At 36.1% G+C, this 72,089-nt stretch overlaps 3 protein-coding genes and 1 long non-coding RNA gene across 8 annotated transcripts; 2 read left to right on the top strand and 2 right to left on the bottom strand.

Annotated features, from left to right (window-relative positions):
* Window positions 1-31,660: 31,660 nt before the first annotated feature.
* LOC145039627 (protein CANDIDATE G-PROTEIN COUPLED RECEPTOR 7-like) lies at window positions 31,661-32,326 on the bottom strand. The gene has a single exon (XM_078987663.1). The coding sequence runs from the start codon at window positions 32,324-32,326 to the stop codon at window positions 31,661-31,663; it is 666 nt and encodes a 221-aa protein (XP_078843789.1).
* A 6,213-nt stretch (window positions 32,327-38,539) lies between these two features.
* LOC145041903 (uncharacterized) lies at window positions 38,540-50,661 on the bottom strand. Its single transcript, XM_078990149.1, has 8 exons — window positions 50,061-50,661; window positions 49,520-49,954; window positions 41,884-42,310; window positions 39,797-39,889; window positions 39,604-39,706; window positions 39,068-39,358; window positions 38,736-38,817; window positions 38,540-38,597 (listed from the first exon to the last, which is right to left on the bottom strand). The coding sequence occupies exons 5-8, from the start codon at window positions 39,604-39,606 to the stop codon at window positions 38,587-38,589; spliced, it is 387 nt and encodes a 128-aa protein (XP_078846275.1). The 5' UTR covers window positions 39,607-39,706; window positions 39,797-39,889; window positions 41,884-42,310; window positions 49,520-49,954; window positions 50,061-50,661; the 3' UTR covers window positions 38,540-38,586.
* LOC145041904 (uncharacterized) lies at window positions 47,904-49,244 on the top strand. Of its 2 annotated transcripts, none has more exons than XR_013680482.1 (2): window positions 47,904-48,346; window positions 48,886-49,244. It is a non-coding gene; the product is annotated as an uncharacterized LOC145041904 (long non-coding RNA). The 2 variants fall into 2 exon arrangements; XR_013680483.1 differs by having other exon boundaries at window positions 48,881-49,244.
* Window positions 50,662-61,577: 10,916 nt separating the features above from the next.
* Window positions 61,578-65,250, top strand: LOC145038517 (uncharacterized). 4 transcript variants are annotated; one of them, XM_078986854.1, is made up of 12 exons: window positions 61,578-61,986; window positions 62,094-62,136; window positions 62,640-62,772; window positions 62,885-62,976; window positions 63,063-63,216; window positions 63,300-63,506; window positions 63,908-64,002; window positions 64,092-64,161; window positions 64,247-64,422; window positions 64,491-64,606; window positions 64,686-64,888; window positions 64,970-65,250. In XM_078986854.1, exons 1-5 carry the CDS (start codon window positions 61,945-61,947, stop codon window positions 63,065-63,067), a joined length of 315 nt encoding a protein of 104 aa, XP_078842980.1. In that variant the 5' UTR covers window positions 61,578-61,944; the 3' UTR covers window positions 63,068-63,216; window positions 63,300-63,506; window positions 63,908-64,002; window positions 64,092-64,161; window positions 64,247-64,422; window positions 64,491-64,606; window positions 64,686-64,888; window positions 64,970-65,250. The 4 variants fall into 4 exon arrangements, with proteins under 4 accessions (XP_078842980.1, XP_078842977.1, XP_078842978.1 ...); XM_078986851.1 differs by having other exon boundaries at window positions 64,480-64,606; XM_078986852.1 differs by having other exon boundaries at window positions 62,885-63,216; window positions 63,948-64,002; window positions 64,480-64,606.
* Window positions 65,251-72,089: the final 6,839 nt, after the last annotated feature.

Genomic DNA, 72,089 nt, shown 5'->3' with positions numbered 1-72,089 from the left:
AATTTCAATGCTTCCAAATCATAGGTCCGAGCTTCTAGGAATGGTTTTACATGTAAAGTTTCCAACTTTACGTGCATGCACAAGAGGATGAGGCTAAAATACCAAAATCATCAAATACTAAGCACTTAGTGTGTGGAACAAGGCCATATTTGCATAAAGGTGGCTATATTGAGCTCCTGGAGTTCAATAACGTCCATATCTAAGGTTTCCATCCAAAGGAGAGTCCATATAGTGAGTTCGAATCATATAAGGCTCCAAAAGAGACATAACAAGCATAAAAGAGGGTTTAATGGAGGAATACACAAGGTAATAACTTTATTACCTGAATGAGAAACAGATGGAAGCTAACTCTTGGATCTCCTTTCTCTTCCATGGACCTTATTTCCTTCTTTCTCTTTCAAAGCTTCCAAACTAGCACAAACACATATAAGCTCAACAATGGGGGCTAGGGTTTACAGGGGAAATGCTATAAAGGTGCTGGAGGCTGGGGTGGGAGGCTATAATGATGTTTAAATAGGGTACAAACCCTTGAAATTAGGGCTTCATCCAGACAGGAAGACTCGTCGAGTCCCATCATATGGACTCGCCGAGTAGCCAACTTAAATCGCATGATCATCCCGATTCTACTTGACGAGTCGGGCTACAGACTCGTTGAGTGCCCCTTAAGAAATGAAGATACTTTAATTAAAGTACATACCAGAAATGGGGCGTTACATGGACCATGTCGGGTCGGACAAGTCATACCAATTATAGTTATGGACTTAGACACCAATCCAATAGTCTCGCACTTGGATAAGACTAATAACTATTATTGCAAATAGAACTTCATAACTCGACTAGCAATCATAACTCTTAAAGCCACTATTGAACTCTGAACAAATCAAATGACTTGTCCATAAGATAAGTGATCATATATTCCTCCATTCTAGATATCATATGGACCGATACATGGATTATAATCATTCTCTCTGTCCATTTGTTGTTTCCCGATTTTCGATTTATGACAACTGACTAATTGAACAAATCAAATAAGTCCAGGCTTGGCCAAGCACTTTGGGGTGTCATCACTAAATCATTGAGGGGCCCACATATATCACTTTTACCCTTATGAGGTAAAAGGAATGGATAAACATCGACTCATATGCTTGCACTAACTACTTGTTGAATCATACACAAAGACACGTTTTATAACATCGAGTTACCAATGCGTTTTTGTGCAATCAATGTATAACCAACTCATAGTCAACAACTCATATCTCTAGGTTTGAAAAATATAAGATATTATCGCCTCATGATTCACTCGTGATAAAATCCATGAAGTGATTCAAATGAGCGTGGGATTAATCCAATACTCAGAACTTATGAGCACTCATGAATGTTGTAGCAACCATTGTTATGTCTAATACACCTTAGACAAATCTTACAAGCCAGATTCATGACAGTCTTGATTCATATCTACTTCCAACATATGACCGACTGTGGATGGTTTGAATAACTTAGTCATTCAGGAAGAACAACCTAGTTATTCTGGAAGTCAAAACATGTAAAGTGAAACACAATAATAATACTTAATCCTATATGGCCCCAAAATCTTGAGTGTAAATAAAAACCCTTTTATCTAAGCACCATATTGATGACTCATTGTTCATTGTTTCGATTTATCAACTTAATACTTGAATTGAAACAATAGTCATGCCATGCACCAAGCATGCATACTATGTTTACCTATGGTCCTTTATTTTATGAAATCTATCAATTGAACACGACTCCAATGATGCTCATTTCACAATCCCAATACCTTTTGTAAATGTAAGAATACCAAACTCTTGTCATTTACTGTAATCTGTTAGATTCTAAACTTATATGCAATGATTCTCTTGTAATGACTATGCACAAAAGTCACAAAGACTTGACAACAGACATTACAAAGTATTCCAATGGAGATCAATTCCATGGAAATGAAGTCTCATATTCAAAGTACATTCCTTCAGTGGCGAATCTATAACTAAAAACCACATGGTTCGTTATCTAAATAAAACTGAAATAAATAGTTTTTTTAGTAAAAATAGGTAGGTCTTTTAGCCAAAATAAGATAGTTCCTTCATATTTTCTCTATATATATATGTATATATATATATATATATATATATATATATATATATATATATATATATTTGTTGTAATTAAAAAAAAGGTAGGTCCTAGGACCTACCTTAGCTACACTTAGCTATGCCCCTGCATTCCTTTGAACATCCTTCTTTGCATTGAGTTTTCTAATCTTACACAGATTCAGAGAATAACTTCCACCTATGGAAACAATTCCATATTACCATTGTGACTATCACTTCTAAACAAGAGTTTCCTCTTTTCAGAATATGTCAATATGGTCCTTTCCAAAGTTTAACACTATACTTCCAATTATCCATGAGCAACCAATCTTTGGTAAAACTCAGATTGTCCTCGACAATTACTTAATCATTTTAGTCATATCCGGTTCTATTCCTTTTCCCTTTTAATGCCCTAATGTAACATCCCCCACTGGCACGTATCACAATATTGTCCGCTTTGGGCCACTCGGCACGAGGACTTCCCAGGGGGTCACCCATCCTGGTACTACTCCCGCCCGAGGACGCTTAACCCCAGAGTTCTTATGGGATCTGCTGCCCTCACGACTTTAAAACGCGTTGTGATAGGGAAGGTATCCACACCCCTTATAAGGAATGCTTAGTTATCCTTCCCAGCCGATGTGGGATCAGATCTAACCCACTTTCACCCCCCATTATAGGGTTCGACGTCCCCGTCGAACACATCGACGTCCCCCATTATAGGGACCAGATGTAAGTGGGTTAGATTTGATCCCACATCGACTGGGAAGGAGAACTAATCATTCTTTATAAGGGGTGTGGATACCTTCCCTATCACAACGCGTTTTAAAGCCGAGAGGGCAACAGATCCCATAAGAACTCTGCAGTTAAGCGTGCTCAGGCGGGAGTGGTACCAGGATGGGTGACCCCATGGGAAGTCCTCGTGCCGAGTGGCCCAAAGCGGACAATTTTGTGATACGTTCCAGAGGGGGATGTTACAAATGGTATCAGAGCCAGGGCACGGGTCGATGTGTTCGATGGGGACGTCGAACCCTATAATGGGGGGGGGGGGGTGAAAGTGGGTTAGATCTGATCCCACATCGGCTGGGAAGGAGAACTAAGCATTCCTTATAAGGGGTGTGGATACCTTCCTTATCACAACGCGTTTTAAAGCTGTGAGGGCAACGGATCCCATAAGAACTATGCAGTTAAGCGTGCTCGGGCGGGAGTAGTACCAGGATGGGTGACCCCCTGGGAAGTCCTCATGCTGAGTGGCCCAAAGCGGACAATATTGTGATACGTGCCAAAGGGGGATGTTACACCTAAGCATTTGGAAAATTTAGAATGAATGTAATCGATCCTATACCTGAAGTTTAATTAATGAGGAAAAACCCTAGAATGACAAGTGATAAATAAATAATGTGAAGCTCTAATTGATTGACACGTGACAAATGTGCTACTCTTTTATTAGGTAGGAAGATATATGTATATATATATATATATATATATATATATATATATATATATATATATATATATATATATATATATCGTTGACTAAAGCTGATTAAAATCTCAATCTAAGCTTGTAGAATTGGAATGAAGTATAAAATACTCTCCCTTAATTATAGCAAAACAACTTTTCAAACTCGAATTGAAACTTTTGTTTTCTATAATTAACATTGCTAACTTGCAATGCTTATCATAATTATCATGTTCCCACTAACATGATGATTACTAGCATAACACATATGCTCCCACTAGGTTTGATATGTATCAGAAAATAGATGGACTTCTAAAAATCAATACTTTATTGACTTTCTAATAAAGTTCAGATTTCTAATACAAGATTGCTTTGCAAGACTTTATCAAAATCATACACCTTTTCTTAGATAGCTCACATGTGTGTCTAAACAATTTCAGAACTATGAAAAGAGATGACGTAATCATAGTCTCAATTGTTTAGACCTTTGCCATTTCTCATAAGTTCATGTTAGTGTGCCGGTTAACCACACACGCTCCAGTAACGACTTTGAGAATGCAAAGATCACAATTACTATCTACTTAAACTCTACTTAGTGAAAGCGTTTCCCCACCATTGTTTTAATGAATGAGAGAGAAACCTTACGACACTTAGATTTTTTATGGTGTAAGTGTTCCTATCCATGTGAATTTTTCATAACCTTAATCACAAGAATATGTCAACACAATAGGTTACAAACCTCAAGTTGTGTGCTAGTGATTAACAATAGGTTTACTCTTGATTAGTTCTTGAAACTATTTAAGATCTTTAAGAATCCCACAGTCCTCATGACATATAAGATTCTTTTTTGTCAAGAGCCATTCCTTGACAAAACAAATATTCAGTAGTTAGTGCGGATTCTTATCAAGTTAAACACTTCTCACAATTGGTCTTAGTTGGTCTTTGTCTTATCCAAAACATCACAACTTACCAATTTCAAATATACTAGAGTAAAAAAAAACATTTTACTCTACATTTTACAAGTGTTTTAAACCTTTCTTAAGATTATGTCACTCAAGTTACAATCTTAGAGTATGACTCTAAGAATTGATTTTGGAACGAAGTAGGATTTATCTTTTGATTTAACCATTTGAACAATTCATGATTCTTCTCCTTAGTCAAACAAATGCACTAAGGTGTACTTATAGAATCAATTATGATATGATTTCATAATCACTAAGATATTCATAAAACAAGATACTCAAGTACTCTCCCATCTCTTCAGATTAGAGAAACTTTTATCTTTCTGCCTTATTTGATTATTCTCATTCGTTCTGCCATACATTGAAACTTTTCCAATGTTTCAGAATTACACTTAAACTTGTAAGCATAACCATATTTACTAAACTTTAGTAAATTATAAAGAATAATCGTATTGACCTTTGTGGTGAACCTGATCAGTGCACAACCAAGTGTACCCAATCCTTTAGTCCGTCACTCGACTAACACATAGACGTGAAAAGGTCTTAGTCTTAATTTCCCAAAGATGAAAATTCTCATTTATCACACAACACAACTTGCATGATTCCAAGTTTCTATCCAACTGAAACTTGGGTGATGAGAATATTTCCTTATTTGGTAAATTATGATACTACCATAAATGAATGAATCAAATTTTATTTTCCAATATTGCTTTCAATGGAAACATATAAACAACAATTTTTTCACAAATGCCATTGTAAGGATACTTAAAATAAATAAATCATTTTTTTATTTTAAAAATTGCGGAAAAATCTTATCCTTACAATGCAAATACATATGAAAGCTATGTTTATATCTATTCCTAAGCAATTTATCAGAACTCTTAAGCAGTTGCTCAACATTCTGATCACCGAACCATTTTCGCGATCAAAATCAGCATACTCTTTCTTTAAGCTTCCTTTGATTTTCTAAAACATCAAAATGTAATTAGATTACATTATATATTAATAATATCAAAAATATACTTAATAGAGTTAGATAATGGACTTTACCTGAAGTAGGGTCAAACTTTTGACTTTACCAGATCCTTTAGGTAAATCTGGCAGCTTCACAACCAATGCCCCTTCTTTTGGCAAAAGAAACATATGGAATATTTGGAAATGGTACATGAGATTATCTCAGACTTATCCTTTCTCTTTACCATTAGGTCAAATGAATTTACCATGGCCGATCCCTTTCCATTGGGAAGAGAAAGATTTTATGGACTTCTAATGTTACCATTGTCAATGTCCATGGAAGTTTGGGAAGTTGATCTTTCAATCAAATTTTGCTTTACCAGTACCCTAAATCATTGCTGATTTAGCAGCATCAAGCAAATATGTAAGATCATTAAGGGTCATGTCTTGATCTGTCATCAGGGTGTGACTGAAGAACCAAGTCAACAAACAGCTACCTCGAGACTTTGACACCCGACTCTCCCGGTTTGCCAATAGGGATTAAGTGACCTTGAACTTTTCAAGTATTTGATCTTGTGGGATAGGGAGAATAGTTGGAGGAGGTGGAGGAAGTGAAGCATGATTTCCATTCCCATTAATACACAACAAAGGGATTAATATTTCACCTTGATTGCCATGTGGGATATCATCTTCAATAGGATAGCTTCTTCCTAAAGATCTAGGAAGACCATAGTTATCTTAACTAGACATCTATAATGTGAGAAATTCAAGTTTTTTTGATTTAAAGTCCTTAATATAACACCCAATATGAAATATTAAGGCTAGGACCCAACAAACTATTTTATAACTTGGAAGAGTGTCACACCCCCAAACCTTAACGGCGGAAACGTTCGGGGGCGGATGACTTCATGTGGTAGCGTAACAAGTGAATACATAGTAAAGAAAGCAATACAACCATCATATATATATATATATATATATATATATATATATATATAATTTAAAGTTTACATTTGTCAAAAGTTACATGTTCAAAACCAATTACAAATATGATGTCAAAATATGAGATTTAAACTGGCGCCACAGCATCTCTTCATCAAAAGCATAATGATACCTGTAGTTACTGAATCCCTGGGACATACAAGAAATTTTGAAAGAGTAGATCAGCATTTAAGCTGGTGAGTTTCATAAGTATTTAATGACAATGTTTGTATGAAACGAAATATCTTGTCCTTGTTTGTTTGTGTTTAGAAAATCCTGTATTTTCTACCAGTATAAAAGTAGTCTTCCTTCCAGACCAATGTTTGTTTCCGAAATGTATGTAAATGTAAAAGTAACCAATATATTTGAAAATCTCGTAAATCAATGTATTTTTAATACCTCCTGTGAGCTTTATAACCATACTATTGACTCGGAATGCATATACACAACGTTCTTCAGGCGTTGGAATGTTATGACGTTTGTCACCCCAAACGGTGGACTGTAGCTAATAGTCAGGGCGCGGGTTGTCAAGCCCGTATAGATCTATACACAAACACCATGCTCCCCCTCCAAGGGATTCTGGTATATAATACAGGACTTGAAATGTGTACTCGAATGTACGTGAAGTAAATGTCTCACAGAACCGTAGTATAAAAACAGATTTATGTGTTGGAAATGTTCGTTTGTTATCGTTCATGAAAGTATTTTCTTGAAAATCGTGTTTCTAGTATGTAAAAGTTAGTAATATCCTCATAAAACTATACCTATTATAGTTTTCTAAAAGTGTACCTCGTTTGTTTTAGAATATCTAGAAAAAGAATCACTTGTTTTGGAAGCATAGATTTTTGTAGAATCTAAGATAGACACAACATACTTTAAATCTAAGAAAATGTTTAGTTTATACATGCATTACAACCCTTTATAGCTTTTAAAGATAGCATCTATTGTAATATATTTTTGTATACGGGAGTTCCCTATAAAGTTTGTAAATCACACATGATTCCACTTAATAAAAGTGTATAATAATCTTTATATATAACACCCGATAGTAGTCGTGTGTTTTACTTGTATTCCCCCCCCCTAGAAAGCATATAAAAGCGTTAAGAATATTAAAAGGGTTAATTAAGGGGTATGAACTCACTTGAAAGTTTGAAGATAGCGAGATGGAAAACCGGGCAGAGTTTCGTCTCGGGAAACGGATTTTCCTCGGGATTCTCGGAAATCTCGGGAGTAAAATCGACCTTCGGGACTTGCACAAAATGACCAGGGCTTCGGGGTAGTGTGGGCACGGAAAATGAGGTAAAACGCAAGAAAAGTGAGAGAGAATGAGCAAATTTTCCGGGAACCCTCGCATCCTATTTATAGGAGGCTAGAACCGCCTCCGTACGCTGGGCGTACGCTCGTACGCGGGGCGTACGCGTACGTCACGCATGACCGAGTCCTCGACTGCCTCACACTTCGGATGGGACGGGGGGGTAGGCTCGCATAGAGGCGACGTGGAAGATCCGAGGCCGTGGCCTCGAGTACGCTAGGCGTACTCGCGTACGCGGGGCGTACTTGCGTGACACAGACTTCGGATAATACCAAAGTTTTTAATAAAAATTATATATAAATTATTTATCAAACTTCAAAAATTCATATCTCCTTCATACGAACTCCGTTTTCGACGTTCTTTATATCCCCGCGAAGGTGAGACTACGATCTACAACTTTCATTTAGATTCCGTCGGCAAATTCCGAAATTATTTTTATTATTTATTTATTAAAATGACGTGATTAAGGAATTTATTTAAAAATTCATAACTTCTTTATCTGACGTCGGTTTTTGCCAGACTTTTTATCGCTGAAAAACCATTGTCGAGACCTTCGATTCTCGTTTAGGTAATTCCGGCCAAAAGTCGCTCGATCTCTGATTCGAGTTTTTAGTTGACTGTTGCTAAGCCAAATTTGGAAAAAATCTTAACTTCAGTATACGAAGTCGGGTTTGGGCATTCTTTTTATGTACGATCCCGGTTTAATGATGTAAAACATAGTAGGTAGTTAAATAGAAACTTTTTGGACATTTTATTATCAACGTTTATTTTGATTAACTCAAAAATGGTTGCAATACTTGCCCTATTAGGCCATTACAAAGAGTTGAAATATCGGGTTGTCACATCATCCCCCTGTTAGAGGGAATTTCATCCCGAAATTCAAAGTAGTAAAGGCACTAGTGAACATGAAAGAGATGAGGGTATTTTTGCTTCATCTGATCTTCGCGTTCCCATGTGAATTTAGGTCCCCGCTTGGCATTCCAGCGAACCTTCACGATGGGTATGCGACTTTGTTTTGTTTGTTTGACCTCTCGGTCCATGATTTCTACTGGTTCTTCCACAAAGTTGAGGCTCTCGTTGATCTCGATTTTGTCGAGTGGAATAACAAGAGTCTCATCGGACAGACACTTTTTCAAGTTTGAGACGTGGAAGGTTGGATGTATGTTACTAAGTTCACGTGGTAGGTTAAGCTTGTAAGCCACAGGGCCGATTCTGGCAAGAATCTCGAAAGGCCCTATGTATCTTGGATTTAGTTTCCCCCGCTTTCCAAAGCGTATTAAACCCTTCCACGGTGAGACCTTTAATAAAACGTGGTCTCCTACCTGGAATTCCAAAGGTTTCCTCCTTTGGTCAGTGTAGCTTTTCTGTCGGTCTCTAGAGGCTTTCAATCGTTCACGAATCTGAACGATCTTCGCTGTTGTTTCTCGTATGATTTCCGGACCGGTGAGAGTGCTTTCAGGAGCTCTTCCTTTAGCTAACTGGGTATCGCCAACTTCAGTCCAACACAGAGGGGATCTGCACTTTCGACCATAGAGGGCTTCGAACGGAGCAGCCTTTATGCTTGTATCATAACTATTGTTGTATGAAAATTCGACAAGGGGTAAATGGATATCCCATGCCTTTCCAAAGTCAATCACACAGGCTCTCAGCATATCTTCTAAAGTCTGTATCGTTCTCTCACTCTGCCCGTCTGTTTGTGGGTGGTAGGTTGTACTCATGTCTAGCTTAGTCCCCAAGGAACCTTGTAGTGACTACCAGAATCTTGAAGTGAATCTACTATCTCGGTCGGAGATAATGGATATCGGAACACCATGCAATCGCACTACTTTTCTTAAGTAAGTTCTTGTAAGCTTTTCCATTTTTTCAGTCTCCTTGATGGGTAGGAAATGCGCGGATTTGGTCAACCTGTCGACGATGACCCATATGGTATCGAGTCCACCCGTTGTCTTGGGCAACTTGGTTATGAAGTCCATAGTAATCCGTTCCCATTTCCATTCTGGTATCTCCGGTTGTTGTAGTATTCCTGAAGGTTTCTGATACTCGACCTTAACCTTAGCGCAAGTAAGGCATTTACTTACGAAGGTAGCAATTTCTGCTTTCATGTTAGGCCACCAGTACAAGTTTTTAAGATCCATATACATCTTATCTGAACCCGGGTGAACGGAATACCTCGTGTTGTGTGCTTCAGTCATTACTACGTCTCTGAACCCGCCATGTTTCGGCGTCCAGATTCGGTTCATAAGATAATATGCTCCGCCACCCTTGACTTCTAGATTCTTTTCCATTCCCCGCAGGGATTCACCCGCCACATTTTCAGGTCGCAAAGCTTCCATTTGTGCCTCTTTAATTTGTGTGGATAAGTGGGAACGGATAGTCATAGTCAGAGATCTGACCCTCCGACCAGTGTATTCCTTTCAACTGAGGGCGTCAGCTACCACGTTGGCCTTGCCAGGATGATAACGAATTTCGCATTCGTAATCATTTAGTAACTCAACCCATCGTCGTTGCCGCATGTTGAGTTCCTTCTGATTAAAAATGTGTTGAAGGCTCTTGTGATCGGTGAAAATAGTGCTCTTTGTTCCGCATAAATAGTGTCTCCAGATCTTCAGAGCAAATACTACTGCTCCTAACTCGAGATCGTGTGTCGTATAGTTCACTTCGTGGGTTTTAAGCTGTCGGGAGGCATAAGCAATAACTTTCCCTCTCTGCATAAGAACACAACCAAGTCCTTGATTTGACGCACCGCAATACACTACGAAGTCTTCTATCCCTTCGGGGAGGGATAGTATCGGTGCGGTGCACAAGGCCTATTTCATTGTTTGGAACGCCTTCTCTTGTTTTGCTTCCCAGTCGAAGGCCACGCCTTTCTGGGTTAATGTAGTAAGAGGTTCGGCAATGCTAGAGAAGTTCTTTATAAATCTGCGATAGTAGCCAGTGAGACCTAGAAATTGACGAATTTCTATAGGTGTCTTTGGTGCCGACCAGTTCTCAATGGCCTTGATTTTGGAGGGGTCCACGTGTATCCCTTTCTCGCTAACCACGTGGCCCAAAAATTCGACTCTTCGAATCCAAAATTCGCATTTAGAGAACTTCGCATAGAGTTTCTCCGATCGCAGTGTTTCTAAGACTTTTCGTAGGTGCTGACTATGCTCTTCCTTACTTCGGGAGTAGATAAGTATGTCATCGATAAAGACAATGACGAACTGATCTAAGTAGGGAAGACATACCCTATTCATTAGGTCCATAAATACTGCTGGTGCGTTGGTTAATCCAAATGGCATTACTACAAACTCGTAGTGTCCATAACGAGTTCGGAAAGCTGTCTTGGGAATATCCACCTCAAGTACCCGTAATTGGTGATATCCGGATCGTAGATCTATCTTTGAGAAGTAGTTTGCTCCTTGAAGTTGATCAAACAAATCGTCAATGCGGGGTAGAGGATAACGGTTCTTGACAGTAAGTTTGTTCAGCTCTCTATAGTCGATGCACATACGGAACGATCCGTCCTTCTTCTTTACGAACAAGACTGGTGCTCCCCAAGGTGAGAAACTTGGTATTATGAATCCTTTTTGCAGAAGTTCATTAAGTTGACTGGAAAGTTCTTGCATCTCTGCTGGTGCTAGACGATAAGGCGATTTCGCTAATGGGGTAGCCCCTGGAGCTAAGTCGATTCTGAATTCGACTTGGCGTTGTGGTGGTAATCCTAGTAGTTCTTCTGGAAAGATATCGGGAAAGTCGCATACTTTTGGAATGTTCTTGATGTCCTTCAGTTCCTGGCTTGTATCGACGATGTGCGCTAGGAATGCTCGATAATCCTTCCGTAAACACTTTCGAGCCTGGATGCACGAAATGATACGAAGGTTCGTACTTGATTTGTCGCCGTAAACCACTAATTTCGTTGTTAGGGAGATTAAGATGAACTACTTTTTCAAAACACATGATGTCGGCGCGAAGAAGACTTAACCAATCCATGCCGACTATGACATCGAAACTCTTAATAGGAACCGGCATGAGATTGATTGGGAAAGAATGACCATCTAAAGTTAACGTACAATTCTTGTATATGTAGTTAGTGTTTTCGGTTTTTCCGTTGGCCATCTCTACAGTGAATGATTTTTCTAGTTTGCTAGGTTTAGGTTTAAGTAAGTGAATAAAGTTTTGACTCACGAAGCTTCTCTCCGCTCCACTATCGAATAATATGCATGCATATGAATTATCGAGGAGGAACGTACCAACAACTACAGTTGGGTCTGCTATAGCTTTGTCGTGGCCTATAGTCAAAACTCGTCCCACACCACCGGTGCCTGCTGCCTTAGGGCAGTTCCTTCTGTAGTGGCCCACCTCGCCACAACCGTAGCAAGTCTGGCCTATACCTGCATTGGGGACTTGAGTGATCGGCCTTGCGGGATCCTTGCAGAAACGGGCTGTGTGTCCATTTCTGTTGCAGTTGGCGCACTGCATTTCCCGACAAGGTCCATGGTGGTGGTAAGTGCATTTGGTGCACTTTGGACGGTTACCTTCATAAGGCTTTGTTGGGTAGGTGATTGTAGGAGTTGTAGTAGGTACCGTGGCAGCATTTACCGAAACCAGTTGTTTCTTTGCGGGTTCTTGGGAAGACCCACCCTTCCCTTTATTCCATACTCTCTTCCTGTTGTTGTTGTTGTTGTTGTTGTTGTTGTTGTATCCTCTCTATGGTTCTGGTGCATAAACAGTTGAGTTCCGATCGCCTCCGTACTCAATCAGGGATTGTGTCAGTTCCTTAGCACTTTCAAAGGTGTCAGGTTTGGAGGCTAACACGCTTGACCGTAATTGGGTCGTCAGTCACCATATGTACCTCTCTATTTTCTTGCTCTCAGGAGCAATCATATCTGGGCAAAGGATTGCCAGCTCGCAGAATCTGTTGGTATATGTTGCGATGTCGGTACCAACCATTCCGAGAGTCCAGAGTTCCTGTTCGAGCCTTTGAATCTCTCCCCTTGGGCAGTATTCTCTCATCATCATGGCTTTGAGGCTCTCCTAGCTAATGGAGTTTGCCACAATTAGAGTAAGTACTTTAACGTGGCCATTCCACCAAGTAAAAGCTCTATCAATGAGTGTGAAGGTTGCAAATTTGACCTTGCTGTGCTCGGGGCAGGAGCAGATTTCAAAGACTGCTTCTATCCTTTCAATCCACTGTCTTAGAGCCATCACACCACCAGTTCCATAAAACATACGGGTTTTGGCATTAGTAAAGTCTTTATAAGTGCATTCTTAGGGTTGCCCATGACTCTCGCCATGGTTGGAAAGGTGTGTGCCAGTTCTTGAGTCATTAGTACTCGAGTTATTTAGTTGTGACATGGCAGTTGCTACCGCTGCGGTGACTGCTTCTTGGAACATGACAGCATCAAATTGAGGAGGTGAAGGTGGTGGTATCGGTGTTTCATTGATAGGGTTACGTCTTGTATTCCTGTGTGGCGGCATCTTTAACTACACGTTTAAAAGATGATGATATGGATAAGAATAAGTGACAAATGAATGTGTCTCATGAACCAAATCGCAATGGTTCAACAACAGATGATAACATAAAAATGAAAGTTATTTGTAAGACTCAAAGTATGAATCAAGCATTTGATTTCTCGATGACTTTTCAAGGTTTGAACGAAATAATCAACGTAGTTATAATAGTGTCACTTATATTAATATAAAAGTTGATACAACGATCATGAAAATTTGACCCTTATAAGGGTCTCTGATTACAAAGTTCGAGAAATTTAAAGACTTTTAGCCGAGGTCCTAAGTTATAACAAAATTTGAGGATTTTCACAAGTACTACTTGCGACGGGTGTTGCGCTTGGAGCTCGATTCTGCATCTGATTGCTTCGACTCCATAAGACGCCTATCAAGGGCGGCTTGTTGTTCCCTCAATTCTGCGAAGGCTGCATTCGCTTGTGCTTGAAATGCCTCAGCGCAGATGTGGATGTCGTTCTGCAACATCTCTAGGCGGTTGATATCGGCCGTGTGGATTTGTACTTCCACGTTTACCTCTCGGATTCGGTTTGCTTCAACCCCCGATTGGTAGGACTGATTGGCGAGTTTGCCCACCATAACCGGGAGTGCCCGATCGGCTGAGCCTCCACCTCGGACATCGTAGAAATCTCGGCACATGCCATAGGGAGAGCGTATACTTTGTTGTTGGCTCCAGTGGACGAGGTGACTTCCCCAGATGGGAGTAGGTCCTTGAAAGTTCCTCCTAATGGGTGGAGGGTTGACTATTTCCGGTTCTGAGTCTGTCCCGGAGTCGTCCCCACCATTCAACTCTATGGGCTCTTCGTCCTCCTCCGGATCCTCTTCAATCCATCCTCCGTTGCCTTATTGTGGGTAGTAGGGGTCTCCATGCGCGTGAAATCCAGCCATTTGACTATACGAGAATAGGGTTATAAGAATTGAATAAAACTTGAGACATGTAATACAAATTAATCTAGCGTATGCCCCAAATACTCCTATAGTATTTAAATTCCTGTGTTTGATCTTCGTGATGTTTTTGGTAAGTTTTGACTTGTTGCTCACTACGAGCGTTCCTCGATATACATTGGTCCGATTTCGGGCAAATATAGTTGATCACGCTATATTTGTCCCAAATCTGATTACATATATCGAGTCTTAAACGTAGTGTCCAAACTATCTAAATACTTGTTGTATAGTTAATAAATATTAAAATAATGTGTTGTATGCATGTATTGGTACTTGAATGAATTAACATTTTTAAGTTATACGAAACGCGGCTTAGGCGTAAATAAAAATCGTTTTGTCAGAGAGTATTAGTCCCTTAAGCATTTATAGTTTGTATATCTTATGTGGTTCGATATACTTAGTTCACTATAAACATTGCTCTGATACCAATCTGTGACACCCCCAAACCTTAACGGCGGAAACATTCGGGGGTGGATGACTTCATGTGGTAGCGTAACAAGTGAATACATAGTAAAGAAAGCAATACAACCATCATATATATATATATATATATATATATATATATATATATATATATATATATATATATATATAATTTAAAGTTTACATTTGTCAAAAGTTACATGTTCAAAACCAATTACAAATATGATGTCAAAATATGAGATTTAAACTGGCGCCGCAACATCTCTTCATCAAAAGCATAATGATACCTGTAGTTACTGAATCCCTGGGACATACAAGAAATTTTGAAAGAGTAGATCAGCATTTAAGCTGGTGAGTTTCATAAGTATTTAATGACAATGTTTGTATGAAACGAAATATCTTGTCCTTGTTTGTTTGTGTTTAGAAAATCCTGTATTTTCTACCAGTATAAAAGTAGTCTTCCTTCCAGACCAATGTTTGTTTCCGAAATGTATGTAAATGTAAAAGTAACCAATATATTTGAAAATCTCGTAAATCAATGTATTTTTAATACCTCCTGTGAGCTTTATAACAATACTATTGACTCGGAATGCATATACACAACGTTCTTCAGACGTTGGAATGTTATGACGTTTGTCACCCCAAACGGTGGACTGTAGCTAACAGTCAGGGCGCGGGTTGTCAAGCCCGTATAGATCTATACACAAACACCATGCTCCCCCTCCAAGGGATTCTGGTATATAATACAGGACTTGAAATGTGTACTCGAACGTACGTGAAGTAAATGTCTCACAGAACCGTAGTATAAAAACAGATTTACGTGTTGGAAATGTTCGTTTGTTATCGTTCATGAAAGTATTTTCTTGAAAGTCGTGTTTCTAGTATGTAAAAGTTAGTAATATCCTCATAAAACTATACCTATTATAGTTTTCTAAAAGTGTACCTCGTTTGTTTTAGAATATCTAGAAAAAGAATCACTTGTTTTGGAAGCATAGATTTTTGTAGAATCTAAGATAGACACAACATACTTTAAATCTAAGAAAATGTTTAGTTTATACATGCATTACAACCCTTTATAGTTTTTAAAGATAGCATCTATTGTAATATATTTTTGTATACGGGAGTTCCCTATAAAGTTTGTAAATCACACATGATTCCACTTAAATAATCTTTATATATAACACCCGATAGTAGTCGAGTGTTTTACTTATATTTCCCCCCCTAGAAAGCATATAAAAGCGTTTAGAATATTAAAAGGGTTAATTAAGGGGTATGAACTCACTTGAAAGTTTGAAGATAGCGAGATGGAAAACCGGGCAGAGTTTCGTCTCGGAAAACGGATTTTCCTCGGGATTCTTGGAAATCTCGGGAGTAAAATCGACCTTTGGGACTTGCACAAAATGACCAGGGCTTCGGGGTAGTGTGGGCACGGAAAACGAGGTAAAACGCAAGAAAAGTGAGAGAGAATGAGCAAATTTTCTGGGAACCCTCGCATCCTATTTATAGGAGGCTAGAACCGCCTCCGTACGCGGGGCGTACGCGTACGTCACGCATGACCGAGTCCTCGACTACCTCGCACTTCGGATGGGACGGGGGGGTAGGCTCGCATAGGGGCGACGTGGACGATTCGAGGCCGTGGCCTCGAGTACGCTGGGCGTACTCGCGTATGCGGGGCGTACTTGCGTGGCACAGACTTCGGATAATACCGAAGTTTTTAATAAAAATTATATATAAATTATTTATCAAACTTCAAAAATTCATATCTCCTTCATACGAACTCCGTTTTCGACGTTCTTTATATCCCCGCGAAGGTCAGACTACGATCTACAACTTTCGTTTAGATTCCATCGGCAAATTCTGAAATTATTTTTATTATTTATTTATTAAAATGACGTGATTAAGGAATTTCTTTAAAAATTCATAACTTCTTTATCTGACGTCGGTTTTTGCCAGACTTTTTATCGCTGAAAAACCATTGTCGAGACCTTCGATTCTCGTTTAGGTCATTCCGGCCAAAAGTCGCTCGATCTCTGATTCGAGTTTTCAGTTGACTGTTGCTAAGCCGAATTTGCAAAAAATCTTAACTTCAGTATACGAAGCCGGGTTTGGGCATTCTTTTTACGTACGATCCCGGTTCAATGATGTAAAACATAGTAGGTAGTTAAATAGAAACTTTTTGGACATTTTATTATCAACGTTTATTTTGATTAACTCAAAAATGGTTACAATACTTGCCCTATTGGGGCATTACAAAGAGTTGAAATATCGGGTTGTCACAAAGAGGGAGGTCGTAATCCAAGCTACAAAATATTTGAAGGTAGGTAAATGACGATTTACCAATTTCCATCATGAAAAACAAAACAAATTATTAAGTTTTAATTGGATTTGAAACTCCTAGATCTTTTGAGATTAATTGAAATTTCAATGGCATGTTTAAATCTCGATTGTGCCCTCTCAAGTTTGTGACTAGGATGCCGAGGATCACAAACAAGGTGTGAATAACCATGCAAATTGACTTGGTACCCTTAATTTTATCACCTAATCGATGTGCCGGTTAACCACACGCGCTCCACCGATCTATGATAAAACTTAAGTCACCCTTTGCCACACATTTTTAGTCCCATGTTAGCATGCCAGTTAACCACACACGCTCCACTAACGACTTAACAAGGTGAAAAGTGTAATTTCATGGGTTAGCACCATTTCACATTTTCCTAAGTAACTAAGATTGAGAATTTATAAGTGTTTAGTTACTTAGTATTTATCATTATACTTTTAATGAATGAATAATTATAGGCCTTTCCTACCCGTTCGACTAACGACCATCTACCAGTCAAGGAAGTGGTGGGTGAGAGTGGACAACCATTAAACTGTCATTTTATAGGCAGTAACCTTATACCCCCCTTAGAGACTGACTTCGTGAATGAGGCCTACTAACTGTAAGATTGACTTTACTCTTAGACATATATATATATATATATATATATATATATATATATATATATATATATATATATATATATATAAGTATTAACTTTTAATATTATAATAGTATAAGGGTGTATTTTACACATATAAAATACTTGGTGGTTTAATCTTATTAGTTAAACTATACTCTTAATTTAATTAAACTTAAACCATGTCATTATGGAACTATTAATTCATTTAATTAAACTCTTTAATTAATTTAATGAAGTCCATAAAGTTTGAATTTTAACTTTTAAAATTCTAGAGTTTGGAATTAAAACATTAATGTGTGTGAGACTTTACAAATTCCAAAACTTGAGGGAAAGTTTTGAAACTATTCAAAATCTTTCATATTCATAACATATGAGTTTAATGTTTCTTTACTGGCAAGACTCTTGAAAATCCATAATTTGAGGACAAGTTATGGAGATCATTAAACAATTTATGGAAAAGTGATTCTTCGTATTTTATAACTTATGACTTTTTAATGATCCATTTAAAAGAAAAACCTTTGGAATTCCATAACTTGTGGACAAGTTATGGAGTCCATGAAAATCATTAAAAACAACAATTCAACCAAGAATGTTACAAGTTCTTACAAGTTCTAGATTAAACTCATATGAACTTGGTAATTCAAGTCAAACAAATTCCATGCAATTAGACTTAATCATATAAACTAATAGAAAACATGAAATTTTGACAATCACCTTTGAAATGGATTAGCATGATCATTATCATATCTTTTAATTTTTTTTATGATTCAAAACAGTTTGGAATAATGATCATATCCATTTGGGGCCAAAAAACGTTTTTCTGCACTCTGCCCAGCCAACTCGGCGAGTCCATGAACATGACTCGTCGAGTAGAACATTTTGTACATGGACTCGCTGAGTCCATCAGTGGACTCGGTGAGTTCATCACCCAGAACGCAGAAAACTCGATTTTTTCAACTTTAAATAGCAAGTAGCATCAAGTATAATTGAAAACAAGCCTTGGCTCTGATACCACTATTGGGTTTTGAGCATTCTAACACTCTTAAGGTGTTCATGCAACCCTAAATACCTTGGATCTATGTTTTCGCTAATTATACATGTAATGGTGTTTCCAAGGTATTAAACCTATGACTAGCATACAATTGACATATACCACACAAGAATCTAGTTAGGATGACATACCTTATAGTAGAGATTGAAGTCTTTATGTATCTAGCCTTAAGAGCTTATCCCCAATAGTGTGGAAGCCTCAAGTGGAATCACAAATCACCATCAACAACTTGGAAGAACTTGAGAGAATATGGAGCTCACTAAAATCAGCCACACTTTCTTTCAAACACACTAGTGCCCATTTTGTGAGTCAAGGACCCCTTTATACATTATGGAGGATTAGGGTTACATCCATGTAAACCCTAATACCCATGACCTTTCATTTACATAGGATCCATGGGTTAAAAGCTCCATGGACTATCCATGGACTTTCATACACTTTTAGCCCATCCTAAATAATATTGGCCCATTCATATATATATATATATATATATATATATATATATATATATATATATATATATATATATATATATATATATATAAGAGTCCATATTTAATTAGCCTCTTTTGATCACTAAATTAATTCGAAATTAATTATTGATCAATACTAATTAAATAATATGATTTCATATTAATATATTATAACTTATAATATATTAATAAATCATAAATATCCTTTTTTCTCATAAGTCTATCCATACAAATTTTTCCGGTGAAGCGCAATCCAAATGGACCATGTCGGGTTGGGTCAAGTCATACCAATTATAGTTATGGACTTAGACACTAATCCAACATGCCCCACCTAGCCCTCACCTCGTATCTGGAATTCTCCCGGGTTTGTTGGTTACCGCACGGAGCAGTATCACTATCACCTCAACCCATCCCACATAATATGTCAACATGTAACACAAATAATATGCATACAGATAATCACATTACAACACAGGTAGTGCTACAGATCTGCCTAAGTAGCATAACAACTAGCATGCAACATTAACTCATACTCAACATACTACCAATTGTTAGGATATCATGTCCAATGGGCCGACCTTGGTGCCTTAGACCCCTTAGTATAGTGAGGACAACTCACCTCTCAACTGTCGACTCGAAGTGATAAGCTCAAACTCTCGAATCACTGCCACAAACTCCACCACCTATATTCACCATAAAACAATATTCATAAATTTCCAATTTTCTTGAAATGCCCCAGAAGTCAATTAGTTAACCCTTGGTCAAAGTCAAAGTCAACGGTCAAGGTTAACAGTCCATGTTGACCTGACTCGTTGACTGTAGTTACTGACTCATCGAGTCCTTCTAGAACTCGAGTAGTCTTGAAATCCCCTAATGACTCATTGAGGTTCCCTACAACTCGCCGTGCTTATGTATGTCCAAATGTCGGGAAAACCCTAGCTGACTCGTCGAATCACCCTACGGACTCACCGAGTCCATGTAGAAGTCCTTGCACGATAATCTTCATCGGACTCGCCGAGTTGGCCATGCAACCCGCCGAGTCCCTTCAGTCCTTTCTCCATTCATATGCTTTTTAAGCCATTCTAAGGCTCCATATTGCAAATCAAGCTTCCCAATGCATGTTTATCACGTAAAGCTGCAAACTTTACGTGCATGCAAGGCTTTAAAGACTTAGCATGTCAAATCCAAGATTGTAATGGAGGTTACCACATAAGGAAAGGTTTACACTTGCTAAAGATGGAAACTTTATGGACTTAGAGACTAAGGTGAGTTCAGATCTAAAGTTTCAACTTCAGATCCTAACTCATACCCAATAATGGCTACATAACATGCTAGAAAAAGCCATAACCTTCAACCAAATGAGATAGAGAAGGAAAGAAGGTCAAGTTAACGACTTGATACCTTCTAATGATGCTAAACTAAGGTAGAGTTTAGATCCACACACGTCCCTTGCTTCAAGCTACTTGATCTTCAAACTCCTCTCACTAAGATCCACCTTCCAAAGCTTAAAACACACAAGAATGGAGCACACACACAAATTAGGGTTTTCTGGACTCTCAAGAGGCTATGAGGGAGGATAATGACCCTTTAAATAGGGTGTATAACCCTCGAAATTAGGGTTTCATCCTCCAGCTCCTACTCGTCGAGTCCTATAAGGGACTCGGCGATTTGGTCACTTAAACACGTGGCCAAACCCGCTTCTACTCGACGAGTCAGGGCATCCAACTCGTCGAGTAGACCTTGCAAATTATGAAAATTAAAGCCACAAAGTTAATACCTGAGAGTCGAGGCGTTACAATACATTAGTGCACCAATAGCACTAAGATATGGTACTTCAAGACCAATAAGTTTTTCATGTTTTTCACAAGGATGAAATTGGTCCTTTTTGGAAAATAAATGCCTTACTACCATCGGGTTACGCAGTGGATGTGAGGTATCCATATAAAACCTTTTAAGCATCTTTTCTAGATAACTGGATTGATGTACAAAAACTCCATTCTTGGTGTGCTTAATTTGAAGACACAAACAAAAACTTGTCTTACTAAGATCTTTCATATCATTCAAACAAGAAGTGGCATTTTCCAATTCTCTTGGAGTTCCAATTACGTTCAAATCATCTATGTAAACATCAATTATGACAAATTCAAATCCAGACCCTTTTATGAATACACATGAGCTTATTGGATTGTTTTTGTATCCCTATTTAAACAAAAATGTACTTAAACAATCGAACCACAAATGGCCAAATTGTTTCAATCCATACAAAGATTTATTTAATTTTATCAAATATATTTCTCGAGAATTTGAAATTTGTGCTTCTGGCACCTTAAACCCTTCTGGGATTTTCATATAAATATCATTATGAAGTGAACCGTATAAATACGCGGTAACTACATCCATCAGATGCATCTCCAATTTTTCATGTGTTGCCAGTCTTATTAGATAACGGAATGCAATTGCATCAACCAGATGAGAGTATGTTTCTTTATAATTATGGTAAAACCTTGTACAACAAGTCTTGCTTTATATCTTTTAACTTCATTTTCTTGTTTCTTTTGCGCACAAATACCCATTTGTGTCCTACTGGTCTTACTTCATTTGGGTATGGACTACAGGTCCAAAAACTTTCTGTTGAGCCTTTATTCTGCATACTATTATTTATTTATATATTATAATATTATAATTGATGGGTTTTATACAAACAATCCTATGTGTGCATGCAACCCTAGATTTGGATCTATGTTTTCTCTATTAGATACACAACTTTATGAACACAAGAAGAACCCTAGCATGGATCTAGGTATTTGGAAATCTATATAGTAGAAGTGATTACATACCTATTGTTGTTATATTGTAATAACAACACAAATCTTCAATCTCCTTGTCTTGGAAAGCAAGTACCACAAGTGTAGTACCTCTAATGGCTCACAAACACCACAAGTAATTGGAGAGGCAAGAGAGAAAGAGAGAGAGAGGGAGAGGCAAAAATTAGCTCTAGGTCTTTTAGGGATCAAGTGGCCGATTTTCTAAGGCCTAAGGGGTTTTTATATAGGGTAGTGATTAGGGTTTTAGTCGTTATCCTTATCTGGTTACTTGCCCACCAAGTAGCCCATAAGATAAGCTTTGAATCCTTATCATGGACGAATTATAAGGCCTTATCACCTTGAATTCGTCCAACCTATCCTTGGGGCATCCAATGCCCTAATTTGCAACTATCACATAATTACAATTCAGCCCCTCTAGTTTAATTAATTACATTTGATCACATAATTAATTCTTAATTAATTATTGACCAATATTAATTAAACAAATATGATTTCTCCTTTAATATATTATTTTTATAATATATTAATAAATCATAATAACCTCTTTCTCTATTATTTCTCCAGTCAAGTTGCTTTGGTGAAGGCAACCTAAAAGGACCATGCACAACCGAGTCAAGTACTTACCAAATATGGTTATGGGCTTAGACACTAATCCAACAATAATTGTATATAGCTTTTTAATTCATGACAGATGAAAGCATGACTCATACGCTTATTAAATTTGTTTTCAATATATCCTACAACTAAATGCATTTCTTCCTCGCCGTTAACAAACAAAAAAAATATTCTTTTCGATACAACATTTCTATGGAGAAAGTGAGAGAAATAGTGACAAAGAGAGAGGGCTACCTGGAAAAAAGGCATATAGTTGCAATTGTAGTTCCGACATACACAATAGAGTGTTCTGGCATACACAATAAAGAGATTGAGAGCACCGACGAAGAGATCATTGGCTTGTTGGCTTGAGATGTAGTTCGACGATGTCCGATGAAAGCACATCGGGAAACCTCTAATCGCGACGATAGTGGCCGGTAAAACCAGATCTGGTGGCCTTATATTGTAGATCCAGATCTAAAATGAGATTGGACACAAGAGGAAAATGAGGTAGTTTTTGACAAGGTAGTTTTCTTACAAGATGCTTTTTCGACTGAATCAAGGATGTGGGTTAGGGCGGCGGCTTAGTAAGAGGAGTGGTGGAGGGAGGTAGTTTAGGAAGAGGAGAGACAGGTGGTTTCCAACGAGCGAACGAACGGAGGTAAATGGAGGACATTATTAGAAGATCTGAAGCGAGTGAAGAGTTGGCGTTCCGACGGTGTGTTGGTCGTTTTGATCGTTTTCCAACGGTGATTCGACAACGCTGTGACGGTACTTCAGTGGTGCTCCGACAACCTTGGTGGTGCCGCTTCGTGGGGGTTGTGCGATTAGAGAGGATGATAATAGAGTGGCTATGGTATGTGGTAGTGGGATATTACGTTTTTTATTGATAATATTAATAAATAATATATATTTTTTAATAAAACTAAAATTTTTAAAGTTGAAGATTAGTGGTCTAAATTGTTCTCATTTGTTCTCAAATTAACAAATGTTCTCATTTGAACCTATTTTTTTTTCTCTCTCTCTCTCTCTCTCTCTCTCTCTCTATATATATATATATATATATATATATATATATATATATATATATATATATATATATGACAAAACTTCAAAAATGGTCCCTGTGGTGTCCGAAAATCCGAAGTTTGGTCCCTAATTTACAAAAACCTCATGGATCGTCCCTGTGGTTTCAAAACTTTTAGTGTTTAGTCCTTCCGCATAACTTCGTCAACTTTCTACCGTTAAGTGAGGGGCATTTTTGTCATTTCAATACAGGGACCATTTATGGAGGTTTTCTATTATTTTAAAGACTAAAAAGAAAAAAATGCCTCTCTCTCTTTCTCTTTCTCTCTCTCTCTCTCTCTCCCTCTCTCTCTCTCTCTCTCTCTCTCTCTCTCTCTCTCTCTCTCTCTCTCTCTCTCCACTGCCTGCTTGCTTTCATCTTCATCAGATAGATCTCAAAAACCCAAAATTAAACTGGAATATGTGGTAAAACAAGTTCGTTCATCCTTAAACTATACAGTGAACACAAGAACCCACCCCCAATTTCAACCAGATTCGTTACCAATCATGATTTGCAGGTTTGAGATTCAACAAAAATCGAGACCCATCGTTGGGTCTCTTGGTCTCGATTAGACATCGACGTAGATTTATCGAAATCGAAATGGCAAGGGCGGAGACGACTTACCGACGGTAGTAGGGAAATAACGGTGGAATGTAGTAGCGGTGGTGACTGCGATTGGTGGCGGTAGAAGGCCTTACTGCTACGTTTCTGTTGTCTGATGCTCGATGAGGACCAAGAGGAAGCAGCAACGAAAATGGCGTTGGGTGGTGGTGGGTTACGACATGAGGGAGGTGCAAGGACTGCCACCGTTGGCTATGGTGGTCCTCATCGTCGATGAAGTGAGAAAGGGGGAGAGTGACGAGATGGCAGATTTGCTGCCTTCACTGTTTATTCTGATTGGGAATGGATGACGAGAGAAGGAGGAAGAGAGAGATGGAGAAAGCTAAGAAACAGCATAACAGAAGCACCAGGGTGGGTGGTGCTTGGATGGCAGGAGGTTGTAGTAGGCACTCCAGCAACCTCCTGTTGTCGGTTTTCCCTTGCTTTCTGTTACTGATAATAAAGGATGGCAACAGGTTAGAGAAGTGTTGGGGTGTGTTGGTTGATGCAACACAATAGAGTGGAGGGTGTTTAAGGGTGGGAATTTATGAAGAAAGAAGGTGGTGGAGGGGCTGCTAGAAGTAGCTTGAACGGAGGGTGGCATCCCTCTTTTCCTCCTTTGATTTTTCCAGAGAGAGAGAGAGAGAGAGAGAGAGAGAGAGAGAGAGAGAGAGAGAGAGAGAGAGAGAGAGAGAGAGAGAGAGAGAGAGAGAGAGAGTGGGACCATTTGTATATTAAACAATTATTTTTTATTTTATTTTTAAAATAAGGCAAACTTCATAAATGGTCTCTGTGATTGTGAAATGATAGAAATGTCATTCACTTAACAGCCAAAAGCTAACGGAGTTAGCGAAAATGACAATCTGTTAAAAGTTTTAAAACCACAGGGACGATTAGTGAGGTTTTGTAAATTAGGGACCAAACTTCAGATTTTCAAGAACCACAGGGACCATTTTTTAAGTTTTCTCTCTCTCTCTCTCTCTCTCTCTCTCTCTATATATATATATATATATATATATATATATATATAGGTCATGTTCGACTGTCCATTTTACCCATTTCAACAACTCATGAGAAGCTCTGTTAACTAATTATAATAACACACCGAAAACATAAATTATAAATTTAGAGATGCAAAATAATAATATATGTAACATACGAACTAAACCAATAGAACCAATATATAAATTGTGTTTTTTTTGTTTAATTTGATATAAACAACAAGACAAAACTATAAAAGTGGTATGTGTGGTTTGCGTTTTATGATGGGATTCAGTCAAAACCTTATGAGATTTTTAAAAACCATCATTTTCAACATTTTTATTTTGTAGATTTGGTCTTTCCGAAAAAATGCAAATGATATTTTTAGAATTTATTTTATAAACAAATATATAAAATGGAACCAAAAACTTTGTTGTTTGCTAGCACTACTTGAAATACGGGCCTCAACGACATAAGTATTCATCGGAAATCCGTCGCTAAAGACCTTCAACAGTTGATATGCAATAGAATGAGCTGGCTAGTAAAAGCTTTGTCGTTGAAAGTTAGCAACAAAATCAGTGAAAAATATTTTTGTTAGCGACCGAGTTAGCAACAGATTATCTTGTCGCAAAATATTCATGAAAAAATTAATGTCCATCGCAAATATGTCACTGATGAGATAATAACGACGGTTTAACGACCAATTATTATGTCACAAAAAGTTCATAGCACTGTTCATATCCGTTTATATGATATAATGATCGCTTATTTGTCACTATTTCATAATCAAAATCAAATGCTGTGTTACAAAGCTAAATAAGACATTCATATTCGATTTCAAAACAACAAATCCGACTACCAAAATGAACATTAATATTTGATTTCAAAACATTAAAATTCGACTACGAAAATAAATATTCATACTCGATTTCAAAGTATTGAAACCAAGTCACAAAAGTTAAAAGTGCCTCCTTTTCTACATGTTCGTCCAAAAGCTCTTGCTTCATTTCTTCACGTTCCGACTTAAGTTATTCCTTCATCTCTTCACGGATTCGATCCATGATGACCTACATAGTAAATTAACAAATATAAACTTAAATAACATGAAAAACACCAATCAACACAAAAACAAATAAAATAACAACTAAATACAAACAACACCAACAAGAACGAACAACATTTTCTAGATGAACCAACCAACAATAACATTGTACTTTTAAGAAGGAAAACAGGTCAATATTGTACTTTCAAGATGAACCAACCAAGAATAACATTGTACTTTCAAGGAGTAAAACTATTAAAACAGGTCAACATTATACTTTCAAGATGAACCAAGAATAGCAATGTACTTTCAAGGAGGACAACATTAAAACAAGGCAACAAGTGAGGATGAAAACATGACAACATTGTACTTTCAAGATGAACCAATCAATAACAACATTGTACTTTCAAGGAGGAAAACATTAAAACAAGACAACAAGCGAGGATGAAAACATGACATCATTGTACTTTCAAGATGAACCAACCAATAACAATATTGTACTTTCAAGGAGGAAAACATTAAAACAAGAAAATAGGTGAGGATGGAAACATGACAACATTGCAATTTCAAGATGAACCAACCAATAACAACATTGTACTTTCAAGGAGGAAATTATAAAAACAGATCAACATTCTACTTTCAAGGAGGAAAATAGGAAAACAAGAAAATTATAAAACAGGTCAGCAAAAGAGACTATACAAACCTCTAAGTTGTCTGAAGATGTACTTGGGGCTGCTAAAGATGGCATCAAAAACCTTTCTGGATCAGACACAAAACCAAGTCCAAGCACTATTCCTTTCTTGATCCCTCCACTAGCTTCAACCCATAATTCATGATCATAAGGGGGATGACTATCACTATCATCGTCATATCTAGCCACCATAACGTCCTTATATGCATTCTATATTATCATAAACCAATTAGTTTATATTAAAAGTAAATATATATCATCAAAGAATAATTAATTAAATTATTAAGGATACAACGAATACCACAACTATTCTGGTTTTAGGTTTAATGTACTCGGTATTTGAAGTGTCTTCTTTTGGGTTTTTAGTTCGGTGTGTTTTTTAAAAAAGTTCAAGCTGAGTAGTTGGGTGTTTTAGCTTTGATTCCTACAAACTTTTCAAGAAATGAGACACATATTGTGACATCCCCAAAATCATGGCCAAAAAAGATTGGTTTCATTTATGCTGTTAAAATAATTTTCAGAGTAATCCTTTGATTTAAAAGAGTTGCGGAATTTGTTCCCAAAACAAAATATGATAAATAAAATTTATTAAAGCATTCCTTAAAGAAATGTATTTTCATTATATATAAAAACTCGGGATGTCATGTTCCGATATAGACACAAAAGCATAAACGACATATTATAAGCCTTACAAAAGTTATACACAACTACTGGCCTATAAACAAAATATCTTCAGAAGTTGTCCAACTTATGCTCTCGCCACTACCTGTAATACAAATAAAACTGAGTGGGTCAGGCTTGGGAGCCTGGTGAGTATATAGGGTTTTCAACCCACAGTAAATAATTATATTTAATTTCACCAACCAACAATAACCCGATTATCCATTCCCGTTATCCTCACTTTACGTCCCTATGACAACAAGTATTACAAGGGACCTAATATAGGATTTTCATCGGGATGGACATTATTGCAAAGGAGTTTCCTCAACAATAGATGTCCTAAAGGCAACCATGAGGGGGATAGAGTACACCAGTGAACACATCTTTCACAACACCTACAGGTTATGAACCTGCCAGCGTTCCACTAGACTGTCTAGAAAGAGTCCGTGGTCGTCATCCATACTCCGCTAGATGACTAGATCATTAACAACATCGAGGCCTCTCATCATTTTATTTCATCATACAACCACTATCTACCCATGTTCTACCCAACATCTTTATATATATATATATATATATATATATATATATATATATATATATAGAGAGAGAGAGAGAGAGAGAACATGTATAAAACATTCAGTCAATACTCATTTCAAATAACACATAACATATAAACACACAACACGTATTTTATAGTGAATACTTCGTATTTATGTGTTAGAAGAAAGTAACTACACACTCACTTGATAAGACTATGCTCGGACATCACTTCGGCTTTAAAAGCAGTATTCTTCGGTGAAACCGGAAGATCTTCGCACACTAGACTTCTCGTGGGCAGAGCTTCGGCTCGGAAACTCTTTTTCTTGGGATCATCGGGGCTTCGGGACTTGCTTCGGGTGTCGGGATGAAATCGGGGCTTCGGGGGTATAACTTGCACGTAAAACGAGGTAAAACAAGCGAGAGAAAAGAAATTTGGCAAAAAAGATCGGCAACCCTCGCATGCTTTTATAGGGGATGAACCTCGCACGTATGTTGGGCGTATGAAGCTCTACGCGGGGCGTAGTTTGGATCAGGCTTCCAAGTGGCGAACTTCGGGTGGTGTTACGCGGCTCTCTCTCGGACTACACCAGGCCGAAGTACGCTGGGCATACTTGGTTTCGGACACAAGGCATAATGCGAAGGGCGACGTGGCTCATCCGAGGCCAAGAACATGAGTACGCTAGGCGTACACCCTTATGCTGGGCGTACTTCGTATTTCCAAACTTCCAAAATTCGTAACTTTCGCATACGAGCTCTGTTTTTGACGATCTTTATATCCACGCGTAGGTGAGAATATGATCTACAACTTTCATTTAGAATCCGTCGACTAATTTTGACTTTATTTTTATTATATTATTTTTAGTAGGTCGGGACAGAAAAACTCCGTTAGAAATTCATAACTTTTTCATCCGACGTCCGTTTTCATCTGTCTTTTCACTGTTGGATTACTATCGACGAGATCTTCGATTCTTGTTTAGATTGTTTCGACTTAAAATCACTCGATCTAAAATTCGAGTTTCGGGCTGCATATTGTTAAGTCGGAACTTAGAAAAATCATAACTTCGTTATACGAAGTCAGATTTAGACGTTCTTTTTATGCACACTCTCGGTTTAAGGTATTCTACGACTTTCGTTTAAATCACTAAAGCTAAATATTACTCTATCGTAAATTCACTATTTACATCATACAGTGTCTTGCCGTTATAACTTCTTCGTTAAAACTCGGATTTCGACATTCTTTATAAATTCGGAATCCTTGTCACGATCACTACGTCGTCATGTATCAATATCGGTTTTATCTAACATTTTGGTTTTACGCTTATTTTTATTCTTAATTCAATTAAGCCACACAGTTAAACATAAAGCACATAATACTCAAATAATACATTCTTATTATTTCAAAATGAGTTACAAAGGTTAACCTAGACTATTACAACAACATTAATGCCTAGCCCAGAAACACGGACGTTACACATACCACCAAACAAAGCTGACACATTTTACAAAATATCTTGGCAATATATCTCTATGATGTGAATTTGGGATAGAACCGTAACAATGTTTGGAAATTGAACCATGTTCCATTTTGTTTCTATTTTGCTTTGCAGAATTCGATTTTTTTTCCCATTTGTCCGTATTCCAAAATTTATCAATAATTTCTTCTCAATATTCTGATCTTATCCATTCTAGGAGAAAACGACTTTACAATGGATAAATCACCTTCTAATGATACATTGGCATTTTTAGCCTTTGCAAGTTTAACAGATACATCTTGTGCATTTTTCAGAGTGTCAGAAAAATGTTTTTTAATGACATTCTCCCATGCAACTTTAATAAGTTTATCAGTGTACTTAGCTTCCCATTGATAAAATCCCTACACAAATCTTAATCATACAATTAGCTATATCCTATACAACAAGATCTAGTATTTTAAAATTAAAAACATTACTAAGTTCAAACCTTTAAGTGCTTGCAAAGTGCCTCATGGTTAATCGAATCAACATTCCTCCATGAGATCCGTGGGCCATTAAACATCGACCTCTATGTAGAAGTGACAACATGGACAACTTCGAAACGTGTAAATCTAGAAAAAAATAACACTAATACCATTAGTATCATACTTAACATATAACTCTGTTTGAATATATATTATATATACATACTATCCAACGACATTAAGGCTAATCATCTTCCTTGATGATGGGTCGATAGGCATTAATGATTATATTATCAAATTAGATCATTATTATACTTCTATAGGACTTTCTATATGTTTTGGAGCCGTTCTTTGTATGTTTTGTATGTCTTCTATTTTTCGGACATATTTGCCCCTGGACAAAGTTGTCCTTGAACAAAAACTTAACCATTTAATTTTTAAAAATTAAGATAAACATGTAATATGTAATATATGTTATGTATATGTATGTATGTAAAGAATATTATGTATATTATTTATGTTTTATATATTTAGACAAATATGCCCCTGAACAAGAAAGTGTATGTTTTTCCATATCCACCATAAAACAACAAGCTGACATGTTGGTGGTTTGTTTCACTAATTGTATTTAAGTGTAATGGGTTGACTTGTTAACTAAAAATCAATCTTGATGAATATTAAACAAGTAAGGAAGGTGCGGAGTGCACACTTGTTTAAGTTTATTCAAGTTTAAAAGTAGACTGTTATTTAGGGGCGAAGCCCCTAAACGGGGGTCCGGGGGCAGCGCCCCTGTGAGCGAGGTCCAAGGGGAAGAGCCCCTGATTGGGGTCGATCTTTGCAGAAATCCATATAGAAAACCAAATTTTGAATATTTGACCTGTTTTTTTTGGCTTTGCATTGATCCGTATAGGAAACCCAGATTTATGACAATTTTTGATTGTTAGAAAAACTGTTTATGACAGTTTTCAGACAAAGAATATATTTAACCAATTTTTGGTTAGTTTTTTAGTACTTATGAAATTGATACATCTCATTCTATATTCTTATTCTCTTCTGAGTTTTATCCAGTCAAAGATTAGGGAGTACTAACCAAATACTTTGATTTGAAAGTGAAATCACAATTCTCAGAATATCCAAGTGCCTTTATTACCCTGAAAATCTAACATGACAAAATTTCGTGAACTGATTCTAACAAACATAACCAAATTGATAAGGTTTTATGGAAAAATAAAGAGAAGAAGTCGATCTAATAGTATTTTGTTGGATTGTGTTTCAAACTGATTCTCAATCAAACTCTTTTGTAGAAAAGAATTAGGTCTAAATCTATAAAATAAACAACTTTAAATCCCTATACAAAACAACTCCAAGAAATCGGAGGAAACAAGGGCTCACATGTGAGAAATCGTCGATTTTAGAAGTGGAGCATGAACCTTCCCTTTTTGAACTCTCGTAATTCCGTCTTTAATATATTCTAGTTTGATAAATGTAAAAATAAGTATGGAAAAAGACCCAACAATCCTACCACTACTGTTCAAGGACAAACCGACAAACTACTTTGAAGATTAAGTTGACTTATCAAAGTGCATCACCTAAACAGTAGCAACAACGGCATAACAAAGAGAAGGTATGTCCGATTTCCATGCAGCCATCTCGACTGCTTTGCCATCACAATCCTCATCAGATGGCCGGAAAATGTAAAACACCACCATACATAACACAAGAAGGCTTATTTCCTGTACCCCATGATTCGATGGTATCAAAAATGCAACCATCAAAAACCTCGTAAAGAACACGTATGCAAAAACCGCAAACCCAAATAGACACAGCCTTACCCTATTCATAACATCATTGCCCTCAGTCTCATGATTATCCTTATTAAACCAGATAACCGAAAACCATATTGGGACGAAAATAACAAAGCAACAGATGAAATCTATACTTAGAGAATCAACGAAGTCCTCTTCATTATTATAAGGTCCGGCTTTCCATTCAAATATAGCATACACATTAGCCCAAACCTGAAGTAGGATCACAATCATCAAAACCAACTTTTCCTTTACTTCCAAAAATGGCTTCCAGAAACAGTATCCATTACCAATCAGCACAATTAAGGTGAACAAAAGCACAGTCCTGACAAACTTACACATGTGATATAAGACATCCGATCCATGAGGAGTACCTGTAAACTTCACATAATATAGATCCGCTGCCGCAGAGATTAAAACAACCAAATTCATAACAAGCAACATACCCATTAGTAAATGCACCCTGTGAAAAGATCTTTGGTTCTTGAAGCATACTAAAATCCAAAACCCTAGAAAACACACATAAATGAAGGCGGAAAAGATGTAAAGAAACGGAAGCTGCCTTAGCTCTCCGGATAAATAGTTTTTGGTAGTCCCGTCATTGGTGTTGTAGAGCGCTACGCGACCATCCATGGTTACGACGGATTCATAGTTGCAATTGACAAAGAAGAGTGAGTTCATACCAGGATTTGTAATAGTGTACGTTTTGTTGAAGGAAGTCTGAGGATCATGGGAAAGATCTTGGAAATTAAAGAGGAGTGTGTTTAGTTTGAAATCCAATGGGCAAATAGTGTTTTGTTGGAATTTGAAGCGGTTTCTCACTTTAGGAGATTGAAGGATGAAACCAAAACGTGAAGGATCAGGTCGTGATGAGGTGGAGGTTGCAGTCACGGAGGAGATCACGAAGGAAATGTAACCGTCATTTGAGAACTTGAACTCCGAGATGAGGATCTTATGTCGGTTATTGGATCGAAGATTCAGAGATATGATTTAGGCTGTAGATGGTGCAATGAAGAGGAAGAAGTGGAGGAGAACTACATTGAATTTTTTTGATAAAATCGTCATTTTGGATTCACCAGTGGTGGCTGAGAGCGGAGGAAAGGTTAGAGTGGCAGGATGAGAAAGTAAGTGCCGCAACCCATTATTACGGTGAAAACAAAATAAGAAAAATAGTGATAGTCGGATAAGGATCATGGAAGTTTGAATTTTGAAAACGATAATATATATTGGATAGAGTTGATAAGATAATCGATATTGGATAGAGTCGATTCCCATAATCTCGATTTCCATGGGATTATGGAATATTGTTCACAAGCAATAAGACTGGGGAGGACTAGTAGTTAAGATTATTTAATAAAATGATAAAATAACACATTAATTACCCTAACTTTATATAATAAAATGACAGTTTTGTTCTTAGTTTGAATTTAATGTCCAATTAAATTCTTAGTTGGTTAAGTAATAATGAGAGAGTATTTTAGTAAAAATGTTATTTATTTTTAGAAATTTACTATTATTTTGGGACAAACCAAAAAGGAAATATGAACTATAATTTTGGGACGGAGGGAGTAATAGGGCTAATGACTTAAAAGGATAATGTATTTTTCGATTTGTACACATTTGGTCACTGAGTTTTTTTTCGTCCACATTTTCTCCTTCAACTTATTAAACTGTAGACATTCGGTTCTTATGGTTACTCCAAGTTAGACGGGAAAAATGACTTAAAAAGGTAATATATTTTTCATTTTGTACACATTTAGTCTTTAATATTTTTGTACATATTTAATCCTTAACATTTTTTTTTCAATATATATATATATATATATATATATATATATATATATATATATATATATATATATATAATTAAGTTCAAATGAGAACTATTTTTAAAGTGAGAACATGAAGACAAGTCATAGCCAATCAATATATATAATTAATTAATTATAAAAATTATAATATTTTACATTAATAAATGCAAGGTTTGATTGTTTAATCAATTTTAAAGAATATATCAATCAAACTCCTATAATTAAGGAACATTTTATATTATCTCTATCAAACATTTATTAATTCTTCAATCATCAATCGTGTGTGTCAGTCATCAATATTTATCATTCTGCAACGAGTTTGATGATATAAACGAGATCAATGAAGAGGACGAGATCAATTACGCTCAAACTGCATCAGTCGAGGACGATTTTTTTGTCAAGTGATGATGAATTTTGTTCGACTGATGATGATAATACCGGATTCGGAAAAGTCAACATCATGGATGACCACAATCAACTGGATTTCACATTTCTTGAAAATATTCATCAATCTATTCAAGTTTCTGGTTTTTTTTTTTTTTTTTTTTTTTTTTTTTTTTTTTTTTTTTTTTTTTTTTTTTTTTAAGTTTGTTGAAAATGTGTCGATTACATTACACAATTTTGTATATTGTTAGAATACTATCAAAAAATTGACATTTCAGTATCGTATACTATCTATTTAAGCTTATTTCATTAATTGACATTTCAGTATCGTATAATATCTATTTAAGTTTATTTGATTTGTTGATTTGTTATTTGTATTATGTTATTAACTTGTCATGGTTATTAGATGTTATAGACATTGATCAACACTTGGTATTAGCTGGTAAATTGTATTGGATTCCTTATGTCCCTCATGATCTTAAGCCAATAATAAACCATAAATACCCATCTGATGATGCAATTGAAGACATGTACAAAAGATATGCATGTGCCAGGTTTTGATGTTAGAAAGTCAATAAACAAAAAAAGCGTGGTATAGTGTACATCAAATATCTGCTATGTAATAGGGAAGGTTTCCCAAATACATCTCCTGTTGATACTTTGGACCCAAAAACAAGTAAAATTAAGAGAAGGGTTGACACTAGTAGGACCGAATGCAAGGCACGTATACGATATAAATTTTTTCCTGGACTACCAAATGGTTGTTATATGAATTTGAAGAAAAACACAATCATCCACTACAAAAAATATGTCATTTAGTGGCATACAAAAAGTGCCACTAAAAACCCAAAAAAATGCCACTAAAGGCTTCTCAAAGAATCAGCGGCACACTTAATAAATGCCACCAGAAACGCTCCCACTAAAACCTTTTAGTGGCACTTTTTGTTTTTGCTGCTGCAGTTTTTCGGCTTTTTGTAACGACCTAATTTTCACGTCAAAAAATTTCATTTTTAAATCAATACTTTGGAAAACATTTGTGAATAAACATCGTTTGATCCTATCATTTCATAAACATATTTCGTGTCTGAAAACCAAAATATAAGACAACCATAATGTCAGAGTACAAATCCCAGAATAACTCATGGTACGGAAAACAATGTGCGTGTATGATGTGCCGCTACCGCGCCAGCTCTTTCCCCTTCGAAGATGAGGTACCTGAAAACAAAACTGTAAATTGTAAGCACGAAGCTTAGTGAGTTCCCTCATCGTACCACATACCATACAATCACATAACGTACAAATACTATCAGGCATATCTGGGTGCCTGACCTACCCCTTCGGTCCTTTCGATCGGATACTGCCTAGCATATCTGGGTGCTGGCCACCCATTCGGTCCTTTCGACCGGACACTGCCTAGCATATCTGGGTGCTGGCCTCCTCTTCGGTCCTTTCGACTGGATACCGCCTAGCATATCTGGGTGCTGGCCTCCCCTTCGGTCCTATCGACCGGTAATCAGGGACTATTTCACCCCTACTACTGTCACTATCACATAACATCATAACATACTAGCATATAAACATATCAAGTAGTAGCAAACTTAGATGAATATCACAAAGATAATCATCTAACATACAACTCCTAATGATGGGTCGATATTGTGGCCGTAGACCCACCGCTACTGGAAGGTAACTCACCTCGAAAAGTAGCTGCTGAAAGTCTGCTTGCTAGACGACTGACTGCTGCACCGGTAATCCTCCGGCTATAAATCCATAAACATAGATTAATCACTCCTAAATACCCTTAGGTCAAATGACTGACCTACCCCTGGTCCAAGGTCAACTCCTTAGTCAAAGTCAACTTCCAGTTGACTGGACTCGCCGAGTCATGGCACAGACTCGCCGACTCCCTCTCCTATTATCCCAGCACTGACTCATCAAGTCCCTTTTCTACTCACTGAGTCACCCTTAACTCACTACTTGGGACGATTGAACCGACTCGCGATTCGACTTGCCGAGTCCGAGAACAACTCGCCAAGTCCCACGAGCAGATCTCCTACTCGCTTCCAAATCCTCACCAGAGCATCCATCTTGAGGATTTTGGGTTTCTGGGACAATTGCTACACGTTAAATTGCTAATTCCGCATGTAGCTACGAAGGGTTGGACCTTCTACACTTAAACCCATCTTAACTCAGTAACAGTTCATATGACTTGCCGAGTTCGAAGAAAAACTCGTCGAGTTCCAGGCAATCTTCATAGGACTCGCCGAGTTGTTCATCCAACTCGTCGAGTCTAAGACCATCTTCATAGAACTCGCCGAGTCCACTTTGGAACTCGTCGAGTCCCTTAAGCCCTCCTCCCTTATAAACCAAATCTGAGACATCCAACGGTTCCAAACCATAGATCTAGGTTCCTAAGGCATGCTTATCACGTAAAGTTGCAAACTTTACGTGCATGCATGGCCCTATGAGCTCCAAAAGGCAATTCCAAGCTCTTTATGAGGTCATACACTCAATAGGGACCTCAATCACTCCAACTACTGAGACTTTACACTTCTAAGATGTCCATAAGGTCCAGATCTGAAGTCCTTTAAGAACATAGAGCATAAACACATGGAGTTTGAGGTTTTAGGGCGTAAAAACCACCAATTAGGGACTAAAGGGGGCTATAATGAACTAGTGATCAAGGTAGAAACTTTTCTACCTGAATGGAAGCCTCTCACAGTGTAGATTTCAGATCTACTTCCCCTCCTTGTGCTCCTCAACCTCCTCCTTCTTCTTCTAAGCTCCAAACTTCCTTCACAAAGCCAAAAATCACTCACAAGAACAATATGGGGGCTTGGGTTTCGCTTAGGGGTGAGCATGGTGCGGTTTGGTGCGGTTTTTGGTCAAAACCGAACCGAAAACCGCAACTTCGGTTTTTTGAAATTTAGAAACCGCACCGTTCGGTTTTATGCGGTTCGGTTTTTGCGGTTTTTCATTGCGGTTTTTTGCGGTTCGGTTTTTTTTGCGGGTTTTTTTCTTGTTTTGCCTTTTTACTATAACTCAAGTAACTTAACGAGTTACTTTGACTCAGATGAGGAGTGGTAATCATTTATTTGAGATAAATCCATATCACAACCTATTGGTTTGAATTCAAATTACTTAACCACTCATTCAACATGTTTCTAATGCTTCAATATAATGCGAATTTAATATAATATTTGTTTCACAAGTACATACGATAATATCAATTAATGTATTCATAAAAATGATACTATATCACTAATACTCTTCATATTTAAATGTTAAAAAAATATCATAAACATTATTTGTTATTGTAAATACCACTGAATGTATGCTTAAAAATATACAATCATCCTCCGATAGATAAGATAGATATTTACGTTTATAGAAATTTTAATTGTCATAAGTTCTTGGTTCTTACAAATATCAACACTTAATATATATATATATATATATATATATATATATATATATATATATATATATATATATATATATATATATATGCGGTGCGGTTCGGTTTTTTGCGAGACTAGAAACCGCACCGCACCGAGTATTTTTGGTTTTTACAGAACTAAAAACCGCACCATCGGTTTTCATTACGGTTTTGGCTTTTCGGTTTCGGTTTATGCGGTTTTTTCGGTTTTTATGGTTTGCAGTTCGGTTTTTGCTCACCCCTAGTTTCGCTCTACAACTCTCTGGAAGTGTTAGGGACAAGGGAGGCCGAGTTAGAGAGTTTAAATAGGGTGCAAACCCTTGAATTAGGGTTTTTTCCCAAACAGGGTCTACTCGCCGAGTCCGGGAACCGATTTGCTGAGTCCACAGCTTAGACCCTGCGTCTTATCCCGCTTCGCCGAGTCCAAGGCCAAAAATGCAATATTTAAAGAGGTAATTACAAAGAATACGTACCAAGAATACAAAGAATACGTACCAAGAACCAGGTGCTACATTTTTAGTGACACTTTTTTATTTGTCACAGTAAAACAAATTTCTTTTGTGGCACATATTTTGTGCCACTAAATCTGATTTGATTTAATAATTTATGTTACTTTTAGTTACACATTTTAAGATTTTAGTGACACTTTTTTATTTACCACAATAAAAAATAGTGGCATTTTTTATGTGTCATAGCAGAAGAAAATTTTTTGTGGCATATATTTTATGCCATTAAAAGCTCATGTGATTTAAAAAATTCATACTACTTTTAGTTACAAATTTTAAGATTTTAGTGACAATTTTATTTGCCGCAATACAATTTCATCTATAATATAAAATAAAATGAATAATTAAATTGTAGCACATTGAAAATAATCAGAATTTCATTGTTTTTCATCAATTTTTTTTTTAACTTTTGGAATCAAATATCTTGGTAAATATCAAATATGTCTAAGTACATGCTAAACATAAAGTAATGAACAAAAGTTAAAACATGCATATAAAAATAAAATAAAATAAAAAACAATGACATGATATGTTGAATAAATTGTGGTATCTCATACTCTATAATCAATGCTAGCAATTCCCTGTGCAAAAAACAAACAAAGATAATCCAGAATCCAGTAAAATAAGGCTTACTTTAGAAAATAAATAATATAACACTCAAAACAAATAAACTATATTTATAAGAACAAAGGAAAGATAAAAGCTCATAAAATGATTACCATCGTTATGATGACTTTCAGAAGATGCTCTCTGGTTAACTGAATTAGAGTTGCATGGAGCTGTAGAAGTGCTACTTGACATCTGAAACAAATTAATAAAAACATATATCATTAATGTCCAACTCTCGATACCTTCTACTAGTCTTGTACAAATGAACACGAAGAATGCGTTTAAGAAGATGCATATGTGCACCAAGAAGATTATTCAAAAGGGCAAAAGTAGTCATTTTTTAGTCCAATTGGGAATATGATAATGGACTAATTTTAATGAATGTTGTTTTGTTCATAGGGGAATTGAAAAGGAACAATGCAATTATAGATGACATATGTACCTGTATATTCATATTGCTAAGAATTCCAAACAAGTTTGCATTTGGGATATGTTCTTGGATGATATTCGCCATAACGTTCATCATAGTTTTTAGTTGTTCGACACTCAGATCATTAGAACAAGAAACAACCTTCTCTTTTACGATAGGCATCCTTCCAACACATCCGATATACCGTCTTTTTTCAGAACCTTTAACTTTAGAGTAGTCATCATTTGATAAATCATCTACAGATCCTAGGGTACTTGATCTTTGGGTATTTGAGGAATCGCTTGCAACGACTTGTAGGGAAGTCTGCATAATAGCAACATACAAAAAACATGACAAGTGTTTCTAACCCACTATTTTTGTCCCACTTTCAAATTAATAGCAACATACTTTGAAAGTGGTTGCTATACTATCATAGTATAACAACCTACTTTAAAAGTATGTTTCTAATACTTTGAAAGTGGGACAAATAACAAGGTTTAAAAGTATGTTTCTAATATGACTTGATATGATTAAAAACGTGTATATATAATGTCCAGGGAAATCATTACCATAACTTGAGCGACTTTTTCATTCACGATATTTCCATTTTTACGAGTGCGGGTTTTTTACATATATTTGTCCTCGTGTGGGATATACACCATTCTTCAATGCCTATAACAAGGTGTAGTTATGTTTGATGAAAAATAAATAAATTAAAAAAATAACGATAATATAAGTCAAAATAATAAAATATAATAATACCTCTGCGTGAGCAAGTCAAACAAATGATTTTGTCCAATTAACATGGGGCTCTTCCATCTTTGCATGGCTCTTTCTCCTCAAATCACACATGCTCTACATAATTATCAATCAAGATGGTGGACGCAAATAGTTGAGATCCATAATTAATCCATAATAGCAACAAATTTCATTTATTTACATATAATAGCAATTTACATGCATTTCTTTATTGATAATACAATATGTAACAATTTAAAGCAGTCCAAAATATTATGGTGTGGTAGTGAAAAATTGTTTTAACTAAAAGGTAAAAGTAAGGATTCAATGAATAAAAAGCATGTTAGGCCATTAAGGGTAACCAACTTTTTTTTATCATTTTCCATAAATTTACTTTATCTTTTACCCACAATAGCAATGTACTTTATATTTTGTTTTATTCTGATAAACGAGAAGAAGAAAAGAAGAATTCATGCGATTTGTTTAAAGGAAAATGGGTATTTGACAACACTTCATATCCTCATGACTGAATGCCCATACATGTCTGATCAATTAGCTTGTCACAAACATTGAAGGCCTGATTTGGAGTATCAGTATTGGAGATGGCAACCTCATGACTGCAATTTGAAGAGGTAATTTGTTTTCAAGAAAAGGGTATTCACATCTTTTTCACGGGGTACTAGTAAAATGAGGGTATATTAGTAATTCATCAAACAAGTAGCTTGCAAGTAGAAATTACCAAATACATACTTGTTCAAATTGACGAATGACAATCAAAGAGAGTGAAATTGATTGTTGGAATGCAATATAGATAAAGGTTTTCGTAATTTATCAAACATGTAGGAAGTTTTTTTCCAATAAAAATTAGCAATTTTTTCAAGTTCAATGTCTTATAAAAATAAAATTGAGTATATGAGTTGGAAATGTTTAAAGTAGGCAACATTAAAAAATCCTAAATACAATTATAAAAATAATATTAGTTTTTGCGTTATTTAATTAAAATCATGAAATTTTATTAAAAAAAAATACTGTCATAAAGAATTAAAATAAAATGGGTTATATTACAACTTTAGACTGTTGTGTTTAGGCTAATATAAGAAATAACAATGTGCAGAAGAAAAGATGAAAAGAATAAACAAGGCACAAACACATAAGTTGGGTCATGGGTGAGTTTCCTAAGTAAATTACAATAAAAAGTTAAAGTCTACGATAAACAAAGAAATTTTATATATGCAAATATAAGAGTAAATTACATTTTTTGTCTCTTTGAGTATAGATGAATTTTCAATTCTGGTCCCAAAAATAATGAATTTTACCATTATTTGTGGTTTTGAAACGTTGTTTCCGAAGTACAATAACTATATTTTTAAGATCAATATTGCAAAAATCAGACATACTCAAGAACCAAAAATACTCATTTTATGTGAAACAGGGACCAAAAGCATTACAAGAACCTCAAATAAAGGACCAAAATTGGAAGAAGTCAGCTCTACTCAATTCATTCTAAATAAGAATATAAAATAAAGTAGTTTTTTTAACTTTTTATTATTAGATTTCCTACAAGTTAATAGTAATAATAATACGTGTCAAATTATGATTCTTTCAAATTTCATCATTTTACAAAGCAAACGCCAAACACCCCCCTAATGAGATATTAGCTAATGCTATTTAGTATTTTGTGGTTTCAACAAACAGATGAAGGAACTTTGGGTAACAGTTTACAGGGTACACAAAAATGGTAAAGATTAAAAACCAATTTAATCAGGTGTTGTGTTGTGTTGCATCATGGAAATTACAGTAGGGCAATAAGACCTCACTATCAACATTGAATTTTGGGGAGCATAGAAAGCCTCTGAGTGCATTCAGTACATTTGATACTTTAATGTACATATGTTAGAAATGTGTCCTACAGGTCTAGTTATTTCCAAATGGCATTCTTACACATTAAAAGAAGGAAAGTTTGACCCTAGCATTAAGGAATTAGCTGAACAGATAGCAAAAGATCCATCATTCAAATTTGATAAACCCTAGCAGTTTGGGCAATGATTTTGCAATAAATCGATCAGTATATAACTTCAAATTCACCAACAAATGAAATATGCAAAAAATACCTAACCGTGGGATTGAGGATGCAGCGGCGGCGATCGCAGAAGCGGCGGTGATCGAGGAAGCGGTTGTGATTGCAGAAGCAGCGACGCCCAGGCCAACGACAGTGTGTTGGTCCAGCGTCAACGAAGAGAGGTTGGTGGTGGTGCTTTCAGATCATCGTCTTCATCAGGAGTGGGATGATCGTTAACCCAAAGTATTAGGGTATTATATTTCCACCTGTACATATGATTCTTCCACTTAAAATAAGTTGTTTTGACATATCCCCTATCCTAATCCTAATAAATAAGTACTTTCATTGCCACGTGGCATTCTCTAAGCCTCTAAAATCTATTTTTCCCGCTCTTGTTAGCAAACTGAAACACCGAAATTGCCCTTCTCTATCTTAATAGCTGCTTCTGCCCCCTTCTATTATGTTTCCTCCTCTCCACCCTAAAATCAAATTCAAAGTTCAAACGGAAATCCCTATAAATCAGCAATAAATCATCAACAAAATCAATTTATTTCTTCCTTTTTTATCTCCCGGTTTCTCTCTATAATATAGACTACTAAAGATGAGAAGTCGAATCATTTTTTCTCATGAAACATTCCAATTTCAAAAATCTCTCTCTTTCAACAAAACTTTACGTCGGTCATATTCACCACCATCATCTCTCCCATTCACCATTCTTTTGATCTTTTTTCTTATTTTACCACTCTCACTTAAGATTTTGATTGTTGGTTGCTGGTAATCTTTATTTTTTTGTCTACGGAAATCATGAGGTTTGAGATTTAGGTTTTCGTACAAATATGGGGATCTTATTTATAATTTGAACTCATAATATCATTGTACTTATATTTTTTTTTTACAGATAATAGCAATGTACTTACATTTATTATATACACTTTCAATATATATATGTATGTTACTATTATGGGCGTAAAATATTAATTGCAAATTTCTTTTATTGTGGTCATAATTTGTCTACTTAATAAGGAAGTTGCTGACATTGTATATGTGTATGCATGTTTTTTATTCAAGGAAAAAATTAATAAAAAACTAAAATGAGAGCTCATATTAAAAACGATATTGAATACTGATGGCAACCTTTCAGCTGGCTATTAAAAATGCCTCTAACATTTATTTAAGGTAAATCTAGCTCTGGATCTAATTGTTGAGTCCTTTCATTCCAACATTGTAGTTTTAGGTTTTTTTTCATCTTACGACATTGTACTGTTCAGTTTCGTTTAGAAATTGAATGAGGTAAATTTTTTGGAAAAAAGAAAAATATAGGAAAAAATTTAGTATGCTTTTAATAGTGGCCATATTGATTTGTTTTAGTTGTTGCAGCAAGTTTTCAAAGCCTTTAGGGGAAACATTTGATCCACTCCCTTCCTCCTTCACCACCATGGTTATTGTGGACTTTCTTTCTCACCTGAAAGATCTGTGGTATACTAACTACGGTCATCGAACATCTCAACATTCCAACAATTCAATGATGTAATTATTCTAAAGATTTTGAGTTTGTTGTATTATTTCAATTTTTAATTACCTGATTAAGTCTTTGATCTTATTTTTTAGTCTACAGTGATGTTTAAACAGTAGAATCTAATTTGTTGTCACATCTACTGATTTGGTGTTAACCATAAGCCAAATACAGTAGAGAATGGAATTGAGAATGGGAATTAAAAACAAACACTTAGACCAAAACATGTATTCAACCTTCTAGGTTCTTTTTAACCATTGAGTTTTCAGTTCATCAAATTAAAAATATATAATATATCAAGTTTTGAATTACATCTGGTTCTTTTTTCATGATAAAATTTGCTATTAATTGACTTTTTTATGTTTGATTCAGCTTGGTTTTGGTTTGGGTTTAGGTTTGTTAATATTTTACATCACAACATTTAACCTTGACATAATTGTCTTTTTGTAGTGAGCTGACCAATTGTGATATATCTTTTTATGCAAATTTTGAATCTCTTTTAATGTTTTTTCATTATTGACAGGCAACACCCGATACACAGGAAGATAGAAGTTGAGTTTTCATTTCAGCACATAAAAGTGTGTGCTATAGTTTATTTGAGTTTCTGTAAGGTGGATTCATATGGTGGTTTATGGATGAATTCAATTAGGATTATTGTTGATTTGATTCTTGATGTAGTTAGTATTATGTTTGTTTGTGTTTTTATCTTGGACACATGTATATCTGATGCTTGTATAATTTGTCTTTCTTATGGTTTGTTTGATTTTTTATTAAATTCGATAAGATCACTGAATAATTGAATTGAATTGACATGATAAGGCTTGAATTATAATGTGAGTTTTCATCTAGATTCTAGAAATGAGTTTTACTAAAATAAAAAAAAGTCAATGCTTATTCAAATTTCAAAGTCAAGAGTTTAAATATATTTAAGCACGGGCTTAACATTTTAGATGCAAATAACCATATTTGAGAATAAGTTATGTAGTCATGATGAGAAACACCATGAAAAAAAATGTTTTCAAATAACGGATCGAATATTCATAATAATGTATATATTATTTTTAATTAATTATTGTAAACTTATAAACAAAACTTCTATCTTAGTAAATTAATTATTTTTTTGCAAATATTTGATTAGTCGTATATCCATGTCATTTGCATGATTGATTGTGTGTTTTTACACTCTATTCAAATTTATAAAAGTCTAAACAAAACTTATATATCTTATTAGTTTAATAAATTTTTATAAATCTTTTATCCGTGGTTTCCACGGGTTTTAACCTAGTTTACCCTTATATAAAGTTTACAAAAAAAATTAAGAGTTATAAATGGATAATATGCATCGTCCCTTATCTATTAAAACATTCAACCAAACAATCAATTAATAATTATAAAAAATTTCTATAAATATGTAATATTCAACCAAACAAATCAATTAATAATTATAATAAATTTCTATAAATACTTAATGCCAGTTTTAAATGAGAAATAGAAAATAAATAGTTAATAGACAAAATTGCAAAAATGGTCCCTGTGGTATGCATTTTTTTGGGGTTTTAGTCCAAACCACGCATTTTTTGGATTGATGGTCCTTTTGAGCTAGTTTCATTGCGTTTTTGGTCCCCCTAAAAAGTGGAATGACGGTAATACCCTTATGTTATTTATTTTTCATTTATTTTTCATTTCTTTCATTTTTTTAAAATCTAAATACTTATTTATTTATTTAACTAATTAAAAAAATAAATCTCTCTCTCTCTCTCTCTTTCTCTCTCTCTCTCTCTCTCTCTCTCTCTCTCTCTCTCTCTCTCTCTCTCTCCGGGTCATATACCCATTTCTTTCTCTCGTTCCTGATTTCAACGAACAAGAAGAGGTTGTGCTACCTCCGACAATCTGGAGATAGCCACCGCACCACCTGCTAGCCTCCATTCGACTACCAAACTCCACCGTGAACCGCTACATCTCCGCCCACCATAGAACCATTCTAGCCTCACCCCATCTTCTTTCTTTTCTGTTGATCTGAGCAGCCCCAAACAAACCCCAATCCTTGCTCCTTCTTTTCTTTGCGATCATCACTGTATTGGGAAGATGGAAGCAACAGAGTTGATGTGCTACCACTACTTGTCGCCGTTTCAGCACCCATCAATGTTGTTGTCTCCGACCACCTGTCACCGCCTACATATCCAGATGCAAGTATCCAGTGGGATGACTATAAACCCAAAAGAAACTTGATTTGAGCTGCTGCAAACTCTAAAGTTAGGGTTTCTTGGCGGCTAAGGTTTTTATTTCTGAGGGTTAGGATGTGAGTTTCTTCTCGTCTGTTAAGCCTTTGACGAGGTTGTTACCATCGATTAAGGGGGTCAGCAGAGTAGTGGGTGAAATGGTGAGTGTTTGGTGGTTCTACACGATCAGAGGGAGGCGTAGAATGGAGGGGCTGCGAAGGTGGTGATCGGTAGCCTCCTTTCTTCGTCGGTGGAATAGTGGGTGAGAAATTACCAATTAAATTTGGGATTTATATGTATGTTTGTGTTGAATTTTCTAATCTTCATATGGTTTCTAGATATTCATTTTGTTCATCTTTCTATGTATGTGTATGAATTTGTAAGAGAGACAAATGGTAGGGGTTTACCAATTTGATAGATCTAAAGTTTGAATTGTAGCTTTGAAAATTTTGGTTCAAGTTCATGAGATCTAGAAATTTTGGAAATTTTGTTTGAGTTAATCAGATCTGGAAAGTTTGATTTAAGTTCACCAGGATGAAAAATCGATCTCATGTGTCTGTTAATTTGATATTGTGTATGTATCTGTGTTCATCTGATATGATTTACGTGGATATGGAGGTGGTGGATTGTAATGGTGGTGGGCTGTAGTTGTGGCAAATGGTGATCAAACGGTGGTGGCGGCGAAGATGTTCTTGAGTGTTCTAAAGGAAGAAGAAAAAGAATGGTAAGAAGATGGGTCTAGGATGGATAACATGAGAGAGAGAGAGAGAGAGAGAGATTTTTATTTTTTTAATTAGTTAAATAAATAAATAAGTATTTAGATTTAAAAAATATGAAAAAAATGAAAAATAAATGAAAAATAAATAACATAAGGGTATTACCGTCATTCCACTATTCAGGGGGACCAAAAACGCAATGAAACTAGCTCAAAAGGACCATCAATCCAAAAAAGTCGTGATTTGGACTAAAACCCCAAAAAAATGTATACCACAGGGACCATTTTTGCAATTTACTCTAGTTAATATTATAACTAAAATTTTTAGTTATTATAAGAATTATCTATATGGTATTTTTAATTAAAAAAAAAGGTTTTAGTGGTACAACAAGTCATTATGCCACTCATAACTATGAAATTTAGTGACACAAAAGATTAAGTGTCATTAAATATATTAATTTTTTAGTGTCATATAATAAGTGCCAGATATAGTAACACATCATATGCCACTAAAAATGTGTGCCACTATATGTAATTTTAGTGTATGCTATCTTTTGGGAAATAGGAAGACAATATTAACAATAAATAATTTTGTCTTTTTCTTCTTTCAGGAGGAGATGGTCTCTTATATACAAAATGAATCAATGAGAGGTGGTGAACCTGGCGAGGGTTAGTTCATTGTTAACAAAAATACATATCATGACACTTTTTTTTTAAAACTCTTAACTATAAAATTTTATATGGATCTTAATGCTTACAACACCCATATGAGAGATTACCTTGATGTTTTAGAAGTGGAGGTTTCTTATAATAAACGTCATATTTGTTGGACCTCCATCTATAAATTATTTGGATTTTCCTATCAATGGTTTGTATTTCACTTTAAGCATATATTTTATATGTGGATTTGCTTTAATTTCTTCATAAATGTTCTCATACCAAGATATGGAGTTCATTTGGAAAACGTACTGTTTGATAGATGCACAACAGAATTTCCTTGAATGATGATTTTGATTGGATCATGAACACTTTTGTTGACTTGCTCCATCACAAAATAATCCGAATGCATGATAATCCGCTCGAGTATATTAGCCACTCTGGAATTGATTCTCGAGAGCTATGATTATCACGACCCTTCAACAATCCCTAGTATAATTATATAAACATAACGGGCTAAGAGACTGGTTCGATAACTATGAGAGCTGCCAAGCTCTATTGGGCTAACTAAATAGATATACATACTAACAATTATGATTTATGAAGTTCGGTTTAATTTTAATTTGAAGGCTCGTCTTATTTGGTGTGACAAACTACAATTGACAAGTAACTCAACCTTGTTATTATTTACTGTTATATATATATATATATATATATATATATATATATATATATATATATATATATATATATATATATATATATATATATATATATATATATATAGAGTTAGGTTCATTTGTTTAAATTAATTATTGTGTTATTGTATGCATAAATGTGGACCAATCAAAATTAAATAAATAATTAAATAAATAAATAAGGGTAATAAAGTAATTTTATAATTAACTTCCCAAATACTTCCTAAAACTATTCTAATTATTTTGACTTTGACCTAATTTCTTCTCATTCTTATATACATGGTCGTTCACTGTCAAAAACCCTATTCCACCATAAAAAAAAAAAAAAACTTCCACCGATCCCCATCAATAATTGAATTTGATTTCTGAATCTGAATGTACCCATTCATATTCAACCGCTCATTAGATCGAGCTAAGGCATCAGTCGATCAATGGGGACAATCGACGAGATCTTCATTGTTTTCAAAATCCCAGAATTTGTGGCTTATTTGGAAGCTTTTGATTCTTATGAGCATCATTTTTTAGTCATGACACTTGCGCGGATTTAGTTTTATTATGATACTCCCCCACAGTCCTCTTCGGGTCGAGTTTATCGGCGATCTCAGCTTCTGATGATCGATGATGAGGGTTTTGAAGGAAACCCTAGAATTGCTTACTTGTTTCTAGTTCGTCGCGATCTGCCCCTTGATTTCCTCTAGCAAAGCTTCTTCGAGGTTAGTGCTAAAAACATTTCTGTAGTGTTAAATCATCCATTAATCAGTTATCATCATCATCCCATCTCTTTCTTCGTTTTTGTATCATTTGATTGGATTTAAATACGGTTAATCAGATGAATACATAGCTTGATTTAATCAATATTGAATTACTAAAAATTTAAAAGGGGTGTTTATATGCACTATTTGAAAGCGATTATAGCAAATTGAAGAATATGTTTTATCTAAACACCCAAAACTTCATTGATAGCTAGTAATTTAATTTCGAACACTTCCATGGATCATTCATAGATCTTAAGTTGCTGGGATTTGTTCTCTTGTCCATAAATCTATAGAGTAAATAACATATGTGCAGAATGCTGATGCAGTGAATTACTCAATTTATGTTCATTCGGAGCCTGGTTTCATATTCGATGAAACCACCACAATTTATGTTCATACAATTTGTTCTTGACCAGTTTTTTGGCTGCATTTTATGAATTGATTCATTTTTTTTTTTTTTTTCCTAATTTAACACTTCATTTATGTGGATAGTGCAGGATCTTGACAAGGTTGAATTCTGAAAATGTATCAAGTATGTTTATGTAGATGATTTAATGGATGATATTAGTGAGATTCCAATTCTATTGGAATGGAATCATGAATTCCAATTATGTTGGAATGGAATCACAAATTCCAATTATGTTGGAATCATAGAAGTTGATGCTTGAAGACGGACCACAAAATTGAAACGGACCACATTATTCTTTTAGAATGTATTAGTAGTTGTTAGATTTTGATGTTTTCCTTCCTGTTTTGAAAGTTTTTTTAGTTTTATTCTTTAACAATAAATGTATTTCTTAGCAATTGTTACATGTATTCTATAAGAATTAATATAATTTTTGTTTTAATTCTTAAATTGTTGGTTCGAGAATTTGTTATTCTACAAGAAAAATATGTTGAAGAATATTTTTATTATTTTATGGTTCAAGAATTTTCTTATTTTTGTATATATTCAAACATATTCTATCAGAGTGTCTGAATTAAAAACCTAATAATTCGTAAAATCATATTTTTAAAATTAATTGAATCTATGATCCCTTAAAATATGCAATCTTCCTTTATTAAATCTATATTAACTGACTAAGGAGATGGAATCAAAACTAAATGGAACAAGATGCAGAAACAACGTACCAGAGATAAACATTGAAAGACACGGCCGAAAAACTATCACTCGGGACTCCCGCCTACCACAACATCACTGGCCCCCCACATGGAACCGAACCTAGACACGATCCAATACAGAAGAATGATCAAGGAATGGAATCAAGAAATTTTGGCGAAGTTACTTTCGCTGATGTACTATGTGGGAAAAAACAAGATCAAGGTATACAACAGTCAACTCCACCTTCTCCACCACATATTCTTCCTACTCATCTTCAAGTTGACACTGATATGGAGTGTTGGATTCAAAAAAGTACACTCATAGGTGAAACAATGTCATTCTCTCATTTAGGCCACCTCCCTGCTTTAATGGCAATCCATAGTGACATTACAGTTGATGTAAAATATGTTGGGGGTATGTCAGCCATTCTTAGTTTCAACAGTACGGTGGATGCAACTAATTTCCTGGAAAACAAGAATAACCAGAAGGATTCCTTCAAATGGCTAAAAATGGGGGGTGACACAAATTTGGTATTTCAAAGAATTACGTGTGTCAGAATCGTTGGGCTACCTCTAAAATTTTGGTGCAACTCAAACATCAATGCCATTGTGAGCAATTTCGGAAAAGTCGTGGCCCCATTTGATGGCATCAAAGACAGGATTGATCTTTCTTGTATCAAGCTACGAATTCTTACATACATGAAAAGAAAGCTCAATGACGAAATAATTGTTCCGGTTAACGGAAGGCTAATTTCAGTTGCAATTGTAGAGTATGAGGAAGAGCCATGGATTCCATTCACTTTTGACTCCGATGACCAGCCTTACGAACCAGAATTGGAAGAAATGGAGTCCGATGTGGATGGTTCAGACAGTGATAAAGATGTCGCCAACTCCAATGTGGAAGGTTCAGACAGTGATAAAGATGTCGCCAACTCCGATGTGGTCATGGATGAGGAGGAAGAAGGTGAAATTATCGAAACTGACAACAAGGCGGAAGACGATAATGTCGGCGGCATGCCGGAAAACTCAAACGGAGATAAACCGGCGGCTCTGCAAGTTAAAATGGTTCCATTAAAATCCCCAGTGACCAACGCACCTACGATTATCGAGGAGTCAGAGCATGTCACCACATGTGAAAACCAAATGGATAGAGAAGAGGAAACGCCACCTGGGAAAAATCAAGAAATCAATACAATGGTAGTAAGTAATGTCGGGTCAAACAATTTAATGGGAGATAATGAAAACAATCAAACGGATACGGTGGGGCCCATATTATTTGATAGTCTAAGTCCAACGTCACTAATTAATAAATTAGCCCAAATTGGTAGCTTTGCGCCATTCCCTAAAAATAATAAAATCCACACATCTGGAAATCTGGGTTCGAAAATAAAGGATAATTACAGATCATCCAACAAAAGGAAAAGGGTCCGATGCTCACTTTCCCCTCAAGCAAATTCATTCCCTCTTTTTCCACCTTTGACTGATGAGATTGAAACACAAAATTTACAATCGGAGAAACCCAACAATGCCCCCATCTCTGATTGCAATCCACAGGCTACAAATACAATCGCATCATGTCCCTTTGCAGCGGAATCTGAGGTCACTGCAGCAGTTGGAAACCTAATCGGTTTCAATATCGAGGCAAGAAACCTTGTACTCGGGGCAATTCTAGGCAATTCCGGTGAAAATGTCGGTTTCCAATGAATTTCTTATCCATGAATGTCATAGGTATTGGGGAGGAATACAAGGTGAAGTGGGTTAGAAGATTACGATCACAACACAGGGTTTCTTTTTTAGCGTTACAACTACATGATGCTGAAAACATTGACGTTTCGGCGTGTTGGGGCTCTGGAGAGGTGGATTCTGCTCGCATCAATGCTACTGGAAGATCAGGAGGGCTTCTTAACATGTGGGATACACGAGTGTTTAGTCAATCAGAATCAATTTCCAACAGGAATTTCATTGCAACTGTGGGTCATTGGGTAGGAATTCAGGAACAAATCATCTTCGCTAATGTTTATGGGCCGCAATCTATTCCAGATAAAGAAGCTCTATGGGTGGAGTTAACACATATGATGAAAAATAAAGGAGGGATTTGGATATTATTGGGTGACTTCAACGTGGTGCGTCGCTCGGATGAAAGATTTAACTCTATTTTTTGTGCTAGATCGGCTAGAGACTTCAACCATTTCATTCATGAAAACGGTCTCATTGACATGAGAATGGGGGGATATAGATTTACATATTTTCGAAATGGCGATCTCAAAATGAGCAAGTTGGATCGTTTCCTCGTCTGTCCTAAGTTCGTTGATCTTGTTCCATCGGCGACCGTCACTGCCTTACCTAGAGAAATTTCTGACCATTGCCCGATTCTTCTTTCCTCTTCATGGTGTAACTTTGGACCTCCCCCGTTCAAAATGTTTAACACATGGCTGTCAAGAGAAGGGGTCGAGAAGGTCTTCATTAAAGCTTGGAATGATTTTGCTGGTTATGGTACCCCAGACTTGTACTTAAATGGCAAACTTAAACATATAAAAGAGGCACTTCGAGCATGGAGAAGAACAGACTACTCAAAAGAAGAGGCAAAGCTAAAAAGACTTAAAGATGAGGTTCACAAACTTGATATAGATGCTGAAAACAGGGTATTATCTGCAGAGGAGATTGAAACTAGAAGGGTTGGTTACAAAGACATTATTGAAATGGAAAAGATGGTTGTGATGGATGCTAGACAGAAATCAAAAATTCGATGGGCGATGGACGGAGATGAAAATTCAAAGCTTTTCCATGGATTCATTAATAACAATAATAGAAAAAATCGCATTAACGGTCTCATGATCAACGGTAATTGGTGCACTAATCCGGCCTTGATTAAAGCGGAAGCTCTCAAGTTCTTTCAATCAAAATTTCTCGAAACATGTCCGGTCAGACCGACTTTTCAGAGCAATCGGTTTCGAAAAATCTCTGTACAGGATAAGCATGATCTGGAATCTACTTTTTCTCTCCAAGAAATCAAAAGCGTAGTTTGGGCATGCGGAAATGACAAATCCCCGGGCCCAGATGGATTCACATTCAAGTTTATTAAGAAATATTGGGATGTCTTACTTGGTGATATTGCAGCCGTGGTGAAGTACTTCGAAAGATATGGGAAACTTGATTCATCCTGTAACTCCTCATTTATCTCTCTCTTACCCAAAATCAAGGATCCACAACAGATGAAAGACTACCGTCCAATAAGTTTGATTGGGTGTATTTACAAGATCATTGCAAAGATTCTCGCGGTGAGACTAAAGCAGGTTATGGGAAAATGTGTTGATCAAGTCCAAACAGCCTATGTGGCGGGTCGAAACATACTAGACGGACTTCTACTTGTGAACGAGATTTGTGTATGGTCGAAAAAAGCAAAAAAGAAGCTTTTATTATTCAAAGTAGACTTTGACAAGGCATTTGATTCCGTTAATTGGGGATTTCTGAACAACAATATGTATCAAATGGGCTTTGGTGAGAAATGGAGGGGTTGGATCAAGGGCTGTCTAACGTCATCAAAAGCATCGGTTCTAATAAATGGAACCCCGACAAAGGAATTCATAGCATCCAAGGGAGTTCGACAAGGCGACCCGCTCTCTCCATTTCTTTTCATTACAACAATGGAAGGCTTGACTGTTGCAATGAAGGAGGCCTGTAACAATGGCGTTTTCAAGGGCTACAACTCCCAAAGGGTGGCCCAACCGTCTCACATTTATTATATGCCGACGATGTATTATTTATTGGTGAATGGACGGAGCACAACGTAAAGAAATTGGCAAGAATTTTAAGATGCTTCCATGTATCATCAGGTTTAAAAGTCAATTTTAATAAATCGAGAGTTTTTGGGGTCGGGGCACACTTTGAAGAAGTTGCTCGTTGGGCGACTCCGCTTGGGTGCGAACCAGCGAATCTCCCATTCAACTACATGGGGGTGCCTATCGGAGCCAATATGCGGCTAAAGAAACATTGGCAACCGATAATTGAAAGGTTTCAAAAAAAGCTTACCATTTGGAAATCCAAGACGCTATCTTTCGGAGGAAGGCTCACACTCATAAAATCGGTCTTGGGAAATTTGCCCACGTACTTCATGTCTCTTTTTGTCGCACCAGCAGGGATAATCGACAAGCTTGAAAAACTAAGAAGGAATTTTTTGTGGGGCGGTTCAGAGGGTAATTCCATGATACACTGGGTATCTTGGAATAAGATAATTGCTAACAAAAGTGACGGGGGGCTCGGTGTCGGTTCGATCAAAGCTTTCAATATGGCTTTGATCGTAAAATGGTGGTGGCGATTTCGTTCTGAGCCGGAATCAATATGGGCAAAAACTATCTCAAGCATTCACAATCTTCAAGGAAAACTTGATCACATATTATCCTTAAAAACCTTACCTGGGGTTTGGAACAACATCGCTTGTTCCAAAAAAGATTTAGATAAATGCGGTATCACAATTAACATGGTAATGGAAAAACAATCAACAAACGAAGGTGATGATTTGAAATGGACTTGCCCTATCAGTAGCAATGGCAATTATCAAGTCAACACATTAAGGAGGAAATTAGACAGTTACAGTTATGTTGATATCGGGAGGTTCGAATGGGTGAAGGAGATTCCAATCAAGGTGTCGACTTTTATATGGCGAGCAAAACAGGAGCGCATTCCGACATCTGTCGCTTTATCAAAACGAGGTGTCAATGTAACCTCCACAATGTGTTTTCACTGTGGAGAGGCAGAAGAAACATCAGATCATATGTTGATTCAATGCTCTTATGCAAAAACGATAATGAAATGGATCTTAAAATGGTGCAACATTCAGCCTGCAAACTTTTCCACGGTTCACGATACACTCGATTATGCATCAAATTGGGGGAATTGTCCAAAGAAAAAAAAGGAGATTGCTGGGAATTTTCTATGGAACTATGTGGAGTATTTGGAAGTCACTGAATGATAGTGTTCAATAACAAAAGGCTGCAACCGACGAAATTGATGGATATCATTATGTCGATATTGTTCATTTGGATCAAATATAAAGGAAAATGTGATTCGATTCGGTGGTCAGATTGGTGTCTAAACCCTTTTATCGGGTTGTAATCGTGCTTTTTATTTCTCCTGTGTTTGTTTTGCTTTCCTTCTTTGATGTACTTTTCCCTAGCAATTTGATGGGGCTTTATTTTTATATAATTCTTCATTTGCCTGTTCAAAAAAAAAATGTGAATGTGTGGATAATGATAATGAGACAAACTCAACAACCTATTCCTACGACAACTACTCATAGTCCCACACCATACCATTCGTACCAAGGCCCAGCAGCTTGTCGGAATTCATTGACATGTAGATAAATGAGAACGATGATGATTTCTGTATAATAAAATCCTTCCCAAATTTGGAACTACATAAAGAATTTCAAGACGATTGAATGTAATCACTAATAATCGAGTTTAAATCAACTTTGGATGGGTACTGTTTAAAAGTATTTTATCTTACCTTCTTTAAGGTTATATTTTTTGTTAACAGTAGTATGTCCGTATATCATTTGTTAAAAGTAATACATCAAACATATTTTAATGTTCAAAAAATAGTACATAAAATAGGGAAAGGTACCTTTTTTTTTTTTTTTTTTTTTTTTTTTTTTTTTTTTTTTTTTTTTTTTTTTGTGTGTGTGTGTTAAAGATTAAAAGTATTTCATGTTATATTAAATAAATCTGATTTACTATAAAGGGATAATAAATTGATAGGATAAGATATTTTTTGAAATATATATATATTTAGTCCTTATTCTTTTTTTCTTGTAAAATAAACTCTTATACTTTATTTTTTGTAACAATGGAGTCCTTGTGACCGATTATACCCGGTATACCGGTCATATACGAATTTTCTTTTAGGGAAAATGACTTAATATGGTAAGATACGTTTTGAATTGTACACATTTAATCCTTATTTTTTTTCTGTAAAATAAACCCTTACACTTTATTAATATGTACACATTAGTTCATTTTCACTGGATTCTACATGTTTTGCTGATGTGGAAGCACAAGTGACACTAAATAGTAATTAATTAGCTTAGTCACCGGAGGTGGGTGATCCTCCAGCAACAAGAAAAGAGCAGCGACCCTTCTCTTTCTCGTCTCTCTTCCTTCCGATCGAACAACAACAGCCAAACACCCTTTACCTATTGTGTTTCTCCGATCTGTCTCTCTTTGCCTCCATCTTTGAGATATGTTTCCAAAAAAAGAAGAAAGAATCGACGAGGGGGCTACCAGAGCAGCTCCTAGCCGCCAACTACCGTCTCTACTTCCTCTCGCCTCCCCCTTCGACCTTGTTGTTTTTGCCATCATTCCTCCTTGCTACCGGTGATGTGTAGGAACACACAAAGGAGTCGCCGGAGATCGGGATTCTCCCTCTTTTTCATGATGAATAAAAGTTAGAAAAATCTCGTTGTGGATATGTGGATGCGACATGGGTATTTCATTTCAACAAAATAAAAGAAAGGGAAAATGACTTGATAGGGTAAGATACTTTTTGAAATGTACACATTTAATCCTTATTTTTTTTTTTTTTTTTTTTTTTTTTTTTGCAAAATAAACCCTTCCACGTTAGCAAAATCTGTAGAATCCGGTGAAAAGGACCTAATGTGTATATATTAATAAAGTATAAGGGTTTATTTTACAAGAAAAAAATAATAAGGACTAAATGTGTACATTTCAAAAAGTATCTTACCCTATCAAGTCATTATCCATACTATAAACTGCAAATCTAATGTTTGATAAATCCAATATAAAATGTGTTTGTTACAAACTAGTAAATATTGAGCATCAAAAAAAGATAATGAGACTTTTAAAATCTTCAAATAATTCTTTATATTTTTTTGTACATATAGGAAACAAAATAAGGTGATAAGCTTTTTATATTCTAAGGAGATGGCACTTGTAACAAAACTAGTTGGTTACTATCCCAGCTTCGTGGGCGGACAAAACTTGCGTAACTAGGGAGCAATACTGCAAATATACAAAACTCATGTGGCCAAAGTGTGAAACTAAAAAATTTATAGGGACGAAATACGGGAGTATATGTTGTAGGGGGTGTAATATGTAAATTTTCTATTAGTTATGGATTATTTTTTGTAATTTTTTAAATAGATTGACTGTTTCTATGAAAAAATTGCATAAGGACTTTTTTTTGTACATTGCACGAGGACCTTTTCTGTAAATTACGAAGATAAGTTTTGAAATTTATTTTATACATAGGGCCAACATACCAACATACAAAAAACTTAAAGACAGGGATTTTTTTTTTTTTTTTTTTTTTTTTTTTTTTTTTTTTTGTAAAAAAGAAACTCTAGGGACTAAATGTGGTAATATCCAAACCACACTTAAAAACACCTCTAACTAGGGGTGAACATTTGGACCGGTGGACCGGATCAGATCGGTGATCGGACCCTTTTTTTGGACCCTCGGGCTCGTTCTCGGTTCTAGGAATCCATCCCGGTCCGGTCCGGTTTTTACCGGGTTTAGAACCGGTTGGACCCGATTTAAATCGGATTGACACGCAGTTTTTTCGAACGTTTAACTTACAGTTTGTAGATGAATTTAGACTATAGTTTTGTTGATTTTGGTATAGTATTCAATGAATTACAAACTTTTAAAGTTGAGCTATCAAAGCTGAAAAATTTCAGCTTTTCAACAACATTTTTAAATTTTGTAATCTATGAAAAATTTTAAACAATCATAACTCATTTATTTTTGGTCGGATTGACACGCGATTTTTTCCAACGTTTAATTTACAGTTTGTAGATAAATTTAGACTATAATTTTGTTGATTTTGGTATTATATTCAATGAGTTATAGTCTTTCAAAGTTGAGCTATAAAAGCTGAAAATTTTCAGCAAGTTCTTTTTTTTTTTTTTTAATTTTTTTTTAATTTTGCAATCTGTGAAAATTTTTAAACAACCATAACTCATTCGTTTTAAGTCCAATTGACCTGAGGTTTTTTCCAACATTTAGTTTACAGTCTGTAGATAAATTTAGACTATAATTTTGTTGATTTTGGTATTATATTCAGTGAGTTACAATCCTTCAAAGTTGAGTTATTGAAGCTGAAATATTTCAACTTTTTAACTATCATTTTATACTATAATTCTGAATTTTATGTATATTTGATAGATAAATCATATCAAAGGGATCTTGGTGAACTTGATTTATATGTTAGTTGATTTTATTTGGAAAATTAATTTTGCAACTTATAATATTATAACATCAAGGTAGATTAGTTATGCATGAAATGGAAACATAATCATTTTTACAAGTTGTATCGTATCAAACCTAAAAACTTATTTTAATGACTTGTACTCAATGCAATTAAAGTTGTACCCGTCCAAACAGGTCCAAGAACCGGAAAACCTGGACCCGGACCCGGACACGGACATGACTCATCCGGTATGGTCCATGGTCCACAATATTCTCCATAACCGGTCTGGTCCAAGCGTCGGTCCGGTCCGGTTTAGTCCAAATGCTCACCCCTACCTCTAGCGATTAAATGTGACAATACACAAAACCTTTGTGGTATAGTATGAAATAAACAAGTCTATTTATTTTCTACATAGAGGCAAAATCTACTAACATGCAAAAAAACATAAACACAAGGACTATTTTTGTAAAAAAAAAAACAACACATGTGATGAAAGTATGAAATGACAAAATCTACTCGTCATTTGTCAATTATATATATATATATATAATAATAATAATAATAATAATAATAATAATAATAATAATAATAATAATAATAATAATAATAATAATAATAATGATTATCTAAATCTTATAAAGGTGGGTATCATGTGTTTTTGGGGGGAAGTATAAGTAAGGATGTCAATGTGACCAAATGGTAGCGGAAACAGCCTCCCCCGCCGCTTCATAAATTCATGAATCGCGGGAATGGGTTGAGTATCGGAATGGAAATGAGTGGTTCCAATTCCACAATTGAATCAGACTCTCACTTTGAGTTTGGGTCAATTCGTGTATTGAGTAGGCGAGATGGGGTTCTGAATCCGAAGATGCGTTTCATTTTGAGGGGTATTGATCTCCATCTGATGTCATAGGCGGGAGTGGGTCGGTTTCGTTAGTATGGGAAGAACCGCAAGACGTATAGAACTAGTAAGTGGTTGACATCGGAGGTCGGAGGTGAGACGACTTCAGTTGGGTTTGTAGTATTCGCGTGGGGTAAAGCGAACTTTGTGACTTGTGTTTCACAATGGACCGAGATAGTTATGGTGAGAAGGAAGCTAGTAAGACGTATTTGGGTATGCAATGGGAAACTTTTGGAGGTTTACCTTTTGGGTTAGGGGCTAACCTGGTGTTCATTATTGAAAAGGGTATTTGAGAGGAAGTTGGGGCTTATATCTGTGGATGTCAGAGGATCGTTCCAAGTGGGTATGATCATTTTCTTGTGCCCGAGGAAAGAGTTTTGAGGTTCATCCTTCCTAGGTAGTTCTGATAGTTGTCCAGGTAGTGGGCCCTTGGTGAGATGTGACTTTTCCGTTCCCTCTAAGGTACGATCCGGATTGACTCGTATATCTAATATGATCGACCGGTAGCCAATTATTGGTCAACGACTTGTTTCCATCAGTCGCAACAAGAGAATCAGGGTTGGCAGAGTGTGATCAAGGTTTGTTATTCGATGAGCGAGTAACCCGATGATATCTTGCAAGGGCGGTTTGATGGGGAGACGGACTCCTAGAGTTTTCAGGTTCTGGAGAGCCAGAACGAGAATCGCAGCAGCAGAGGGGTCCATTTCTTTTAGGGTTGAGAGTTCCTGTTTGGGTTCGAGTGTCTTTGGAAGGAATTTGTTGCATGATATGAGATTCTTTTGGTGGTGCTTCTCGGGTTGTTGGGGTCGATCCATGTGTTGTTATGGAGCGATTTCGAGGGCGAAATCTAATTCAAGTGGGGGAGAATTATAACACCCTTATTCCAAGGGATAATATTTGTATATGTTTTTCCTAGGTGACTCGACGAGTTAGTGCCTTAACTCGTCGAGTAGAGTCGAGTTGGCCACGTAGGTTAATGAACTGACTCGGCGAGTCAGTGTGCCGACTTGCCGAGTTGGTGCTATGTGATGAAACCCTAAATTCCTGGGGTTTGGGGTTGTTTAAGAGAACTTATGACCTCAAATGCGCCTCACCAGCTGCCTAACTCCCCTGTGTGAAACCCTAATCGGCCATTGTGCTAAGAGAGACTGTTTGAGCTAATATTGAGTGTTTTGGTGGAATTGTTGGAAGGAAAGGAGTGAGCTACGAGCAAGGAACGAGGAGAGGCTGTGGGATCTAGCATTTCTTACACGTGGAGCTTCTGTGGAAGGTATAAAGGCTACACCTTTCCCATCTTATTAGTTGGATCTCATGATTATGGAATTTAGGGTTTTTACTACCTTTTTGCTGGGGCAATGAGTGCATGGAGTCCATTAGGAGGTCTAGACTTCAGATATGGACCTTGTGAGGTCCAGAGAGTCCAAAGGTTCCAGCTTTATTCAGCCTTATAAGAGTTATTATGCTTAAACACCTTTGTTAAAGTTGTATTGGCATTAAAGCTTCGATCTTAACGTTCATGCATGGCATATTTTGCCTTATAAGAGTTATTATGCTTAAACACCTTTGTTAAAGTTGTATTGGCATTTTGGAGCAAAATATGCCATGCATGAACGTTAAGATCGAAGCTTTATGATGCGTGCAAATAGCTACACCAAATTTTATTTTTATAACCTAACTAACTTAACTAACTAAATTTCACCTAGGCAGTGTACCTAGTCAAATTATAGAATAATTCAAGTAAGTCGAGTGTCGATCACAAGGAACATTTTTAACTAGTTAAATTACCTAATCAAATTATAGAATAGTTTAAGTAAGTCGGGTGTCGATCACAGGGAACGTTTTTAACTAGTTAAATTACATACTAATAAGTTAACCTAAATTTATAGCTAAGTAGTGGGTTTTATCTAATTTTTCAAGTTTAGAATAAATTAATTCTTGACACAAATTCAATCAAATAACAAAACACTTATGTTAGTTTGAATCCACTTTCCTCAGTGGTTTATAAATAAATTATGACAATTCCTGTTGGTTACCAATTAAAATAGTATTAGCAATTCAGTTCCAAATTAACTAATATTAATTAATTCAAGTAGATCTATGCATGTTCATACATAATTTAACACATAATCAATTATTAAATAGAATTGGAGCTATGTAAGATTGAGGTGACAAACACAATTACGGTCATAATATGAGTTCTCTAGCACAACCAAATTCAATAGTTCAATTGCTTATCTAAGATTGGTTCGATCTTAGCTCTACCAATTTAATGTTAACTAAATTATCAGGTATTCTAATTCATGCAGATTAATGGTCATTAGCTACACAGAATAAGAATCTAAAGCAATCTAATATGAAATCAAGCATGCTAGGTATAATCAATCAAACACTAGTCATAACCAACAAGCAAAGTCTAATCTAATATATTAAAACCATGAGTTCCAGCTTCATCTAGCTAACAGAAGCAATTAGATTTAGTTGGACATTCTAACAAATAAACAAGCACTAGTCATATTCAAAATCATGTTAAATGTACCAAACTATACAATTAACTATGGACTTTTCCTTCTTCCTTGGTATGCAAACCAATTTCCAGACCTTATCTCCTTCTGAATATCACTACTAGAAAAATAGCCTTTTACGACGCGCAAACAATGATATGCAGTGATTTACGATATGCAAAAGTGTGCGCCCTAAAAATAATGTCATTTCTTCTAAAATTTGAAGGATAGAGGACATGCATTGTGCTTCCCCTGAAATTAGTGTCAAAATAGAAAAAAAAAATACAAACACCGAGGGCGCTTATCTTAAATGTGTGTCCTCTTCAAATGTTGCTTTATATATATATATATATATATATATATATATATATATATATATATATATATATATATATATATATATATATATATATATATATATATATATATATATATATATATATATATTGCTTAAACGCACATTTTTAAAGGGGGAAAACGAAATCGTTGAAATTCTAAAATTTTGAAGAACCCCATGTCTACCCTCTCTCTTCTGTATCTCCCTTCATTCTCTCTGTAAACCCTAAGCCATCGCCACCGCCACCATCACCGCCATTGAACCATCAAAGCTCAATCCACACTTCACCTTCATTCAGTCAATCTGGCCCTTTAATTTTAGCAAACCCACCAGAACCTTAGGTCTTGCCTTTTATGATTTCATATCCTTCCTTCCCTAGTTGTATGTTATTCTGAATCCGTATTTCTTTTCTCCATCACGAACGCGCCTCTATCGCATCGCTTTGCTCACCGTCGTCGTCTTAGGCTCTTACGCCTCTATCGTGGTCTTTGTGCTCATCGTATCATCATACATGTCGCCTCTTCTCATCGTTCTGCTCCTTGACCCTACACAGGTAATATTCAGTACTCCCTTACTGGTCATTCTTGTTCTTATTCCCTTCTTTTGTTTTTTGTCTGATTCCATCTCGATATCAATTTTCTAACCATCCTATTGTTCCAGATGGGCTCCGTTATGTTAGCGAATTTCCAATTTCCATTACCTAGTAAGTTTTGGCACAATAGTTTGCACTCATCTCACCTGTTCTCCTCTGTGTGTTCTCTCGATCTCAATATATGTTCTTCATATTCTGTTGAATGATTTTTGTTTTGAATTTTGATTTTTACTATGAAATTGAGGGTTAGTTTAATGCAATTTATAATTGTTGATATCGAACGTACGACCTATTTATTTTTACTTTTTCCTGGTCCTTTTTATCTTACTAAATTATTATCTTTTTTATGTTTTTGATGAATCTTGATTTGTTAGAAGGATGAATTAATGTTGACAGAGTGGTTTTTTTAATGAACACCACCTGTTCGATAAATTTCCCCAATGAACAAGCAAAAGTACAATTGATGTCCTATATGTTTCTGAAATTTGTTTCCCACTTAATTCCAGAACAATTGAACCTTCTGCATCCTTTACACTTATGCTAATCAATTCATTTTTTCGTTTTTGAGTTTATGATTGATCATCTAACGTGCTTTTGCTTATGACCTTGATTAGAGGAAGGAGAATATGAGTATGAGAAATATAGTTTCATAGTGGATGATATTAATGAAGATGGACAGGATGAAGAGGAAGAAGGCAGGGTGGATAGTGATGATCAGAGGCAAAAGAAGAAGAAAAGAAAGAAAAGGTAAAATCAATTTGACAAGCTTACCATTTGTTGTGAAAAATCAATTTGACAAGCTTACCTTTTGTTGTGAATGCATTGTTACCTTTCTAATTTATGTTGCATGAATATTAAGGGAATCAAAGAAGAACTATGTTCTTGATGAAGATGACTATGAGCTTCTTCAAGATAACAACATCATTGGATTTCGACGTCCAAAAGCCGCGAGTCTCTTGCTCTACATTCAGATGATTCTTTAGCAATTATCTTTCATTCTATTTACTTTTTAAAAACTTTCCATATGAATCTGCCAGGATAGTAAAAGGTTTAAGAGACTAAAGAAAGCAATGTCTAATGCTAATGAAGGGTAATCAGGATTTTATGATGAGGATGATTATAATAGAAGTGAAAAGAGTGGGCAAAGTGCAGAGCAGAAAATCGAGCATAGTTTATTCGGGGATGATGAGGGTAATTTCTTGACTTTCTTAAAACACATTTTAGTAATCATTATCGTGTATAATCATGATTAGCATTTTGCCCATAACTTTTAGGTCCACCTCTTGATGACATTGCTGAAGAGGATCAACATGAAGAGGAAGAGGATGGTGAGATTGGCGAGGAAGAAGATGAAATGGCTGACTTCATTGTTGATGAGGAAGAGGTTGATGAACATGGTGAACCAACAAGAAGGAGTAAGGTCAATAAGAAAAATTCAAGGCAGGCCCTAGGGGTTTCCTCACAAGCACGGACAATAACAGGTTCAAAAAATATAACATGTAAAAAAATATAGCAAGATATGATTGAAACATTGGTACAACTCTCTAAACACTTTTAAGTGTCCATATAGTTATGTTTATATCCTTATTGTTAGTTCTAATACTAAATAAGTGCATGATTAGAGGATATATATGTAGGATTTAGTAGAACAGGGCTCATACCTCATGAACATATTCATCTTTCGAATAATTTATTAAACAGTTACGCTAAAGCACATTTCTTAATTCAGTCACTTATGGTTTATTCAACCTTCTAATAATGGGAAGTTCTTTCTATTCGGACATATAATCCTCTCACTGGCTTGTACGTATTTACCTTCACTGATTCATAATAAAATGAAAACTTGTAAAATCCCATATTAGAATTATATATTTTTTTGCAGTCAACTTGTGTTCGTAGACCAAAATATATAATGTGCACAGGTGGCGATCCTTCTGGATACATTCCTGCACATACTACTCGCAACACATCATCCAGGTAGTTTGTCCCCTATATTTTCCCCTTATTTATCATATTCTCAGTTTTCTATCCGATTTTTGATATTTATATCTTTATAAAATTTCCAGTGATACGCTTTCTGGGAATATGTAGGCAAACTTGTCTTCATGGATGCCAAGGAGGGAGGTGGCTCCTCAGGTAAGCAGTCAAATCTGAGTGTTGTACTAATGCTGTATTTTTAATCTCCTAATTTTATTTATTTATTATTTTTAAAATTATCCAGTCAGCAAAAGAAAATAGTAGGTTTCCTGGACGTGGAAGGACATTAGGTGCAACCCAAACAGAAACAGTCTCCAACAATGCTTCTCCTGAATCAACCCTACAAACAAGACTCTTGGAAAGTGGCAATAGCCCTGTTCATCCTTCAACTCAGGAAGCAATTGCAAGAAATGATAGAAGGTATATTACAATGTGTGATGTAAAAAATTGATATTGCTATTTATTTAATGTGTAAAGAACTATAAAAGGTGAAGGGAAGGAAAGGAGGATTGAAGATGAATTTGAACCCACCATTCTTTCCAATAAATACAAAACTGAAAAAGGTGAGTACATTCGGGAGATAGATATTCCAGAAAGAATCCAGGTCAGAATATTCACATTTACATACTATATATTTCACCATTTATTATGTATTAATTGCTGTTCAACTTTTATCTTTGTAGATATCTGAGGAATGCACTGGTCCTCCACCGACAGATGAAATGATTATAGAAGAGGAGAGTACTTGGATTCTTCATCAACTTTAAACGGGTGTGGTATTATTTTGTATAGGAGGTGATAGAACAACTGAAGAAGGGCATGACCTGACAATAGTTAAGGATGACATCATGCAGTTTTAGAATTTATGCATGTCCAGAAATTAGATGTAAGTGTTCAATCCGATCCCTGATTTAAAAGGACCAAATCTTCTTGGGATCCGTGTAACTTGTAACAACTTTGTTATCAGGTACCATTTATTGCTATGTATAAGAAAGAGGAGTGCATGAGCCTTTTTAAGGATCTAAAGCCACAAGATGACAAGGAAAGTGAAAACAAATCTGAGAAAAAACCAACGCTGAAGTGGCACTAGGTTCTTTGGCTATAAGGATACATTCTTGTGTTTTTCTGGTTTCATCATGTACATGTTTGTAATTTTATTTTATGAAAGTTACACTATTTCATATTATTCAGATGTCTTTTGAATATTACAGGATTGTAAGATATACACATCACATCTCTTTATCATTATTATTATATTCTCTTAAAATAAAAAGTAAGTGTATGTATGTACCTTGCCAGTGGCAAAAGCTACAGTGTTCCCACATTCAAGATCTGTTATTGTTGACCTTGTTATTCATCAGTTGGAATTAATAACCGATCTTTTTGGGACACCATCAACAGATACCATTAGTAACCAGCTAGATCAACCCAAGTGGATTCACGTAAGGAACCGCTATGTGCAACTGAAAAAGGCTGAGTCACTCCATCTGTTTATTCATTAAAGGAATCAGTGGCAAACCAATGATATGGAAGATTTTTTTTGACATGATATCAGAAACAAGAAGGTGCCCTTTATAGAAATGTAGTATTAGGCTATATAGTTAGGGAAAACCACCTAATAACAATGTACAATTATATCCCTTAATACCGATGTATTACAATTTTTTGACATGATGTTATTGGATGAAATTGATTGTTTTGATATATATTAGTTTATATATTTTTGTATTATGCGTAAATGAGTGTATTAATGGCACATTGTATATGAATATCGTAAATGGTTGTTGAAGTTTATGACACGCAAATGCGTGTCATCTTCATTTATGACACGGGCTTTAATGATTCGCAATGTGTGCCCTAAACGTGCGTCGTAAAATTACGACACGCAAATGCGTGTCGTCTTCCTTTATGACAGGGCCTTCCTTGATACGCATTACGTGTCGTAACTGCGCGTCGTAAACAGACGACGCGCAAAAACGTGTCGTCTCTCGTTATGACAGGGACTTCCTTGACACGCATTTAAGCGTCGTCTAAGTGTTTTACGACACGCATTGCACGTCGTAAAATGCTGTTTTTCTAGTAGTGTATCGACTTCTGAACTCTCCAAGCCAGCCAAAAAACTCCTCAAATCGTAATGATCAATAGAATATATATTTTCTAAAATTTCCGTACTCATGTCGTGAACAAGTATGTCTCACGACGTGAATTCAGTGGTTATCCGTGTTTGACAAGGAGTCTTCTACACGAAGTTTATCTTCTCCAATATTCCCACTCACGTCGTGAATCTTCCACCCTCACGTCGTGAATTAAGCTGATTTCGTGGGTATCTTTTTCTTTTATTCTCCAAGCCTCCAAAGTTCCAAGCTTTGTCATTTTTAGTCCCTTTTCTTCAAGAATGATTCTATTTGGTTGCAAAGTACAATTTAAAGTTATAAGTATCATTATTCAGTGAAAATAACCAAAATATGTATAAAAATGTAAGTAAATATTGCCTAAAAACATGTATAAATATGGCAATATCAAATACCCTACACTTATTCTTTGCTTGCCCTCAAGCAAATCTAATTATTTTTAAACTCAAACTCTTATCACTAACATCACATAGAACATTCCAATTCATGCTTAGCCATTAATGCAAGACCGCAACGCATGCATTTGTGTCTAAAATTTTCCTAAGGACCCTCCTAATTCTAAATATTCACAATCCTTATAAACACTCGCCCACTTCTTTTGAACAACACTCATTTTATGCATCCCTCCGAATCCATCCGCATAAAACTTTCTAACCTCAAGGTATTTTTGTTAAGATACCCAAGCATACATTAATCTAGAAATTACGACTATTGATACCACAATTGAGCTCTTTGGAATTCTTCACTTCTTTGATATAATTGATCTTTGATTTCTTTGACTTCACCACCTTTTGTGTTTGAGTTTTGGTATCTTCAACTTTTTTGAATTTCTTCATAATTTTGATCTTTGATCTTCATACTTTGTTAGCTCCAAAATTCTAACAACTTTTTGGTAATTTCTCTCTCTTGTTTTTACATGTATCTCACTTTTTTTCACTAAAAACCTAAATGCTTAAGCAAGGGCGCTTAACTTCAACATTTATTGGTTAAGGCATTAGCCTAAGTGCAATGACTACTTAAGCTTTACTGGATACATTTCTGGTACACGATGTAAACATATTGCGATCCTCAAACTAAGCGAGGTTGTGGTTTTATCCCATGATTTCAGTAGAACAAAGGGGGCAACAAATGCACTATAACGTATATTGGCTCAACTAAACATTTGAGTTCTCATCGGATCATCCCATACAACACTAGCAACCTAAGTTCAAATGTGTGGAAAAATTGTGCATCTTGAACACAGACTCTTCTAAATAGGAACTTGGATCTTGATCACACGAGATATGTAAATGTTCCGAAAAAAATATGGAATTGAGCCTTCAATCTTCAACAAATGCAATGCAAATCTCTAAAGCGTAAAGAACAATGTGGGAAAGCATATGCCACATTACATGGTAGAGAAAATGAGCCATAAAATCTTCATCATAATTCCAAGAAGATACGTGGTGAACCATGGTATAATATGCGTCAATGATCTTCAATTTTATGGAAATGCAAGATTCACGACGTGAAGCTAAATGTCACGACGTGAAATCACTAAAACATGTAATCTGTGAACCATTGAGAACTTGACTAATGACGTAAATATTAAGGATTCACGACGTGAGAACTGGCCAACATAAAATAATTCTGTTATTTTTTATGACTCTTCTCTAACTCTCTCCTGTCTCTCGACTCACCTGAAACTTATTTTAAATTGTGGGTCTCAACTCTCGATTCTACACTCTCGGCTAAACATAAACGCTCTTGTATCTCGACACTCCTTCTCTACGACTCCTCTAGCCAATGTGAAAATAATACCAAAGGAAGAGAAAAATAACATAATAACTTTAAGAGTCTTACAATCCCAAAACACACAAAAAACAAACCAAATAAACTAAAAAGAAAATCAATCATCATCTTCTTCATCGTGTGCTCCAGTTGTCCCGGCTCCATCTCCCCTTGGCATCCAAAGTTCTTCCCATGTTGGGATATATGGGTATTGAGGTGGCACGGTTGGTGGTCTAACCACACCCATGTGATAATAGATACCCACGATAAGTTGGGTATTATAAGTGACACCCCCACGAAGGTCATCTAAATATGTACCCTCCCGACTTTGGAATGGGTCGGTAGGTATACTGCCTTCATACCGTTGAGCTCTCCCTATCTCTCCCCGTGCTCTCACATTCCTTCACCAAGTCCTTGGTTGCGGTTGTTGATCGGGTTGGTTTTCAACTTCTTCACCATTAGTGTGAACGATACCCCAATGTGACCCATAATTGGCCACCACGCTCATTGTCTCGAGGTAATCCAAAGTAAACTCATTTCCCTCCATACAAGTTAGTGTCCTTGTAATGGCGGGAATGATCAAACCATAAGATCGGGCCAATCGGGTGATGAACTGACCTCCACATATTGGGCTCCTAGGTTGGGAACTCACCGCGTGTTCCGCTAAATAGCGGGCTAGGAAGTAGGGGATATTGCAACACACCCTCGACTGCAAAATAGTCCATAAGAAAAACAAATTTAGCATTGTAACTTTGTCTCCATGTCACATGTGGTTGATGGAAAAGGTGATGAGCAGATGAATAAGACGGTGAATGGGTGACTTAATGCTACTCTCTGGTGACACACCGGAATTGAATACTCTTGACATGATATTGCTCCAAAACTCAAGTCCCGATGCTCCTCCCTCATATTCACAGGTAGGCTCACGTAACAACATATTAAACTCAGGAGACATGGCCTCGTGGGCCTCATATAGAACCATCCGCTATGAAAACTTCACTAAGCTGCATTCCCGATATTCCCCGCCTAAACGGAAAACCAAAGCTTATGGAAAAGTACGATCTTGGACGTTTTCGTGAAATGCCACGATGGAGAAAAACTCAACGCACAGTTCCTTGTACACTCATTCTTGGACGGCGAATAGATTGTTCCACCCCTTGCACGTAAAAGAATACCCGTGTCCCACAAATAGTTTTGTAAGAAATAGGTTAAGCTTATCAACGAGACCAACTTCTCTTAATCTTTGCCAATTCACTGTCGGCGCGACCGAGAGCTCTCGATTGTGCAACCACCCTAATCGGTTGTTATAGTGAGCAAAAACATCCCTTGATATAGTTGTTGGTAACACATAAAATGGGTGCAAGTTAGAAACCGCGGCTGGAACTTCACGTCTCGGTGCCATTTTCCTGTAAAAACAGATAAACAACAAAAACCAAATAAATATCCAATATATTAGGTTATAAAATAGAAGTAGTTCTAATGGTGCCCAGGATTCACGTCGTGAGTTTGTCCAATACAGAATAATCGCTCACGGCAGCTTATAAATCGGGCCAAAATTATTGGTGGGGTTTATTCCTATGTTGATTCTAAGCACAATCTAGCAACATGCAGTGGATATATCACATTTTTAAGGAAAAAATTCGACATCTAAACTAATATAAACCCTAGCCCTTTATTTCAAAAAATAAGGCAAAATTAATCACTAGAAGTAGAAAGTATTTATATACCATAAATCGTTGTTTACGTGAGCAAAAAGGTATTACGTGTTGGATTCGGCTGAATTCGGGATGAAGGGGGACCAAGGAAGCGGATTCACTTAGTGAGGAATAAAGAAGTGATTTAGGTCAAAGTGGTTTTTGTTCTTTAATCTGTGGTCCCGTGTTTTCAAAGTCCACATCGTGAGTTTATATGACTCACGTTGTGAGTAATTGTGAGCTAATCAGTTGGCCATTCAATTAAGTAATAGTGGGCTTATATACTTATTGGGCTAAAAGAGCCGGGTGCGTAAATCCTTCTGGACTCACGGTGTGAGGCATACGCGCTCACATCGTGAGTGTTGTCTAATCAATAATTAAAAAATATTTGTTATATGAAAAAATCTTAATTCAATTAACACTTAATTTAGGGACCCTTCACTTAATGTATTTATCATTCATAGAATTACTTAGACGATGAGAGGATCAATTTCCTAAAAAAACACTAAAAATGCAAAAACTAATTAAAGGATAAAATAAACTTCAAACCAGGCGCGGGTTGCCTCCCAGGAAGTGCTTCTTTTTTATGGAGTCGTGAACCGAACTCCGTGCCTCCTTACATTGAGTTGTCCAAAGAGTCCATCACCAACTGAACTTTTTGCTCCTTCGATCGCCTTTTGTAAGCTTGAACTCATCGTTTATACGCCTTTTCAAATTCTCCTTTTTAGCTTTAATTTCATTTGTATTGAGCTTTCTTTTGGTCCCTTTATTTTCTTGTAAGTTGTTGTCTACTTTTTCCTCTTCTTCCAATTCTATCGGAACCATATTGTCATCCATACTCATGCTTTTTTTTTGTAACATCCAGATTCCCAGGTATACTATTTTATTTATTTAATTCGGGATTTGTTTAGTGACAAGATGAGTTAGTGCCTCAACTCGTCGAGTAGAGTTGCGACTGATGACGTGGATTAATGAATCGACTCGACGAGTCTGTTAGTCGACTCACTGAGTCAACGATGTTTAGGAAACCCTAAATTCTTGGGCCTGTGGCCTATTTAAAAGCACTTATAGCCTCATTTTTGGTTACCCTTCCTTGAGAGCAAACCCTAAACAACCCTTGAGCTAAGAGAGAGAGAGAGAGAGAGAGAGAGAGAGAGAGAGAGAGAGAGAGAGAGAGAGAGAGTGCTTAACTAATTGTGAACTTTTGGTGCATTTTGTGAAGAGAAAGGAAGGATTGTAATCGAAGGAACAAGAAGGTGTTGTTAGATCCTAGGTTGTTTCACTCCAGAACGTCTAAAGGAGGTATTAAGCTTCACCATTCTCATTCCTTCATGTAGATCTTTTGTTTGTGGGAATCTAGGGTTTTTCTCCCTAAATATGAGGACCTTGTGAGATTCATGCTCATTGAGAGAGATGGACTTCAGATCTGGATCATGTAAGGTCCCTAGAATCCAAATCTCCCTGCTTGATTAAACCATGATAAGTGATTTGGCATTTCAAGCTCTTAATGTCATGCATGGACGTAAAGCCTGTGACTTTATGTGATAAGTGAGCCTTAGGAGTATAAATCTAGAGTTTGGGTAGGTTCCCTGCCTTGGAATCGTTTGAATAAGGTGAGAGTCTGAATGGACTCATCGAGACAAGGGGCTGACTCGACGAGTCGGTTAGGGTTTTCCGATTTAGCTGTCGATGTTGTTACTCGGTGAGTTAGGGTTAACTCAGCGAACTGAATCACTTCAAAGAACGTGGAGAATCGACTGGACTCGGCTAGTCACTCGAGTGCACTCGGAGAGTCATGTCAAACTGGGAATGTTAACCTGAATTGACCACTATTAACTTCAGGGCTTGGCCAACATTAGTAATAGAAATTATAGAGGGGTAAAATGGAATTTTACCCATTTCAAGAGCTAGAAAAGAGTTTAAGAGACTTGTGATGTAAGAATGAGGTTTTGACTAGAGATATTTATAAAACGTGTTAGGCGGAGGCTAGTTCGGGATTTACGAGTACATATCTACTACTTGCTGACTACGAGGTGAGTCTTCTCAGTACACTTACCATGAGTGGTATCTTGTTGTGATTGAGCTGTTTATGTGTTATGTATGTATTGTAACAATATGCATTATGTCTTGGTGATTTAAGTTGATAGTTGTTGCTATGAGTTTACCGAGTTGGGACCGGAGGGTCCCACTGAGACACATGGACGTCCCACTGAGACACATGGACCGGAGGGTCTTGTAGAGTGTAACAACGTAAAATTTCTAATTTAAATTTTCATTTTTAAATCACAAAAATGTATATCATATCATAATCTCAAAACCATAACAAAAGTGTTTTCAAACAAATCCCAAGATCTCTCTAACATAACTCCATCGGTGTGGGTGTGTACAAGTCAAGCCTTCGCCATCCCACGGTCCTCGCTGGTACCTGAGACATCAAACACAACAACTGTAAGTATAAATGCTTAGTGAGTTCCCCAAAATACCACATATC

This window comes from Lactuca saligna, chromosome 4, assembly GCF_052625555.1.
Source record: "Lactuca saligna cultivar CGN05327 chromosome 4, ASM5262555v1, whole genome shotgun sequence".
Lineage (NCBI taxonomy): Eukaryota > Viridiplantae > Streptophyta > Magnoliopsida > Asterales > Asteraceae > Lactuca > Lactuca saligna.
This window is presented reverse-complemented; position numbering and strand designations above follow the sequence as displayed.

Excerpts from the sequence above, each read along its gene's own strand:
- LOC145039627 (XM_078987663.1), bottom strand. The coding sequence starts at position 32,326 with ATGGGTATGTTGCTTGTTATGAATTTGGTTGTTTTAATCTCTGCGGCA.
- LOC145041903 (XM_078990149.1), bottom strand. Across the intron at positions 38,818-39,067 it reads TTAGCAATATGAATATACAG|ATGTCAAGTAGCACTTCTAC; the intron begins GTACATATGTCA and ends AATTTGTTTCAG.
- LOC145038517 (XM_078986851.1), top strand. The coding sequence starts at position 64,135 with ATGCCAAGGAGGGAGGTGGCTCCTCAG. Across the intron at positions 64,162-64,246 it reads GGAGGGAGGTGGCTCCTCAG|TCAGCAAAAGAAAATAGTAG; the intron begins GTAAGCAGTCAA and ends AAAATTATCCAG. Across the intron at positions 64,423-64,479 it reads ATTGCAAGAAATGATAGAAG|AACTATAAAAGGTGAAGGGA; the intron begins GTATATTACAAT and ends TAATGTGTAAAG.